This window comes from Amblyomma americanum, chromosome 2 (genome assembly GCF_052857255.1).
Source record: "Amblyomma americanum isolate KBUSLIRL-KWMA chromosome 2, ASM5285725v1, whole genome shotgun sequence".
In the NCBI taxonomy this organism is placed as follows: Eukaryota; Metazoa; Arthropoda; class Arachnida; order Ixodida; family Ixodidae; genus Amblyomma; species Amblyomma americanum.
Window position 1 is genome coordinate 109281284 of NC_135498.1, and position 72089 is coordinate 109353372.

The window sequence follows — 72089 nt, forward strand, 5'->3', positions numbered from 1 at the left end:
TTTGAAAGTATATTTCGTTTTTACTTGTTCTGGCATCGCGCAAAGACGAGGACTGACAGTGAAGCAGACGGACACAGCGCTGTGTGTATTAGCATATTCTCAGATCATATCTTTGCCCGCTGCTAGAATCAGAAGAAATGAAATGCAAACGAACGCGAGAGAACAGCCTTTTCAGCATATATAGCGACGTACCGACTGCTTCATGCATATAGTCACGCACGTTGCATTCGATCCTACAGAGGCTGAGGTGATATCGGATGCCGATACTTGAGCCTATACTGCCTTCTTTGAGAACGGAATGGTCACATGCGCGACGCAGAAATTTACCATAAAGCACTGGACCATATTACGGATGCCATACAGCACGAATTGTGGGCTCAGGAAGGTGTTTCCTAAACTATTATTTGAATCTAACGAGTGCTATAGCACGTCTAGAACATACGCAATCTTTGCCAGTTACCCTAGGACTGTGCAGAAAAATCGTAGATATCGGGCTTTCTATTCCAGTGAGCATGAAACGAAACTGCAACTCGTGCCATTAGAAATCGGCACGAAAGCAGCACGTTGCGCTGCACGTCTGCCGTCTTGTAGACCTGCGCTTTATGGACACTACTAGTTATGTTCATTTCGGGTTTAATATACTTCTGCAGATAAGTTACAGTGAATTTAAGCGGATTCGGTGCATTTTTGGATTAGCATTCTGTGCATCGACAATCTGTGCCTCAAAGTTGAGACTCAGCGGGGCGTCCTTCTGAGCCATGTGGCCTCGTTATGCATACCCAACATTATAAATAACGCGAAAGTAAGAGGGGATTTCCACCTTTTTGTTCTCATTGTCAGGACTTCCACGGATACTACAGCAGCGCCACTGCATGGCTTAGAAGTAAACAGTTCTAAACCGTTCACAAAATCTGACCGTTCATAACATCGCCCTTGCAAAATATGGTGCGGTATGCGAAGCGCAAGGTAGCAGAAAATTCTATAATTACTACGTAATAGTTCGCTGATTTCTAGGAAAATATTTCAAGGAAAAACCTTACTTCGCTGACAAATTTCACGATGACTGGCCGCTACACGCGCAAATTTTGGCGATTTTTATGAAGAACTCCACCTTGGGGTACAGTAGTCCCAGCTAAAGTATTTCCCTCAACATATATACAACAGCGTACGAGATTTCGCACAGGTGAGGAAGTGCGACTTTTTAAATACCGAACAATGTAAACTTCATCTGTCAACTATTTTCACCTTGAATGGCGCTTAATAAAACAAGATGTTCTGAGCGCAGAACTTATGAGGAGATATACGATTATTTTCCGTGTTTGCCAAAATGACCAGGCATTGTGTTATGCTTCGTAGCTCTATAGTAAAGGGCACTCATGGCAACCCCCAAGCTCTAGATTTGTGTAAGGTAAGACTACCTATGTCTTCACTTCTGGAGACCGTTTAGATTTTAAGGGTGCCGAAAATGTTCATATATACACTTGAAAATCAAACGCAGTTTTCTGGTTATTTTTGGCATCGACGGTTTCAAAGCCCACTTGATGGCATGCGTTTTCAGTTGCGTAACAGCATACGTTTTACAGAGCTGGTGTACTTGCGCCCAGAATAAGTTTTGGATTGTTCTGAGCAATAAAAGTGACTTCGTTGGCCTTCTAACGAGAGCACCTTAAATATCCTGCAATATAGCGTAGTCAGCTGACTACGCTATATGGAAAAGGCCCTTAACAAAGAGTTCTGTTGCCTCTACTGGCTTCGTTCGACTTGTAATGTCGCGGTCCTCACTTACTTGATGAGTGTAATATTTTAATATTAAGCATAAATGTGTTCTTTTGAGTCCATTCATGAGTACTCCACGTCATATTTCGGTGTGACTGTGTAGCGGGCACTGGCGGGCACTGGCGCCCGGTCGATGCCAAGAGCGCTGTGCCGACCTCAGTTGTCCCACCGACCTGTGTTGTGCATTCCGGCGCACATGCTCCGGCACAGTCCTCTTGTGAGCTCGACACACACCACCCTTCTGCCCCTGGTCCCACATCCGCTTTCCCTGCGCTTGGACACCTGAGCGGCCGCAGTCGCGCAGTCCATCACTCTGGCATTTTGCAAGCCCAGGCACTTCCACTTCATCCGAACTCTGCCTCCCATGACCTGCGCTCTGCGCCTCAGTCCAGCTCAGCGCCGCCTCTTTCACCTGCACTTTCGCCCACAACAGTGTCTCCTTCCCGTCTCCCAAAGCCTCCTGCCACCGAGACACTTCTGCTTTCAACCGTGATCTTTTATGGGTCACCTCCCAGCGCGCCATTTCTCACGTGAGCAGTGTGCCGTTCGCCTGTGCCTATTGGGACACCCATATTCTGATTTCATCCTACTGCCCCGCGGCCCTTCTTCGGCCACCGCTCTTCAGCCTTGTCCGACTTCCCGAGGCCTGAACCCAACGCCGGCGCCAAACTCGGATCATCGACTTTCGCTTTCCCCTGGACATTTTGTGATCGCCCATATCTCCAGGCCCTTTACGGGACTTGTACATAACTCTCTTCGTTTTTTTTTCCTTTATCGCGCATCGCGCCAGGGGGGGGGGGGGGGCGGGGGGGAGGGGAGCATCTGTAGCGGCGCTGGCATCGCCAGCGGCGCTGATGAAGATAAAGTTGGCGCGACCTGCCTCGCGCAAACCACAAGCTCTCGCTCGTGCAACAGAGAATGATTTCGGCAACTGGCCCAGCCAGCAACGTCAACAGCCAGCTCCGCCGACTTACCAGCCGCGGCTACCGGGGCGTCAAATAAATGTGGTTCACCCTCCACAACTGCTCATCACGATTACTACTTGTAGCATCTGAAAACTCAAAGACAACGATATGTAAAGAGTTAAGATTGATAAATTTTCAGTTACGGCTGCCGCATGTTTGAATACCCCTGGTGAAAATAGAACAAAAAATACGTCAGTTTTTTTTTATTATCTTGCTACCAGAGTTTTCACGGTAATTAAGGAAAGGAGAAAATTTTGTAAATCTTCTTTGCAGCAACGTATGGAATATTCTGCTCATGAAAATAAAAAGCAAATAAAAATCTGAGAACCCAGAGACGCTTGAAATTTTCTTGACATTTAACATTAATGCTCTCAATAGTAGGCCACTTGTCAAGACCTATCTACCTGAAATAAATCAGAACTCTAACCTTCCCTCATTTATCAGTGAGAAACCTCTCACGTCCTGAATGAAGATCGCGGCGATAGATCAGTTGCTATTCCCTTTGCGACCCAAACCGGCGTACCTTAGGGACATTATTGTGCAAATTAAGAAGATACGGCTGAGATAGAAAGAACAAAAACAGTGGCTGCAGTGGTTACCATCCCGTCCCTCCGTGACTCACCTCCTGCCCTTGATCGAGTCTGTGCGCCCTGCCGTGAAACTGCCCATAAGAGAAGGTGACGCGAAATGAAAGTGTGGGGAGAGTAGAGGTCGGCCGATACCTCCACACCCGCACGTGGCCAACCCAGCCAGGAGTAGAGAGCTGATCAAATCCTGCGCCGTAGACGTATCCGTCCGGGAGTTCAGGCGGCTTTGTTGGGCGGCATAAGCTAGCAGTGATGTTCCTGCAGGAACATATATAAAAAAGCTTCTGATCGGTCGATTCACCGCCCTCTCTCTTGGGGCCGCGAAGCCCATGCATAGGCTTGCGCCGGAGCGCCCGACCCCAACACGTGCTTGGGGATGACTGCTGCCCTGCGGGGCCCAGAGGGGTGAGATGATGAGTGGGTCTGTGTTTGCAAGTCGTCACGCGCGCACAGCCGGGTAAATAGAGAGGCGACTGGGACGATTTCGATGTCTCGGGTGAATGAAGATGTGCCAGATTTCTTGGCAATGGTAGGTGCCGGAGCGAGGAACAAGGGCTTCATGCCGCCACCATCTGAGGGGCTAAGTACCCTAGTGGAATGGTTTGTCAGCGTGGCGTGAGACGTAAGCCTTTGCTCCCGGTATAGAATTGGGCAGCATTCAGGGATTTTACATTGCAAGATGTTCGTGAAAAATTCGCAATATAAAATTGCACTAGATTTCTGCAACTGTTTCTCGATAAGCTTCTCTCACCGACTACAGCTCCTTCAGGGCTTCGGAAGCAGTTCGAATGATTGATTCGAGACCTGCATTACTTTGCTCCATTCCTCAAAATTTTGTAGCTTAATTTCACAGCTGAAATTAAGTGCTAGTGATGTGGTTTAATAACAAAGAAAAGCGTTTTTTCCCTCATTACTTCAGCAGCGGGTCTCATAACAACCTTACCCATGCTCGCTCCTGCCGCTGTGAATTAATTGCACGACCATTAACTCCACTCAAGCGTGTCATAAAATTCTGGTGTCCGCGCACAATTTGTTTTCCTCTAATGGAGCGGCGTGCATTCTCTGATGGCTTTAGCTGGGGAGCGTGCTTCTTTCCGCAGCAACATCAAAAAACAGATGCTTAAGTTTCTTGCGTTTTTGGCCTGATGTAACAGCTAGCAATGCTTGGGGGTTTTTGTTGTTGTTTGTGCGCCCTCTTTCCTGTCATCTTTTTAATAAAACGAGATGTGGCATTGCGCCGAAATAAAAGAAGGAAGCCTTGATCTTAGCCAGCGGACCATGAAGAGTATACACACCAGAGTGAAGGCGTTCTTTCCGGACAGCTGCAGTCTATAAGGTTTTTGTTTTTTAGATAAAATGAGAACGGAAAAGCGCAGAGACTTCTGAGCGCAAGTAACAGCGCTGCAGCTGCAGAGCAGAAACAGGGGTTTGCTGTTGAGAAAGAAACGCAACCTGGAGTCATGTCCTTTAACGATTCGTTCCCTTTCCATTCCACTTGGTATTTTGCTATTGGTCGCTCTTCCCACCGCTTAACAGCGATATAGCACATATCACGCTGGCCGTAGCATAAACATGCCGGCAATGTCACCTTATCCTTCCACATGTCTAGAGACCATATCACACTGGCCGACCGCCGCCCACGAGTCATAGAGCATGACTACACGTTTGGCTCGCCTGATGGGCTTTATTGCCGATAACTCCCACTCGGCAAAAATTGTTCGGCAGAGGCACTCAAGACTTCTTACGTGGGAATGCGAAAGCATTACTTTCTCTGGGAGCATTATTTATGCCTAATGCTTGTATATACATTAAAGTTCTTTCCTGCGAGTTTACGCGTTTGAGTATTGGCTGCACACCCGACTGCAAGAGTTCGGTCCCTTTCGCTGCACGGAGACACACACACACGCTCGCTTATGACACCACCCGGAACGGTGTTCGACGAACGGCCACGTAGCAGTCTTTATACGAAGGCCTGGAAAGGCATACATTTGAAGGTGCATATGTCGTTAGTTCGAATCCCTCGCGCAAGCTAGCCCCCTACTAGACTAGAGGTTCCACAAATAGCCGCAATTTGCTTTTTGAGTGGCCAGTGTTGACAGGCCTGGCGACGGGAAATTAACGCAAGGAAACAGTCTCACCATAGTTCTGTTTGACCTGTGAAAAAATAAAAGTTACCTGCAACGAGAAATCTTATGACACAACCAGGAACGCTGTACGACAAACGTTTGCTAAAAGCTCTGGTACGAATGTTTCTGGACAGCTGGCGCCACATTAATGCCAGCCAGTGGGAGAGGGGGGGGGGGGGGGGTACGTATAGACGAACGATGTCTATAGGATTGTCTGGAGTGGAGGTGCTCGGCTCGTTGCGGGCGTCATAGAGCTGCTTCATAGTCCCTGTGACTCGCTGGACTGGATGCGGCGGTACAAGGATGGCAGCGGTCGCGCCTCGACAACTCCGGCTCCGTTTGCGATCAGCCGTTCGATTTCCTACCTGCTGTTGATTTCTTCAGAGTGTGTCAAGGCGTGGTGAAATGGAAAATTAAATGGATTGTTACAAAATACGGACACTGTAAACCGCACGGTATGTGAAATATGAAACACTGTGATCTGTATATTTGCTTGTCTGATCCGTTATGCCAATAGTTAACGCCTTCAAATCAGGTCCGAAAGATCTGGAAGAGTTTGTAGCTGCTTTTGGTTTGAACTAGCAGTATTTTACGCTATCTATTTCGTCTGCACCAATTTAGTTTATTAACATCGATATTCGGTTTTTGTGTCCGGTTTGAGAATCAAAATCCAATTTTGGTCATAGATAAAGGCAATAAAACAAGGACTTCCACCCCTGAGAAAGAAGCCTCAATTACGAGGAGTTACGCACCGCCAGAAATACAACGTTAGTGACCTTCACTGTGTGGAAGCATCGTCCGCGATTCTGTAATTAACGGGGTTAGGACATGAACTATAAGGAAGAGAAACAGGGCAACAAAGTCAGTAAAAATGGCCAGGTTGCAAACGTGGTTCCTGCGAAAGTTTCTCGCGTTCACTTTCCTTTAAGCGTGAAACAAATCAAGGTGAAAGTTCTTCTCAGCGCTCCTAAATGACAACCAACTAAAAGACTATTTCTGCTGCAGATTTCGTTCACTGCATCGGTTTCCTGGGCGCATGATGGAGGCTATAATAAAATCATGTGAAGAACAGCTGAAATTGTCTATCAATACCGAACTCCACAGAGTCATTTTGCACACTGACGTATTCCTCACCATGATGTAAAAGCCGCTCTGTCGATGCCATCTTCTAAGAGCCAAAAACAGCGAAGAAATAACTTCCAGAGCTGCCACCAATAGCCTCAACTTGATTTTTGAGGGCCCAGTTTTGACAGGGTCGGTGAGGAGAAGTCAACTCAAGGAAACAGTCTCACCAGAGTTCTGTTACCTCGTCTTCATAAGACCTCCCTCACCGCCTTCCTGTGTTCAGTTCCGCTGGCCTTTTCCTCTTTTTCGGTCTCACTGGGCACGAGAAAATGCGTGCGCCTGTGTCAACATAGCATCCTCGCTGTGTTTGAGTGACTGCTCCTGTCGAGTTTCCGACCCTGATAAGAGAGTACGTTTGAGATATTTGAAATCACGGTAAGGTCTTCGTTATGCCACTGTGTCCACGGAGCGCTGGTTATACTACTGTTGCGATGGACCTCGTGCGGGTGGGTGGCTCAATATCCAGAAGAAACTATTGGTTGGGCTACAAACGTTATCTTTTTCTGGTTCCAAAGAAAATTCCTTCTAACCAACAAGCCATGAATTTATGCTAGATATAACGGAATGGGAACAGCCTCAGTGAATCCGCTTCAACATTATTAGGACTACGCAAACTTCTCCGCACTTTGAAGTGTTCCACTTGTCTGAAAACATTATATTGGATTGCATATTACTTTATTAAACTTAGTGGGAATCTTAGTTATTAATTTACAAAATGAGAAGTTTACGGTTCTGCTCCCGCATTGGATATGTGCATTTCTTTGCGTAAGCGAATAATGGAACCTTGCTGTCCAGTCTTTCATCTCTAATTCCTTCTAATTTATGGTTTGGTGAGAGGAAGATAGGGACATTAAAATGAAATGCTTCATGCAAATAACAGTATCAGCGTATATTATGTCACCCATTATAGAACAAGGCAACTGCTCCCGGCCTCACTTTTGCCTCGACAATTTCTGATGTCAGTCATGGGGTGTTTTGTGGAAAGAATAAATGCAATGCGAGGTCATAATTGTTACGTGTCTCTCTTGCTGGCTGCCTTCGAATGAGCCAGCTAGTGCATCACGGAAATCCTTGCGCATTAAATCTTCTGATAGAACACGGGTAAGATTGTGATCGTAATTTAGTATACACATATTGAGCTGCAGGATATTACACTATCCGCAATATATAAATTGAAATGTCAGGAAATGGTGAAACCCCTATTGTTTTAGTCCTTTTTCGCATAATATACTTCAGAAGCTCCATCAAACTTTCGTTACTCCCAATCTTTATAGCGCACCAGGAATGCGCACAGATCGGGTAGCTGATATCGGATCCTAACAAGGCAGCAGCCCGGCTGCTGAATAATTTCTCGCAACACCTCAAGAACGTCTTCAAACACACTGGTACAATTTGTTGAGCAGACTTTACAAAGAACAATACTAATATGCTTGGTTTTCAGCTCCTGTCTTATCCTTTGTGCTATGAGCATCCTCTGCATAATCCCGAACCTCCTAACGTCAATGTACCAGCTCCTGGAGCGGTGAAGTCCTGTACTAACTGAGCAGATGCTCAAACGTCACATTAGCTTTTTTCGTAATTGGCAGTTTTGCTCCTGACGTAGGTTTCCTGCTCACCTTAGTTGTGATGCAGAAGAAAGTATCCCCCGCCGAAACAGCAGTGTTTGAGAACCCGAACAACCGGCCAACATTTAGAGCATGTAACCAGGAATTCGTAAAAATATTGTTTCTTTGCTAAACAATGGTTAGGCCAATGTAGACAAAGCTTCAAGACTTCACACAGACAAAAAAAAAGAGGGGGCAAACACTGAATTTACGAAATTCAAAGCAGCCTTCGTTCTTTTTATTTTTATCATTTTACAGCCTGTCTAAAAACAGGCGGCCACTCAATTGGGCATGGTGAGCGCGAACTCTCCTTTCGTTCAAAGACGGGCGGGAGCTCTGCAGTACGGTAGCGCATGCATGGCTGCAGTCACGTGCTGCCTTTTCATTATTGGCGCGCTTTCTTTAAATGCGCGAAAATCGGACTTCGAAGGAGGTAATTAGGTTGACAAAACAAATTTTCTCGGTTCTTTCCGAAGCCCATCCAAAATTTGGCGATCCTCGCACCGTACAGTGAAGATTGAAAATCTTGCATAAATAAGTTTATTCAATTAGGAAATTGAGCGGAATATAAGCGATACAAAGCAGCTTGAGACAAAGGCATACCATATGTTAATGGTGTCACACAGCTGTGCTTCGACTGAAATGAAATTCAGCGGACACGGCTGGGGAACGAGCGCGTAGATATAGGTTAAGCAGCAAAACGCTATCGGCGCAAAGTACTGATGCACAGCTTGATGATGAAGGTTATGTTTAAACGAGAAGAAACTAACGCCATTGTGGAAACGGTAAGTTTGGTTTTTTTCCAACGCACAATTTTATAGTGCACTGAACTGCACATAACATTGACTTCCATCTGTGGGAGGTTTTTTTAAGCCACAAAAAGTGAGGGCCTGAGCTCCACCGCCTTCGCAGAAAATAATTAACTTTGTTTTGTTTTCGTCATTTATATCCTTGCTTGTGCGTCTAACGTCATTAGTTTGTGCAGTGAGTTCAGTCTAGAGACATCATTATTACTTTACTAATTTTATTCATAGCCCTGCATTCGCAACCACTAAGCATAAGAATATGATTCCTGAGCTTCCCTTATGATGCCTCGATGTGATATACAAAAACATCAATGCGACGGCTGGTATATGGAGTCGGAACTGCAGGGGTAGCGGAGAAAGGGTTCCCCGAACGAATTACGTGAGGCTGGACACAAGTGTTAATCCTGATTAGTGAACACTCTCAACCCCTGCTTTTCGGGTTTTAGTGGGTCTCTACTTTCTGCCTCCCCAGCACCATACGTCATCCACGCGTCCAGGCAGGCACGTGCCAGTCGCGGTCACGACCGCTCGGCGACGCCTAACAAATGACTTTTCGGTGTGCATGTGAGTTGTGGTAACCTGTGTCGCCGACGCAAGGCTATATTTCCTGTGTGCGTGCGTCACATGTTATCCTAATTAGTTCATCTTTCCAAAAACAGAGAAATGTATCTGCCACAAGTTATTAGCAACCTGAGCCGATGCAGCGCTTGCTAGAATGGGCGAAAGGTTAAACTTTTTGTAAATATTATAGCGCCAGGATTGCTGCCTGGTAGTGCAAAGAATGGTAAAGAAGGCCTCTGGAAACCTTTGATGAATTCAAATTGGTGATTCGTGGGCAGCTGTAGCGGTTGCTAGTTCTTATACGAAGTGAAATTGGGTCCAAGAAAATAGATCAGACTACCAAATCTTTCTTGTAGGCGAAGAAGGTTCTGCAGTCGGCCACCAAATAGCTCGTCTTCTCTAGGGGAGACGACTCAGATTGTTGTCCCTGAGATAAAAATGACAGGGTGAATTTAGATTTGAAGTAAGGGTTGCTATGCAGGATAGCACAGTCTGCCGCAGAATAGCGGTCCAAAACGTGTCATTTTTATGGCCTTCTTATCAGAAACAGGAATACCATGGGCCTGCAACTGAAAAAAAAAAAGAGAAATGCTGGCTTATTTACTTCGAATAGTAGACACATCTCCTGGCGTGAGGAAAAGAGATAAAGAGGCACGTTTATTGATAGGCATAGAAAGAGGAGAAATCTGGCGATATCGCTGAAGGGTCGCATTTCTGATTAACATATCGAAACCCGAAATAGGACCTGGGAAGTAAAAAGCAGCTGTACTGGAAACCTTCCATGCGTCGTACGTGTTTGAGGGTGTCATAGCAGGATTTGTCTGCGGTGCCTTGAGCAGAAATCGACGCTGGCAGAGAGGAGACAGGGCCGAAGTAAAGAAAAAAGGCAGGGTCGATAATGGCATGACGTCATGTCCCTTTACCGGGGTCGCAAAAGCTGGGGTCATTACAACGCGAGGTGCCGGCACCCTGTTGCTCTCAATGGGCGCAGCTATGCCCGGAAGGCGAGAAGAAAAGCCGAGGCAATTCACTCCTCCCAGTGCGAGGCCCGCATGCTGCATCGTAAGCGAACGCTCGGCGGGGTGTCGGCTCTCACGCGTGCGTGCGCGTATTTCAATGCCCCGGCAACAATGCGCGTCCCCCGCAGCTACTCCCCAAACGGAGCGGTCCCTCTCTAAAGGCTTATTTTTCTTTCCCTTTGCCCTCCTGCCCCTTATTCCCAAACAGGTTCTTTTGTACCGTTCCCCTCCCCTTATTCCCGCTGCCACTTATTCCTACGAAAGATTGCTAAGAAATCTGTTTTCAGTTATCAGCGTTTTAGTGTCGCTTATTCTCCAGCGCTTTCCTCTCATGAATGTTCAAATTTTTCTTTTAAGTAACCCGTATTGCAGCTAATCATCACCGTTTTGGCAAAGCTTCTTCGACTAGAGACATGTTCTGTATGGTTAATGGCACTTCTAAAGTTAAATTCGCTGACGAGTCTTGCGGAGTTTCAACGAGTAAAAACAATGATCGATAACAAGGCTTTTCTGAAAACCGGGGTGTTGGTGCAATGAGATAGCCAAAAACAGATGTTTGTATGTGTGGCTGGGAAACATAAGCCCTGTTTTGAAGGAGAAAACATGCAGGTTAAAGCGCTTACAAGCACGAAGATTTCCAAGCATTCGTCTCCACCCCTCAACCTCCCCGTCTCCCTTAAATAAAATAATGGTGTTGTTCTCCAAAAACAGGATTCTGGAAACAAAAGCGAAAATAATCTTAAGAAGCTCTTTCCTAATATTTTGAACACAGATAGATAGAACATGAAGTAAATGCGCTGCGTGAAGCTCATATAAATATAGGCTTAAAATTTTACCTCTTCAATGCCGAACCTGTAGACTGGAATTTGTTTCTTATTTTAAGGAACATAGGCACAGGTGCTTTTGGTTACTGTATTTGCTTCTGAGCACGTATACGCAAGAATAATATTTGCAGATTGCGTCTTATGTAATACACGAACTCGTAGCTATTTTAAAGCTTTTTCATGTTTTTCCAGTTGCTTCACTTTGCCTAAGAACGTAATATCTATTGCAACTATGCAAGTTATTATGAATGATAAGTTTAAGATGCCTACTTTATATTGCTAAACGATGCAACGTGCGTTGTTTATCTATTCATTGATCTATTATAATAGTGCCTTCTTAGTGCTCCATTCGTCTTTAGTAAGTTCAAGCGAGCTTTGTTGGTGATAGACAAAATGCACTTATCAGTTGTGTACGGTCTGCTCTACTTGTCCCGGGAAAAATTTTCGAGCTGTCTTCTGTGTGGTTTTACTAATTTTTGGTCCAAAAGCGCTGCATGAAAATCTTTCAGCCGTTTAGGGCCAACTGGATGAAGTAATCAGAAGCAGTGGTTATTTTAGTTTGGAACTGAGGTGTACAGCAAGATGAAGGGAGAAAACCTCAAAAGGGAAGTTTGCTTGACACGCTAGGGCCTGCTGGTGGTTAGCCTAGTTTCTATGAAAGCGAGCCCGGCAGGATAAGGCTGAAGGTAATGAGAAATACGACAAGGCAATGACACTGTTACAAGTGCATAGAATACTCTCGGTACTTGCCCTAATCTGAGGACAGTGGTGCCACGAAGCGGTATATTTGTGACACAGACATAAGTTTTACCTTTAATTCTTTTTTTTTTGCTGGAGCGTTCACTTAGATACAAGCGGCTGAAGTTCTGATTGAATTGTTTGTTACACTTCTGAAAACAATTATTCCTCAACATTTGCAGTAACGATAGCGTTGTAGCAACAACAGAAAGGACCAAAAGCTGCCAGTGAAAGATATCAGAACCGAATTGTTCTTTATCTTAAATCCTGCTCTCAGAGACAAAGACAATCAACGCTGGGAAATAATATACCCTGAATGCTGCTTGCCTAATCCCTCTACTGCCGCGATCGAAGCCGCTGACTTCGGAATCACGTGCTAGAGAGCCAGAGTTACCAAGACAGTTAAGGAAATGATCGGACTATGAAGGAGTTGTCTTGCACACGCGCACGAGAAAGCTAATTGTTTCGACACATAAGGTAATCTCTATATGAACATGCAATTCACCAATAACCAAGCAGAACACGTGTGCTGAGTTGATGCCTCTTATAGGTGCTAAGGAGATTGACTTTCGGGAAGTTTTGCAAGGAACATGCAGGAGAAAGCGGCGCTGGTCCAGCCTATCACTTTCAGGCGGCTGTGTACATAATCAGCAGTTGTCTTCCAAATTCATAGATTTTTAAACTGCACTTCAGTCTATTGACCCTTTATCTGTTTTTCACGAGTCACTTTGTACTGACATATTTCCTCAATGTGGGCCCTGGCTCTTGGCCAAGAAACTCGCTGTGAACGAGCAGTGCACTGATATTTTTCTTCCTGAAAGTTGTGCATCCTTCCTTGGGTATTGTGGTTGTGATTTTTTGCTGGCGGAGTGGCATGTACAGGGTGCGGTGTGGTTTGCTCGCTTCTTCTAATTTGCTTGTAACTGTTCTGTTGTTTCGCCTTTCTTGAGCAGGCAGGCTTTGTACACATTCGGGCCATTCTGGCTGCCGATGTTTTCGAGCAATCAAGGTAACGAATGCGTGTTCTGAGAAGGAGCGCTCGGTGCTTCATTCCAAAATAAGGTGAGTTGCATCGGCGAGCATCATATCATGAATGTCTACTGATCATAATGCTCCAGTTAGAGGCTAGAGGCATTTGCAAGCAAACGTGGAAGGCCATGTAAAGGCGAGCTCACTTCTGCCGCGTACCTGATGGGCAGAAAGTACGCAACAGAGAGAAGTAGACGTCACCTGCCGCAAAAATAAATCTCACAACAATAATACCACGAAACATAAATTATTTGTGGTTTATCGTAAGAGAAATAGAGAAAGGAAGAATACGATCATGGCGGCTGCGGCTATTTCTATCTAATATATTAAGCACCTCTGCTGCGGCGGCAGGGAATAAAAGGGACAAGGAGAAGATAGCGAGAATCACACATGGGAGTTATAGACAGAAAGGAGAAGGGATAAGCTATCTACACTAATGTCAAAGAAAAACAACTTTCAATGGGAAGGCATGTGAGCCTACATTTTTCTCACTCTGATGGATGTTACTCACAGCTCATAACCACTACATGGTGTAGTCTGCTGAAATGTTCGATGCATAAGCAATGAGATCTGTGCATCGAGGCACTGCGCACCCTCAATCACCACTGGGGCTTCGGGTTCGTTGCCTACGCGTGGCGCTCAAATGTGCTGCCTCGCTCGCCAAGCTGATTATTGCATTGTAGAAAGAACTGCAAGCCAGGTCGCGTTCCTTTTGACGATTACCCCACATACCCCACATTGAGCTCTTTTTCGCTAGTCGTATTTTATTTCTAGATTCCTCGTTTCGGAAAAACACCTCTACCATACATGGCTGACGGTCAACAGACCCTTAAGCTGCGTTCCATCATGCCGCGCTCAATGCAGCACCCGTTTTTGCGCTCTGAGTCAGACTTGTGATTCGCTTTTTTTTTTCGGAAGCCTCGAGGAGAAGCAGCGTAATACTGAACGAAATTGGGGAACTGGGTTCGACAAAAAAACAGTAAAAGGGGGAGCTCATATGAATAGACGAAAGAAAGTGAAAATTTCGGAACAGGATATAAGCACCAACGCCCCAGTTCCCCCAAGAGGTGAAGGAAAGCAGGAGCATGGGATCATTTTTCATGATCCCCTTTCTCGGCCTCTTCGCGAAAGCAAAGATGAAACAAACACAAAGTTGGCTTCTATACGTGAGAGGACTTGCAATTTCTTCCTACTCGTTGTCTGGGTCGTGTACAACGCCGTATAGAGGTCATTTTCTGCAGGTCGTAAATTACGTTTTCCCCGCCCTGTAGATTAGACCCGCGCGGATAGGCCTTACATTGATGGGGTACATCGCGTCTGATTCTCGTGTATTGTGCAGCTATGATAAAAGCGTCTCTATTGATATTTTACTTCTTTCTATGTCTCGTCCTCGATACACCATCAAGCGAACACGCCGAACACAAGAACACGACGATTACTGTCGCTCCTCTTAAGAAAAGGATTTCGTGAGAAATAAGTAGCTGTATAAAAAAATTAAAATCTTGAATTGGTTTTGGAGAGGAAATGGTGCAGTATCTGTCTCACATCTCGGCGGACACGTGAACCGCGCCGTAAGGAAAGGGGAAAAGGAGGGATAGAAGGAAGGAAGGAAGAAAGAGGTGCAGTAGTAGAGGGCTCTGAAATAATTTCAACCACCTTGGGATCTTTAACATGCACTGATGTCGCACAGCACACGGGCGCCTTTGTTTTTCGCCTCCATCGAAACGCGGGCGCCGCGGTTAGGTTCGAAGCCGGGTACTCCGGATCAGTAGCCGAGTGCCCTAACCACTGAGCCACCACGGCGGGTAATCAAAATCAAAAATCTAATTTCTTCGGACTGATAAAGAAAACTGTGCTTTGAAAACGACTTCAAAGGAGCTTGGAATTTTTGAGAGGCACGCGGTGCTAAGTAAAGACAAAGTATAGTTTTGAAATAAGGTCAGTTGTTTTCTTTTTGCGTCATTTATTTGACGCCAGTTATAAAACACCTACTGTGTCCGTGCATGGCTGGAATTAAAATTCCGTGGTGCCCTGGCCGATTGCTACCGCAGCAGAGACAATTATTTAGGACACAGTAAAGATTTTAATCACACACATTTTGCACGGGCGTATTCTTGACTGCAAAGCGCTTACGGTAACCGTGCTTAGGATTGAAGTTCATCCCACCTAAACTTACTTTCTATGCAGAGCCTCTGCTATTGCAGAAGTTGGGAAAACTAAAACATGTCCCAAAAAAAGATTGCGGTCTGTGTAGCTATTTTCCGCTGATATTATATGAACAAGTTTAAACTTCGGCTGATTTGGGCTATCTTTCTACTCTTCAGCGCCATAACGACTCTATCTGAGCTTGAACTGTTTTTATGCAATAACTCTAATGGGGTCAATAAAAGCGGTGACAAAGCGCTCCCTAAGTGCACTGAAGCTAAAAAGATGGTATTTATGATTTCAAACCACTTTGCAGTGATAAACTGAAGTGGATATGAGTTCAGGTAAGGTAATCGATACATAACCAGCTTGAAGGCGCAAGTACGACATACATTTAGGCTTGTATTCTACTCTATTCATAAAAAATATATATAACATATCGTACACATAACATTAAACAGAAGAAATTGATGCATCTTGTTCAAAGGTTCTTCTCTCTCAGCCTTTCTCTCTTACCGCGTGCTTTCATTGGACTACCTATGTATCTGTACTCATTTTCTGAGAAAATGATAAATTCCTTTTCGTTGGGTTCTGGCTGATTATCTTAAATAATTCGAACTAAGCCAATGCATGATGGCAGTATTCAGGTCTACCACCCAGTGTATCACACTTTGTCAAATTATTGATTTAAAGTGCGACGTAATCAGGCCACTTGCTGCAGAGAATAAATAAGTAGCAAGCACTTAAGGATTAAGTAGCCACATTTTCTAGGCAAGACTGCACCACCTCATAGGGCCTCCTTCGTAGATTTTTGGGCGATGGCGAGAAGGAAAATAGGTAAGACTAATTACAGGACGTGCCTGCAGCAGCGACATCAAGGTGGAAGATTGGGGAGGGGGGTGCAAAAAAAAAAACTAGGGCTAACCAGCTAGCCAACTGAGATTATTCGAGGTGAGTAGGATTAGAGTCATATAATTAGGGAATAGTGGCAGCCGTAAGTTTTAAGGTTCCTACTTTAGAAATTGTCGGGCAAGTTGATTCATTATAGATACGGAGAAAGAACTGCGCGCGTCTTGGACTCTTCGCCGGCCGTGCCTCGTTCGCGCAATCCTTTCTTCACAGCTGGGATCCTGGAAACCGCCAATTTCATATATATAAAATGATCAGCAGAATTTTTTGCATACCTCGAAATCTCACTAATATCAAGTTAGGTGGGCGGATGAGATTAAGGAGCTTCCATTGACAGGGTGGCCACAGCTGACTCAGGGTAAGGTTAGTTAGATATGGGAGAGGCCTTTTTGCGGCAGTGGGCGTAGTCAGGCTGACGACGATGATGATGATGATAAATCTCACTCTGAAAACTGCAACTACAAATATCGCCGTCGATACAGGACTGCCATTGCGCAGTCGCGTGTGCAAATAAAGAAAAGCAAATTAGAAACAAAGTGTGCAATTCAGTGCACAAACGTGCAAACACGCAGTAGAGGTAGCTGAAAAACGTTAAGGAGCTCCGCTGGAATAAATGTTATGATCTGAACTAAAATCATGCTGGTTTAGTTATTTTTATCGTACCTCATTTTGTAAGTTTACATTTATTGTGGATGGCACTAAGGAATAGTAAAAATTCTGCTGGAAAACATGTGATTTCAGGCAATAAATACACGTGTGATTGATCAGTATTCGTAGGCGCGGGCTTCTGTAGGGAAAGAGAAGGACAAAGAAGAAGCGCCTTTGCCCTGAGGCCACCATTGCAGCCTCCAAAGAGTCCTGAGCTTGAGAGGCCATCAGGGTATGCATGCTCAGCAGCCTCCAGCAACTCACCGGCCAATCCATGCACGCTCGATGCTCAGCGACGAAGTTCGAGTCGCCCTGCTCATCACGGCATTCGTGGTATTCAGCCTCATGTTCCTCGGCGTCGTAGTCCTCTCCAGCCACTACGCACGCCTTGCGGCCCTCGAGGAACGGAGCAAAAAAGCGCTGGCGGCTGTGAGTACTGCCAGTTGAAACTCCAATTCTCGCAACGTGTTCCATGTAGTATCAAATAAGTCAGGTGTATTAACAGGATCGTAATGAAGAGTTCTATTTGCGCCACCTCTGCTAATCGTGTGTGAGCCCATGCGCGTCCGTTTATTTCACAGGAAGTTTTCCCTTCTGGGCTTGTTTACACAAAGAGCTACTGTTGGATTACCAGTCCATCCGGCCTCAGCTTCATCAATTCATCAACTGCGGATAGTAGCGAAGAACATTGGTGGCAGAACTGGTGGGCCTGTCTTAAACGGCGCCACTGAAGCCCCCACAAAATAACGAAGCCTGAATGTTTATGGCACTAACATCGTGCACTAATACCGTACAGTACATGGGCCTCTAAAAATTTGCCTACATTGAAATGCGACTGCCGCGGCCGGGATCGAACCCGCGTCTTTTGTTTGGGTCAGCAGCCGAGAGCCATAACCACTGCGCCACCGCGGCGGCTAAAGCCTCAACCTGTTACTACGACGCTGCTGCGAATTACGAACTGAGCTGAGTTTTTCATATGCAGCTTTATATATGTTTCACATTTGTATTGCGATAAAAAAAGGAAAGCCGTGCCTCAGTGGTTAGGGTGCTCGGCTGCCGACCCGAAAGACGCAGCTTCGATGCCGGCAGCGACGGTCAGATTTCGATGCATTCAAAATATTAGAGCCCCGGGTACTGTGCGATGTCAATGCAAGTTAAAAAACCCCAGGCGGTCGAAATTATCCGGAGCCCTGCTCTACGTCGTTCCTCATAGCCTGCGTCACTTTGGGACGTTACACCTATAGACCAAAACAAACCAAAAGAAGACTAACCCTTTTTAACGACAATTTGACGTCACTTTGTCAGCACGACCGCTAACACTCACAGAACTTCCGCAGGTTCCTCCTTACTGTGGCATCCAAAATGTAGGTGCTCTGAGGCTTAAGCTCTCCACGGAGGCTTCTTCTCCGCCGTTCTAATTTCCAATCAGTTCAATTCAAGACATTTCTTGTCGCCATTTACTGAGCGTCTTCCCTATCCAAAAGAAATGCCCAACGTGCAAATATTTATTTCAAGATTGGCATTCAACCGCTCTGCTGTCAACACTGCCTTGCAGTTTGCAATTATTTCAAGATCGAGAGAAGTGGAACACGAAAAACAAAACAAGCTCGTACGATTTCCCATCTTCTCTGCCGCTTATGTTTGTTTCTTCTTCCGCATTGTTTTTCGAAATTGAGCTTAGTGAAGCATTGGACGACTAGACGTTGAGCTCTGGTTAAAATAGTCGCTGATGGTTGGGTGTCTTTTTCTTTCAACGAAATTTTAACACACTCGTAATTGTCCTTTGACAAAAGACTTTGTTGGCACACTTCACGACACGCAGTGGGTTTATGGCATTGATTGAAGAAAATCTCTTATTCTTGTGATGTAACGCACGGGCGCTGATTGGTTTCTGCTTGTAGTGACTTGTTACTTGGCGGTGGGTGAATTTGAAAACGAACTCAATTTCGCTTCTGAGAGAACATCTTAACTCAGACGCACAATTAATTCCCTTACGCAGATATATCGCCGCTATGAAGATCCTCCGCTCACTTACTCGGAGGAAAATCCCGACGAGTGCACTTCCCAGGTGTGCCGCTGGAACGCCAACTACCTCTTCAGCCGAAGCTACCAGCCGGTAAACCCGTGCGAAGACTTCTACGAACACGTTTGTTCAGCATTTGAGTGAGTTGCATTGATATTATCCGTGCGGTGTACGTGCGAAGCATGTTGCCTGATTTATCCCTATAACTAAGTCATAGACTTATATTATAATAAGAAAACATCTATGTGAATATACCCGGACTAGAGGCCGATGTTCGACTTTTTAGAACTGCCACTGGGGTTTGATCGGTTGCCTGCTAGGGAACCATGCGGTAATGGGGAAAGCTGCTTATACAGCTGTCAGCTAGGACTACGTATTTTATCAAGTATGAAAGAGCATCTTGCAGCACATGCAAGTTTTGAAAGAAAGCATTGCCTTGCCCCATAGCATTACTGTTTGCTCAAACAGCCGCCATCAAGGATTGAAATAACTTCCCGAAATCCCATTCGTCAGAAAGCCACTTTTCCGCCCGACGCTGCGCTGGCGACAATAGAATGTAACATTCCTGGGGCTGTATTCTATAAACTGTCCATTTTTGTTGTCCTTCTCGCTTCATACGGTCCTCTGTCAGTTGACATTCAGATGTACCGGTGGCTTTCAGGTGTCTGGGGCAAGCGACCCGGCCGTGGGTGGTTGCCAAACGTAAAATACCAACGCTGAAATTGTATCCAGTATGCAACCAATGGTGAGGTGCAACGCAGTACTCTATAAACAGTAGGCAATTGGACCTGACGCCAGAACGTCATTGGCTACTTATCGCAGCCAGTGGTGATGTCTGGTCGCCAAGCACCCAATTTCCCGGTTGCTTGCCACAGACGCTTGAAATCAGTGGATATATCTCAGGGACCACTCACAGAAGACCCAATGAGCGCGAAATGGACAATGGAAATTGGATAGCTTGGATCGCAGGAGTGTTGATACTTTACCTCACTTCAAAGTGTGAAACCTGAAACGTCGCAGAGCAGCACCGGACAGCAGCGCAGTGCGATGAAAGAGACAGAGGGATTGTATATTAAATGAGTGATTATTAACTTTCACCCACCCAGCTGCAGCCACAAGGCTACAAAAAGCTATTAATCTTTGATATAAATTTCGTAGGGTGATTGTCCCTAAATATTATATTGCGAACAACTTCTTGAGCGGGCGTCGGTAACTGACTGTCATGGTCGAAGGTGTCAGTGCGTGAACTACGAGGTTCAATTTCTCAAAGGGGAAAAAATTGTGCAGCCGGAGCTTGTCAAGTGAGCGCTAATCCTGAGATGACTACCAACGCAAATTCATATTAAAAGACAGTTAATAGGTACCCTTTCATTTAGCAGGAACATTTATACCGGCAGGATTGAAAGCAAATTTTGTACATAGTTGCTAGACAGGAATAATCTAATGCCAAACGTTTCGGTAAACCAATAGATAATGTATAATAGCTAGGTATTAATATTGTTAATTGATTTCATTTGTCTTACAGGAGCAACTTGACGCATGAACAGTTGCCGTACGCTCAGTTTAGCATCACGCAGCTAATCAAGGATATCAACACATTTATGAAGACGTTTCTCAAAATGAAGGGTAGTCGCCAGCTATCCATTCAAAACAACTTCCTTGCTCAGGCAATGTGGGTTCATGGCCAGTGCACCACTGGCCACATGAACATGAGTGATGATGAAGAGCTGAGTGCCTGGTCTAGAGTCCTGCACACGCTTCAACTTGGAGGCTGGCCTTACACGAAGTTCGACGGCGACATAGTCAAAGTTCTAGCAAGAGGAGATCGTATTTTAATGCTTCAGACGCTCTTCAAGGTAACCATCTATGGAAGGGAAGGAAAAATAAGCGTGCCGTATATTGTTCTCAAAGCACCTGCTACGTTTCTGAGACGATATCTATTATGGCCAAAAAAATACGCAACGAGCCGCTATAAAGATACTATTGCCCGTGCTGTGAAAATGTACGGCAAAGCGTTCATGGGTGCCGGCGTAGCCAAACAAATTTCCCTTCTTGAAATGACGCTGGAAAACTTGAACTACCTCGGAAGCACACCCGGCGAATTTAAAGTGAAACGCTTTAGCAGCATAAGAAAGTTACCCAAAAGCGAACATTGGGAATGGCTGCGCTACATGCAACTCCTGTTTGCGGACGATGGCAGCATAGCAAATTCCGCCATCGCAATCTTAGAAGATCCTGTATTCTTCAGCCGCTTTCAGTCAATCTTCAGCATTCAAGATTACCAGTCTATTATCGCCAATTATGTCGGCTTCAAAGCTATGGTCACGCTCTCACCGCTCTTGCCTTCAGACTACATGTTTCTGTACGACTTTGACCACGAGTACAGCTTTCCCAACGTCGACAGACAGGTTGCTGTGTGCACTATTTTGTTGGAAAAGTTGTACCGCTATGGTGTAGGCATTGCGGCTAAACTTACGCTTAGCAGAGAGTTTGCCAACCTATATCGGAGACACCGTGATGATCAATTCGTAGCCCAGTTTAACGAGACACGTTCGGTACTAGAAGAGCTGCTAGTTTCTGGACGCTCATGGTTTGCAGCAATCGACGTGAAGCAGGCTCGGCGAAGACTCGACACGATGAAAATGACGTTTGGTACCCGTGATAACTTTGTTCAGTACGAGAGGTACAGGCAGACGCCCGCTTTGGCTCTGGGGTCCAACGACACCGTACTCGGCACAGTGTTCACTATATTTTCCTACGCATCCACCATATACTGGGATGCGCTGAGGATTCGCAGCGAGACAACCAAAGCCTATGACAACCTCTACGACGTGTCTGTCTTCGACTGGGATAGCGAATATCAGCCAACCAATAACTTCGCATTTATCACTAATGCAGCCGTTGCTTTTCTTACCACCATCTCAAACAAGATTCCCTTTCAAGTCTACCCAGTCGTTTTACTCCACGTCGTGAGTACAATGCTGAAGGCTTTACTGCGTAGTAATTCGATCTTTGATGGCCGCTTGGTGCCGCAAGGCTGGTGGAGCGAAGCGTCGGTCAGGGCATACGAAAACATCAGCGAATGCCTTCAACGCCAGTACGAGGCTGAAGCAGCTGCCGAGGTTGGCAGCGGCATCGAAACCGGTGGCAAGTGGACCATAAAGCGCCTGGAAGAAGTATTCTTGGATAGTGCTGTGCTGGAACCCCTCTATGAGCTATACGAGCGCGCGCTACGCAGGCACAAGGCGACGCGCCTATTCTATCAGCTTCCCGAAGCGCCAGTGACGTCGAGGCAGCTCTTCTTCTACAATTACGCGGCTGCCTTTTGTGAGAAGGGAAACAACGAATCCCGCAAGCTGCAGCACGCCATGGCAATCACACCGCGCAAGTGGCGCGTCAACGTACCCATGCGCAACTTCGTGCCTTTCCTGAACACATTCTCATGCGCCCGACCTAAACCGCTTGATTGCGACGGTGACGTTTGGAGGACCAACGATTAGCGGCGGTGTTCTGAAGTGATCTTTATTATTCAATAGGTTAGAGGAAATAACAGCTGTGTTAAAAGTTTGCTGCGTTCAGTAGATATTTACGTGCTAAACTAAGAATGTAGGCATACATAGCCGGTTCGTTATTGAGAGCTTATGATTTATTTGAACCTCCTGAGGTACTTTAGCGGGCAAGAAATCATTACCGCGTGTCCGTGCCATCGGTCCTCCTTTATTAGTATACCCTACGCTTACAAGCTCATTCTGGGTAGGTTATATATAAGCCCATAACCTGTGAATCCGGATCATTTGTAAGAGAAAAGAAAAGTGTCATCCATAAGAATAGTGCATCTGGCTGGTATGCGCACTAGCGCCATTTTGAGGAGCGCTAAAATTTGACGCCCACACAGAGAGACTCGCCCCTGTCTGTCTTTCTGCGTTGGTGCGGAATTTCTGCGCAGCCGAAATGACGAAAAGTGCAGTGTCAGCTGTAAATACCATAGAAAATACATTTATTAAAAGATTCATAAGAAATTTGCGCAGAAGTGGAATTGCCTTGGCGAGGGGATCGGCACCCACGATCCTGTGGCACAAAGATTAGGGTTAAAAAAACTCAGCCGTTCGCCGAACACCTTGCCTGTTCTATTAGTCCGCAAGGTGACTTTGCGCTTCTCGAGGTACAAGCAGCAGAACCGCCGCTGTATGAACGGAGTGGTGATTGCTGCCAGCTTTCCTACAACGTCTAAGGAAACCAAGGCGGCAGGTTTTTGAGACTGGAACTTTATAATTAGAGAACGAGAAAGAAATTTAATGAATGAAAATCTGAACAGGTCGGTAGGTGCAAGGTGACCCTGGCCTCCAACTCCACACTGGGGAAGGGGGGAAAGGAAAAGTAAAATGAGAGTTACGGTGCGGATGGAGGGTGATTATTCCTACGATGATGAGCAGAGAGGAGTTTATAGTATTAACGAGAGAGTCGCAGCTGTCATAATTAGGCTTAATACGAGGTACAAGCTGAAGGTGGTGCAGGCCTGCGCGCCTACATCCAGCCATAATCACCAGATCGTTGAAAGCTTCTATGAAGGCGTGAAATCTGTAATGAACAAAGTAAAATAACAGTGCACTGTACTCATGATACGCCTACTTACATACTAAACTTTCTGCTTACTTAACGCTAATACCAGGCCTAGTTTCAATTCATAGCAAAGTATTCGTTGCCAAACTTGCTCCTTTTGCATTCACTTTTTGCGCCCCTTTGAAACATTATACTGCAGACTTTTATTTACATCTACAGTGCTTCCCTCTTCGTCTTTCTCTCTCTCTCAGCTGCTGAAATGTACCACCAGAAGCGCCATAGGATGTCGCCAACTATCTTTAGGCTTGCCTGGGTATAGAGTGCTTTTTCATCACCTTATATAACAATAAAGATTCCTGGTATAGTGCGGAATCCTTTTTATTTTCCCACTCAAGCACTCAAGCCGCAGAGATAGCAGAGGGTTTAAATAAGAGAGCTGTAGACAGCGGAAGTTGTCTCAAAGACGCGTCAGTATGATCGCTGTAATACCGTGATCTTTTCTGATTATTCAGTCTCAATTTAAATTCGCATGGCATATCACTGCCTCAGATGGGAAAACGGCTCCGTAGGTATGCTTCGTAGCCCAATTCAAATTAGTCCGTCACAAAATTGATGTGCAACTGCTGAACAACCGTGCTTCAGGATGATGCAAGCAAATTGGCGGTTGTTTAGCTTTGGTTAAACCTGGAATGCCGCTATAGCTACAGATGGCCGAATGACACTTCGTGGCGTGACCAACCACGTGACGAACCACGTGATCAGCCACGGCACCGCGCCGCCAGCAGCTGCTCCGCACCATGTGACCAGCCACGTGACAGCGTGGCGGCGCCGCCGCCGCCACAGTGCCGCCTCGCTGAAGGCTAGAAATGCTACCGTAATGTAGCTATCGCTACTAAATTACGCTTGATGGTATGTACTTGCGACCAATTATTGTAATTCGAACTGTAGTGCATGTAATGTTATTCATGAATTGGGAAAGAAAGCGACTGCTAAAGGACTCACACTTGACTTGCTGCGACCATTGCCAGCTTTCAAAGCACTGAGTTTTGCATTTGTATTATCACTTCTCTCCATACAAAGTGGACGACTAGAATTGTTCACAGATGTTTTTGCGCTCGAGCTGTGTAACGATGTCCATGAAACGCAAAGCTAGTCAGTTCGGTTTTTAATGCAGTACTCTTAGGCACTGACGTGCATTTACAGAGGGTCGCATTTTTTCTTGTTTTTATAATATATTTACATCATTCAGCTTTAACGGTTATTATATATAAACGGGGCGGTTGGACTATCGTACTTTTGTGGTTGTAAGCTTTTAAACAACTACACGCACTTCAAAGTATAATGTGTACAACACCTACGACCATCATGCTGTGGTATTAGCCATCACCTGGTGGCGGTTATCGGCTTGGTGACAACCTTCGACCAGATCATGTTGACCAGATCACGTGTGCACAATTCTGTATCGGTAAATTTAGGTTTTCTGGTTCAGACGAACGTTAATTGGAGGTACTTTATCTCATACCTGGAAACCTAGAATTGGTCTTATAAGCTATGGGCCCAGATTTAAGCTCATAACTTAAATTTACATTGCTTCTTTGGGAAAGGAAATGGCGCAGTATCTGTCTCGTATCTCAGCGGTTACCAGAACCACGCCGTGAGGCGAGGGATAAAGGAAGCACTGAGAGAAGAAAGAACGAAAGAAGGAAATGAAAAAAAAAAACAAAGAAAGAAGGAACGAATGAAAGAAAGAAATCAGGAGAGAAAAAAGAAGGCAAGAAGGAAAGAAAGAGGTGCCGTAGTGGAAAGCTCCGGAATAATTTTGACCACATGGGAATCTTTAACGTGCACTGATATTGCACAGCACACGGGTGCATTTTGCGTCTCGCCTCCATCGAAACGCGGCCGCCGAAGTCGGGTTCCAACCCTGGTACTCCGGATCAGTAGCCGAGCGCCCTAACCTCTGAGCCACCGCGGCGGGTCGTTTATTTAAGCTCTTAAGAATAATTTTTCGATGCTCGAGGCGAATTGGCCCGTAGAAGAAGTTCCAGCTCCGTACCTCAGGCAATGATCAGAGAAGCGCATTGTGCCCAAAAATAAGTAATGAGGCCACCACAAGCCGCTGTTTCAGACGGTGGAGCAAATTTATGCAGATGACAGATCCATGAAAAAACTCACAAGGTGTTTCCAAGTTTGGTTTTTTTTTATTCGATGTTCTTTGTTGTTGCTGAATAGTGTTTGTTTTCAACTTTTTTTATTTTGTTCTTGACGTTTGCCACATGTCTACAATACGTCATAGCACCTTTTCATGCGAAAATGCATGAACCAGCCAACCGCCTTCAAAACCCAAATTATGCTCCTCTCCACTGAATGTATCACCCATACTGAGTCCCTCTGATGTCTTTCTTGACACGATGCAGCATAATACAGAGTTTCTTCTTTAACACACGTTCTAATGTTAATGTAGCGCAGTATTTACCTATCTGAGGTCGGAATGCTATCAGCGAATAATCTCTTGGTGACTGCAGCTTTCTCTAGAGTTAAATTGCACCCATACCCTTAAATGGCGTGATTATTGCACACGGAACCTTGAGTTACTTGCTTCGTTGGGCGCAATATTTCTTTCTCCAGTCGCAATGATTGTAAGCTCTGAATAAATGGCGCCTTTCTCTCTCAAATGCGCCGCGTAGCGTTCATGTTAGGCCTGACCGCATCATGCGAGTTTATGACGTAGCAGGTCAGGTCTTCGAAATCCACCGAAAAAGTTGCACGGATCAAAAACGTCGCCTTGAGAGAATCCTGCTATATCAGGCGCCTCGAGAGAGCTCACAATTATTGTCAGATATCTGGCACCTTAGAAACGCGCCCAACTTGCTCTCAAAATGTTGGGACACTGAAAAAGAACAAAAAAATCAGAAAAGGCGTTAAGACTAGAGTTTGTAGGCACTTCATTTGCGAGGCCACATTCATTTCCCTTTCTTGTCTTTCGAAATTCTTCAACACAAACTTTGCTTATCGTCTTCTGGTCGATAAAGGAACAAATAAATGTACACGATCAGGTTCTCTGGCGGCGAATGGCCGTCAACACGTGCCGAGAAGCAAGCGGACGATATTCGGGTGCACCACACAGACACCATCAGTATTCTCACGTGCAGTGTCCCGAGTCTCTTCAGCTAAGCCTAGACGACATTCCAGGGACAGGGCGCGTACACATGGTAGGCGACGAAGCGCACCAGGAGCGGGCAATAGACTCCCAGCATGGTGCTCACTGCTGCGAGAACCAGGGCCCAGCCCAGGCGGCAGTGTCCGAGTGAAAAGGCTGCAGCACCGTTGCCGCAGTGGTCCTGAGTGAACGGACTGGCCAGACACAAGGGCAACAGCATGAGCGCCGACGTTTGCAGCAGCACTGCGAGAGAGAGAAGAGAAAGAAAGACTGAGGACATAAGTGTATGCTAAGGTTGGTTTCACTTTCTCCACTTAGTGTTTATTCTTAAGTTAGTATGCTTTAATTACGATCTTGAACCCTGGACCCCGTCTGGCGAACTATGCAGCCCGGCCATTTATGTGCCATGATTTCGGCAAAAGAAGGTTCGATTAAAAGCCTTGCGTCTGAGTGTGAATGAGCATATATGGCAGTTGAATTAGCATTGCTTTTAACGTTTCATGCAAGGATAGATGCTAAGACAATCCCTTGCGAACAGTTTGATTGAAAGTTTCGCTAAGCATGGCATTTTTCCTTGCATTTAAACATTTTTCACGCGGTCAAAAATTGTTCAGGAGATCAGATTTCTTTAATTATGATATGCAGTAAATTAACGGATCGATTTAAATACTTGCGGCGGCAGCGCAGTGGCTTTGGCGTTCGGCTGCCGAAACTAAAGTTGCGGTATGAAATCGCGGTGCAGTGACCGTGTTTCGACGGCGGCGAAATACAAAAGGGGCCCGTGTCCTGTTCGATGGCAGGGTGCGTTAATGAACCCGAGATGGTCTAAGGTAATCAGGAGATCCCTACTGCGGCGTCCTTCATAAACGATATGGCGCTTCGAGGCGTTGAACCCTAAATAAACAAATGCTGCACCTAAAGTCTTTTCTGTAGCGTACTATTACGTCTCTTCCTGGTTTTTACGCCACCAGACGTTTTTGCTGAGGTCTACCGCAGACGACTGCCATATTGTAACGCCTGAACATACAAAATAGTCTATCTAATAGTGCCTTTCCAAACACATAAAAATACCGCACGTTTCTGTCTTTCGCAAAACAAAAATGCCAGTCAAAATGGCGAGATCCCGCACTGATGACCACATCACGGACGCGCTCTGACTCGTACGCTGCTTTTTAAAAAGTTAAAAGACGTGGAAAAGTTATGACGGAGTTGTGCTCCACATTGCACAATAGTTAAGAGGTAGGCCGTAGGAAATCGGCAAAAATAGCAGTCTATCACAAATGGGGGCCGGTCGGATGATCTCAAATGTAGAATGACGTGACATAATGTAACCCGTGCTCGAAACGTGATGCCGCAACACTTCAGTGTCAATAATAATATAAAGGGTAACGTGAAAGGAATACGCGGACGCCCTAATCCATTCTCAGTCGCACTGGAGAGCAGGTTACGAAAGATGTGCCGCGAAATGCGGAAGCGTTATGAAAGGAAAAGAAAAAGTGGTAGGTGTTTAACGTAGTTAAACCCAGTACACATGAGAAAGCAGGGAAAGCTTAAGCTCCGGCTTAACGGCTTTTGTGGGCAATGCCCATATATGCAGAAGTGCTCATTCTCTAGTTAATATTCATAGATCGCGGCGAGTCCTCGTGCCACTACCAGCGCAGTGGCGCAGCGGTCAAGCGATGCTCACTGCACTGGCAGCTGTCTTTTTCTATCGCAGCCGCCGGTAGGGTTTGTGCGACCCCTGTTGCTCTTCCGAAGCAACCTCTCGCGACCATTCATTACTTTAACTGCCACCTGCCACGGAGCTCAGCTTGCTCACAATCCGGTGGGTAGGTTGTGATGACGCCACAAGGTTGTGTGACTTAGGTGGCGCGACCCTCTCCTTCCGTTTACAGCTTGCGCGACGCTCCCCCGAACTTACCCGAGCTTGCTCCTTTTGGCTCCAGCTTTCACGACGCTCCTCTGAACTAACCCGACAAAATTGTTGCGTGGGGTTGGTGCGTCTGTAATATTGTTTTCGCACCGAAAGCTTTATTAATGGTTTACTCAGTGTCTCGGCACCAGCTGCGCACCTTTCTTGGGTCAGGTGGCTACGTAAAATGTAAAGTGTGGAATGTAACTTCGACCAACAACTAATCCAGCAATAAAAAGAGCAAGTGTAAGTATTTGTATTCTACACCTGCAAAACAACTTCCCGCAGAAGACATGCCTGCAAGAGGTCGCTACCTCCGTTTTCTGGAACACTGTGGGATTTGATATGACGGATCACCTCACAAAAGGCCAGACAGTCAATGCATTTGGGTTACTTCAACGTTGGACAAGTCCAAGAGTGCCATCGGTAACGAGCCTCTCAATGAGCTGAAGTGTGGAGCTATTTGTATATATGTAAAAAAAGACCCTACCTCCGAGCTCACTGTTTGTTCGCTGAAAGCGACCATAGGCTGCGGCTCTGAATCGTTATCTCATCCGCCTTATTCCTGTGACCTTGCAGTGGCAAAGCTATGTCGTCGCCAGTAGGGATTAAACTGTAAAATGAATGCATTTTCCAGGACGTGGTGCAGTGACACTGCTTCAGCACAGGTGAGAGAACTGAGAAGTGGAGGCGGTTCAAACGAATAATATTTGGTTTCAAAGCTTACTTCCAACCTAAAACATTAAGCAATGGTCACTAAAAAATTCGCACGACTATGGGAAGGCATTCTTAATTTTTGAATCCCTTTATTTGCATTGTCTTTCGAGATTTTTTTGAACAATATTTAAAACAATTCAACGCAGCCAATACGTCTATGTGCTCGCTCAGTAATCTCTGAGAACTGCTTACAGTTGCACTCAAAAGAGAAACGTAATAAAACAAAACAAGCTGCGTCCGGCCAGCACTGCTTTTTAAATGTTCTTCAGTGTATGGACAGATCTAGAATGCAAAACCGGCGCTGTGGGTCAACCGATGCTTTACGTGGTGTTACACACTTATTTCTTTACTTAGTCGACTTCAAAACGTGAACGAACTTCATGTGCATTGCCTTGTTTAAGTAAAAAAGTTGCAGTTGCGTGGCAAGTACACAGAATGGGAAGCATGGGACCGCCGTCAAAGAGAGGAGGCAGATAATCATGGTGACTCAGCGGGAATGACGTCCAAACCAGTGAAATAGAACGCGAAAAATGCGAACCCTGAGATTAGCGTCTCAGTGTGAGCATATCGATTATCAAGCCATTTAGTTAACGTAGCGCTTCTACCAAAACATTAAAGATAGAGCTCGGAAAACTAAAATCCGAAATGCGCGCATCTCTTGCCAGGCATCTTTCGTTATGTGTGCTATGCATGTGCCCACGTTGCCATAAAGGAGCCCTACCAGTGTGTGACGGCGTGGCTAAATCGTTTCTCGCTGATCTAATCCGTGGGCCCAGAAATAGTTGAGACACACACGTCGTTATCATCATCTGCCTATTTATGGAGACTGCCGAACAAAGGAATCTCCAAAATCTTTCCAATTTAACCTGCCCTGTGCCAGCTGCTGCAACTTTATGTGCACTAACTTTCTAATGTCATCCGCCCGCCTGACTCCCTTCCGCACCCTGCTACGCTTGCCTCTCTTTACCACAGCATATGTAGTCTTTGCCAAAAGTAAGCAGTCTCCATGGTTTTCTTCTCCCTCATATAGTGGAGCCCCTATGGATATCCTAAAAACCAAAAGAAATTGGAAGGTGATTTACACAGTTATTTACAGCTTCAAAGGTGCGATATCTGTTCCTCTATATAACTGAGAAGCAAACTGGGCAGTCTGGTTACTTTTGGCAAAGAGGTTATCTTAAAGGCAAGAACACACATTAATTCGCGTTTCAGATTCCTTTGTTTCGCTCGTGTCGTACATGGCAGGTTGAGTTTCACGTCCCGAAGCTGACCATATATGGGCTCAAGAGACGTCGGAGCGAAAGGATGCGACCATAACATGACCACCTGCGCTTATTTAACGTTCGCTGACATCGCACAAGGCACGGGCGTGTTTGCATTTCACTCCCTTTGAAATGCTACCAGCGCGGCCTAGATTCGTTGCTACGAGTTCCAGCTCAAAAGCTGAACGCCATCGTCGCTAGGCCGCGGGCGGGTGTCATGTTTGAAAGCAAAAAAAAAAAAGCTTACGTTGCATCTTGTCGTCGAGAGTAAGTGTAAACAAGAAATGATTAATAAAAATGGCGCAATGTTTTCTAGGAGAGGTTATATACGGCCCTATCCGCGCGTTGTAAATGGCTCGCGGCCATGGCGCGTGTTGTTTTACGTGCTCTTGCCTTGAACAGCTTCTTTTTTTTTAAGTAGGTAGCGCACTCGGTCTCCCTGTCTTCTTGTGTCGCCGCCAATAGCTTTTGTTTTTTAGAAGGGTAGCTCACTCCGGTTCACTCACAGCATCACAGCATTCTCGGCGTGAAGGGCCGCTGCGTTCTGCCTCAGAGGCACATTCAACCGTTTTTTAGCTATATGTTCTTCCTATGCGGCCGCAAAAATGCGAACTTTGTGGCACTGTTGAGCCCTATATTTCTGGAGTTAAGCGCAGCTAGCTTTCTCGCTATGTATAGAAGGCGCTTCCATGCTTTTGGCTGATACGGCTACTTTTTACTGCTGCAAACAACGCCACCGAGCATTGGAGGCGCAGAACAACCTTACAAGATATACAAAGTGATGCACTACAGTGATGGTAAATACTTGCGGCGCTCCACTCCGAGGCAGTGCCGTGCACTACACCAAATGTGTCCTCACGGAGAAATTGCGAGCGTGCGCGAATTGCCTGTTTCTATTAAAAGGCGCTAAAGTGTGGTGTCCTGTAGCATAAAAATATCAGTCATGACTTATCGCACTTTGTCATCTAGCATAGAAGTACCACTCAAAACACATTGCGCTCGTTGTTGCGTCGACGGCCGATTGGCCTAAGGCGTCAGGCTGTGGAGCTCCTTGGTAAGCGCCAGGTTTGGTTTGAATTGCGTTCTGAGCGACAAGTGAGCTTCTCTCCGCTGGGTGCAATGCGGACAAATTTTTCGGTTTTGGAGCTCACTGGTTCTCTCATCAACCTCACCACTATTTAGAGGCGATGTTAGGCTGAAATTTCCGAGAAAGGTACTTAAAACTACTTCGTGCTTAAAGAACCACAAAAAGCTATCGCTTTACGCGTTGCCAAACTTGCACCATCCCCAGAGGCTGCAGGAGTGGAATTTATAGCTGCACCGCCTCTCAGTGAGCGAACCCCCTACCTGCCCACCTATTCAAAAAACATGGCAGGAAATGGACACCCCCAAGCGCTGCCAGTTCGTACCTCATACGTCTCTCATGACTTGGGCCCATTGGTGAACACACTTTCTTGGCAGCAGGTGGCAGCGATAGTTCCCTCTTGCAGCTTTCTACTGCGCTCACGTCAAAACCGTTGCGCTTAACTCGACGGAAGCCTGTCATCAGTCATTGCTTGAAATACCCGGAGAGACCAGAGCGTTCCACGCTTGGAGAAAAACCGTTGGCTTTTTACATAAGGAAGCTGATTGATGCCGGCCAAGAGAGCGATATACGTGAACCTCTCTAGACAGTGTCCAGTAAGAGAGGGTCTAGGCCGATGGAGGGAATGCAGCCGATTATGTGGTCATCAGTACGGCCTGCTTGCCCACTGAATTGCCCATCGGCACACAGGGCAGGGGTTCAACGCTCCTGGTGCTAAAAGAAGACAATAAAAGGGAAGCTCTTGCTACTTTCGACAAGGCAGTGAATCTGCTGTGACTCAGCCACCACTCCTGTTGATCGGGCTCGGGAGCGGTGCGGTTGGCAACAGAAAGGAAGGGAGGGAGGATTCAGGGAGGGGAGCTCCAAGAGTAGGGTGTCGAGGTCGCAAATCTCCAGCCACACGCCTGCGATGCTTCACTCTTGGCGAGCAGCTAAGTCTGCGGGAAAAGATTAAATCTCTCCACGTTGTAGCCCTGTCCCATTTGGTATGCAGCCTCCTTTATTCGCCTGAAAGATGGCTTTCTTTCGTGGTGGGGCGCATAGAAGCGCAGAGGTCGAGTCATCGCGACCGGTTCACCTAACGAGGATGGGTTCACGCGCTGGGTCGTTCCCTGAGGAGGTATGTATTTTACTGGGATCATGGGTCACTGAAACTGAAGAAAAAAAAGTAACAGTTAGGTTTGCCGGTGCGGTTCGTTAAAATGAGAAGTGGAGCCACGACTGTGAAATTGCTTCTGGCTCTAAATGCATGAAAGCTAAAAGCGCATTTATTATTGTTACCGCGCGGGGGGCGAGTGGATGGTTGGTGCAGAGCGATGCCCTTGAAACGAGTGCAGGTGGTTAAATTTGGCTTAAGCGCCGTAATACGTATCTGACACTAATTGCAAGGTGTGTACGCCTGTAAGTACTTATTGTACTTTTGTGAAAAACTGAGCACTGCGTAAAAATTGTTCAGCAAAAATAAGCAGTGAGCCTTCAAAATGCACAGCAATTCTGACAAAAGACCCACCGCGAAGGCTTATGCTTTCTGGCTTTTGGCTGTTGAGCAGAAGCATCAGGGTAAGGATAAGTGATAAGGAGCGGCTTTTCTTAGGCATAGAGACCAGTAATGGCTGTTTCAAGGCTACCGGTTCTCGTGTTGATTTGGTCTCTGCGAGACTGTTTGGGAGTGCGGCACTCTTTTTACTCTTTGTTTTGTTTTTGTCGTGGCTTTGTTTTTGGTGTTTTTTCTGCGCGCACACATGCATCGAATTATATATTGCAGGCGCTTTGGTTGTCAGTGATTTACTCTTAGTGGTGTCTACTCTCTCGGTCCTTACCCTTTAGTGTACTCTGTGATCAAATGTACCAAAAAGATTGTAAGTATTCGAGAAAAATTTCGGGTGAACGAGTACTTGCAATTCCTTTTCTTGCTCTCACTGAGTTCTCACCCTAACGTCTCCGTCAATTACACTTTTGCTAGCAAGCACTCTTTAATATAGGCTGGATTGCAATTGATTTGAGGCGTCTGTGCATTGTCAAAATTACGGCAATTTTTTTCATTTTGGCTCAATAAGCAAGGGAGCCATGTATTCCTTCTCATCGTCAATGTAAAGAATAAATGCTGAAAATGTCGATTGTTTGTTCATAATAGCAACCTGGTTATAAGCTCCATAATGCAATTTTTCATTAAGTTTTCAGAGTGATTCCTGAGCCTATCTTGGCCACTCGAATGTAAAAACTGGCTTCTATAAGGACATACGAGGCGTACTCAATTCGTGATCAATTTCTTTTCCGGAGACAAAGCACTAGGAATAAAGTGAATTGATAAAAAATGGTTGTTCCATTAAGAAGAGCCTTTGCCAGCACGCACTTACTCCTTTTTGTTTAAAATGTAATCACCAAAATTCGTTAAATTACGCCCACGCTCATATCATGATCTGCTGGGAAAATATTTTATCAAACGAAAGCATAATAAGCCGCACACATCCCAGGAACAACACGATGCATAGATAGGGACCCAAAACTTAGGGACCAAGGCACCAATCGTTTATTTCGACCAGTCTTCAAAACAAAAAAAATTTAAGGTATGTACATCTAATATGCTCAATATTCCCGAACTTACGCAACATTTTTGAAACATTTCCGACAGGATTCCGTTTTTGGTGCAACAACGAAAAAGGTAAAAAACTACTGTTATTAAAAAAATGCCGGTCATTATTCAGAGGAAGAATAATTAATTGATGCGGAATTCCACACTTCTAGCTGCTCGGCTACAGCTACGGTAAATAAATCCTTGGCGTCTAAGTGAAAAGACGCCTTAATTTTACCAGGGCAGACAATCAACCAACAACTACCAACAACCTGCCATTAACTGTTTTAGATTCTTTGCGCCAATTGCGCCTGAGTAAGAGGGAGGTGGCCCAAAATTGCAAAATGTCCGTCACCCCTTTAGGCACTTTGTCTTCAATTTGACCCAGACAGACTATATTCGTATTATGCTATGAAGGAATTTAAAAAACCGCTGGTTCCAACCGCTCTGCATTTTCCTCGCTGACTATGTGAACATGCTCTTGAAGAACTAAACAGGCCTCTTTTCTCATTTTAGTCCCCTATAATCGAGACCTTTACATTAGCGATCAGTACTCCACTTGTTATTATTTGTAGTAAAACGCCAGTGAGTGACTGACTGAAAATTCCTACTGTGGAAAAAAAAGCGACACAAGACAGCACTAGGTAGCAAAGTAAACTTAAATATGGTGCAAGGCGTGTGATTCTGAATTCTGGACGTGAATAATAAGCAGGAAAACGATTTTGCATTCTGCGCAGAAACCACGTCAAATGCGTGGCTACTTAACGCAAGGCACTCACTGAAATGAAATAGAGTCCCTCAGTGATTGTGCTGTTTCCTTTCTTTTTTAATGTCACGTTCATACTACATCTAAAGGGAAGAACTGGTGGTTTTCTTTCGCCGCGTCGCATCTTTTGATGTTCACGCTGGTTTTAAACACATAACCTTAGTACGGCGGTCTAAACCACTGTTGGCCAGAGGCGTCTGAAAAAGCGAAGCCGCTCTATTCTCTATAAAAAGATAAAATTACATTTCTATAAGATTACTGTTACAATGCCAATCCATCGTTTGGCTTTATATTATGCCGTAGCGTTTGGCCACCACTCTAAGCTCGCTTCACTTTTGCGCGGGTAAGGCCAGATTAGAAGTATGCCAAAGTAGAAGACTGGGCGAGTTGGTATGTACTCACTGAAAAACAGCGCACACAATGGAGGGACGAAGAAAAGAAACGAGCGCTCGTGTTGTCGTTTCTTTTCTTCGTCCCTGTATTGTGTGCGCTGTTTTTCAGTATCAGTACCAGATTAGACGAAAATGATAGGGTTAACATTTCAACTGTGTTGTGTTCTGCAGGCCTGAAAACAAAAGTAACAGACTTCAAACACACAAGCAAAATACCAAACATTCGTGCCGTCGAATGCGACCGCGAATCTTAAAGCATGCTCGAATTTATGGTGGAAGTTAGCAGGCTCAAGGCTCCATCAGTCCATGTAAGCAGTGTCAGCCAGTTGAAGCGTTCTACAAGTATTGGAGCTGTCCTTGCTCGTCCAACAAATGGCGGCTGGTGTAACAACAAACAGTTTAACTATACGCTTCCGTTTCAGGTATTGGTGCCTTGCTCACTTTGACCTATCACACGCAAATGAACACATGAAAATCGATATCATTTCGAGCTGTATTCGTCTTATCATACATAACTTCACCAGCGAAAGAACGGGACACCAGGGGGAGAAGAAAAAAGGACAACGCTGGACTGACAACTGAAGTTTAATCGAGAAACGTCCTGGGTCACCAAACGACGCATGCGTATCAGGCTCACAAAAAACCCCTAAAAGACAAAAAACCTATGTGGCGATTCACCTAGGAGAGGATGCACGCACCATAATTGGCAAACAAAAAACAAACAAAAGCACAAAAGCACAAAAAACACAATTTGCCTGTCAACCTTGCACTCGTACACTTTTGCTCAGGAATCTAAATTCCTTGTCAGTGAGATTTAAAGACGGTGCACTGACGCATGTGTCACTACCTTGCAACCTAATATGGTAGGCCTCCAGGATTTCCCTCTCCTCCCTGTTTTTTCCTTTTCCGATGACTGACATGTTGTTAAAAGCTGGAACGCAGTCTTTGCAACTCCTGCAGTGACGTGGGAGATTATTCTGATCAGATAAATTTCTCAGGGAATTGTTATGTTCTCGTGCCCGGTCATTAACGCATCTGCCAGTTTGGCCCGTGTACACTCTACCACATGATAGGGGTAACTTGTAAACGACACGAGTCGAACAAGCAACGAACTTGTTGGCATGCTTCACAGTCCAGCTCTTGGGCTTCCTCCCCTCACTGGCCATCGCGATACGTGAACATAAACCAGACAGCTTACAGCCATAGGCCCAATGGCATCTTTGAAATAGCACTGGTGACGCGGAAGGGCGGAATATATACTGCCGAATTCACCCAACATTACCTAGCGGCACCTCTGGGCTTTTTGCTGGGTAGATGAAATAAAATGCGGACAGAGGAGAACTTACATGTTCTTTTTCGTATTTCTTTTCCTTGCGCTTTTACTTCGGTGATAATAAATAGACGCTAGAGTCGTCCTCGATATATTCTAGGATTTTGCCACGCAGGCGAAGTCGCGGTAAAAAGAAATTCGAACGCCGCAGCGCGTCTGCATTTATTTTCCGCAATTGTACATAACCCGCGATAACCTTCTCAACTTTTCGAAACTAGAAACTCTACGTCTACTGTCCTGATACCATGCAGTCAGTTTTCAAGCACCTACGTCAGTTATTACATGGGTAATTGTGAGAAATTTCACGGGGTACAGTTTAGCATAAAAATTCTTTCTACATTGCCTCGCTGGCCAGTCAGCTGGTATTGGGCCGGCTACAGAAGGTGGCGCCTGCCCTCGTGCTTGAAGGTTTTTCGTTGAACTGCTTTGCCTGACTGCACAAAAATATTTCTATTTTTTCGCGAAGTAGCTACCTGTATACTTTTGTCTATGATGACAAGAGTTTTAAAAAAAAACAACGCGAACGATTTAGTGCTCTTAGGCCTAACGCGAATTAGGTGAGCAAGCACTTTGGTTTTCACTTAGGTTTCGGTTCAAGGTTCGGTTTTCATGGTTAAGCAAGCTTCAGACAAAGATCGGTGAAATCAGACTTAAGCTCCGCCTTAAGGCTGCGCTTAGAGATAACGGGTTAATGCCCATATTTGCGGAATTGCTTTTTCTATGCTTTACGTTCATAGGTAGCTTGGAGTCTTCATAGCCCACCTGCCACTGTGGCGCAGCGGTTGAACTATACGCTACTGCCCTGCGATGGCAGGTTCTGCCACCGGTGGGTGTTGTAAGACCAAGATTGCTCTTCCCGTGCTACCTAAAGATCGTGGAGAGGAGTTTAGAACAGACAAACATCGCTGAAATCTGAGATTGGATGTTTTAGCGCTAGCGCACTAAAAATCCACATACGGAAGTTTTTCCCTATCTTACGTTAAACGCGCGGTCATCCATACGCTGCTGCTAACTCTAAAACCTAATTAGCGCAGGCTCGACACTACTGCACTTTTAAGAGCTAGTGCAAGAGAGCATCTCCTTACCTCCTGCTGCTTGAGCACGTCCGATGACCGCAGTAGCTGCCACTCTATTTGTAGTTCCCTGCAGCGCCAGAGACAGTATGCCCATAACAGCCGCGATGCACAACACCGCTGAACCAGAGCTGAACAGGAGGAAGCTGGCTCTCCACGCGGCCGAAGGGAACCTTGAACCTCCCTCCTCGTGGGCTGAAGAGGCCTCGACGAACCTGTAGCACAGCGCATCACCCTTCACCAACACTCCGCTAGTGTCCTCGGCGTCCGTGTAGCAAGCGCCGTAGAGTCCGAGCATGTAGGCAAGGTTATCAGGATCGTAGGTGAGCGGAGGCCTAGACACATCCGTCCGCTCGCGTACCAGCCACTCGGGTTGCACTAGGCTTACCAGACTCATGAGTGCCACTAGAGTAGACAGGAGCGCCCACACTACAGACACGGGCCATGAAGTCCTTCTCAAGACCACGTGCACGTGTTGGGCACGAGGAGGAAACAGCGCCGCGCACGGAACGGTCGCTGAGGAAGAACCGGCGCACGTTTCTTGAAATTTGTGAGAGTCGTTGTTTGCTGCCTCCCCGACATCCTGAGAAGATGTGGGAGGCTTATATTCTTTGCGAACGATCATTGATGAAGTTGGCGTTGTACAGCTGGGACCAATATCTTCGGACGGACGCTTATTCTCTTATTGTGGGGTGTCACTCGCTTGACAACGGAGGTGCTCATTGCTGACGTGAACATTTTGACGCCAAATGTTTGAGGCTGTTTTTCCCAATAAGGCTAAAATCTACAGCTTTTGAGCATGCGCCCCCAAAGTGAGACGATTTTCGGTTTCCCGAATCCTCAGTTCCGCTCCACAGTAGCTCTGTGCTATCACGTCGGCATGTATTTTTAGATGAATGTCTACTTTAAGCACATGGAAGCACATCAGCTCTGAAAACGCCACCTGAAGCAGCACAACTGTCCCTGCAAGGGTATTACGAGTCTCTCGCTACCACACACATCAAGTTAAAGTAGCGCACGAGTATTACACGAGAACAGACATATGATGTGTACCAGGATCCTGATACCGCACTGTTGAGTTTTCAGCTGCTGCAACTTCAGTTGGCTGAAGTGGTTATTACCTTATTTGTACTTTTACGGACCAAACCCTGCGCTTTCATACTCGGTGAAGGCTTGGTCGAGGTTTCAGCTGAAGTGCGGGAGTGTAGGTTCACCAAGAACACGTAGACAAAACGTCAACATCAGCAAGCTTCTATCAGATGTTCGATTGAATGCTGTTCGCGAAAATCCACGTCAAGAACGAAAAACGAACTGGCATAGCAAGCACACTGGTGAGCACTGCAGCGGTGCCGACTGCTTCAAACTCCGCGCCGGTGAAGCCGTGAGCAATGCAGGTGAGGGCACCAACAGCGCTCTTCCTTTTCTTCCATGCTACTCCTGTGCTCTTGATCCGCAAGCAGCCATTCCAGAAATCCTGCAGCCAAAGGATGAGCTTCCCACTGACGGAGGACCGGACGCACCGTCGAAGCTAGAAGAACGCGGAAGTGTGCCTCACCCCCACCGTCCAGGCAGGAGCTCGCGAACGCAGCAACGGTACAACCGCCTGCGCCGCGATGCGGGCACCGCCAGAGAGCTGGCGGGTTCTTTCAGCCCGACAGCATCGGAATGAGAGACCGTTCCGCGAGAAGCACGAACCCCGAGACGCGAGTTCCCTCCGCCTTCCCCGGGTTCCCTTGCTCCGCGCGTCCCGAAGCCCGGCGTTGCCAGGCCAACAAGTGGCGACGCTCCCGCGCGAAGGAACGCGGCGCGGCAGCTGCTCCAAGGGAGAGCGCATGCGCCCTTGCCTTCTCCTGGGCTCTTGCGCGTCTCCGCTCAGGCAGTTGGAGCCTTCGACCGGTCTGGCTTCTTTTGTTTTAGACTGTTTTTTTTGCGCTCCCCATTCTCTCCCCTATCTTGGCGCGCCTGGTGCTTCCGCCATTCCAGCGTGTGCGACCGTATCGTCGCCCTCTCTTCGGGAGAGTGCTCGATATATCCCTCTTCATTGCTTCCCCATATGTGTCAGGAAGTTGTCATCTCACTGCCGTCTGCAGAGTGCGTGACACCCTACTGTAGATCTCGCTGCCTGCCGCTGCTTTACGTACGCGAGCATTTTAATAGATGTCTAATCTCGCCTAATTGCTGGTATGTCTGCATTGACCCGTAGAATTATAAATTGTAATTATTTTCTGAGGAAACGAAAGGAGAGTGTCTCACATCTCAGTGGACACCTCAACCGCGCGTGCTGTGACGAAAGAAAGTAAAGGAGTCAGCATTTTTTCCTTATAAACTGTTGCTAGCTCGTATGCAGTGCCAGTAAGTGAGAAGCTCCACAAAAGAAGCAAACATTGAAGATTGGTTTAAGGAAAGTAATTGGCGCAGTGTCTGTCTCACATATCGGCGGACAGCTGAAAAGCGCCGTAATGGAAGGAATAAAGACGGGAGTAAAAGAAGGAACGAAGAATGAAAGAGGTGCCGCAGTGTAGGTCTCCGGAATAACTTCGACCACCTGGGGATCTTTAACCTGCACTGACATCGCACAGCACATGGGCACCTTTTGCATTTCTGGAAATTGCTTTTGCGGAGCTATTTCTCCCTTACTGTCACGGCATACCATGACACAAGAACTTTGCACACAAAATATTTTGATGTCGTTTCTTTGCGTCGTACATTTGTTTCACTTCGACGTTTCAATATCAGATTAAAGTGATATCAGTGCACGTTAACGATCCCCAGCGGTCGAGGTTAATCCGGAAGCCTCCAATATCGACCTCTTCTTCTTTCGCTCCTTCCTTCATATTTACCTCACGGCTTGGTTGAAGTGCACACCCAGAGCGAGTGTTTGAGCTTCTTTGAAACCGCCATGACCCACTTTCAGTTTTCATGCAATGAAATCGGTTGAGTGGCGTAGTTAGCCGATACAAAATCCTCACATCTCCAGCGCTGTAATGAATATGACGAATCTACTCAGTGCTATGGTTCACAATTACTAATTTTCGGTCACAGTCTTGGTGGACAAAATACTATGACACCTGAACTAAAAGCTCAGGCATTTCCTAGGAGTTCTCTACCTTGACTGCATATTAAATAGGTACGAGTTCACACAACACGCAGTACAAGCACAACCTTGCTGAGGATATTAACTGAAGTGAGGTTCCAGGATTTGAAGAACCTAAAACCTTTTATACTTTTCTACCATTCAGAGCCATCCTGAGATGCCAGACACCAAGATTACATTTATAACTTCTACAACTGGAAGTAACACTGATGTGGTGCACACCAAACAATGCAAGATAGGTGCAGTTAACTGAATTACGTATTTGAATAGCAAGAGGATCAAAGTACAGTCTTGGTCAATAGTCTTAAGGCCACAGTGTTCATCTGCCGCGATATGAATGTTCCTAGAATTCCCCGTGTGGCGGATCATTCAAAATACAAGTCGAGCAGGAAGCTTCTCTACCGCATGAGGAAACCTTAAGCTAGCATTTCAAATTTTGTTTGGTCTTTAGTAGTGCCGTAAAGGCACTGTTATGCGGCTGAAGAGAAAAACCTTCGGCCTTAACCTTTTTAACCGAGACTGTACTTGTGCACGCATTAGACTGTATATCACCATGCAATCGACTCTTTGTTACTTCTGCACGTTCAATAAATTGATCGCAATTCCCTACTCAAGACACTACCTAGTATGCTGGAGCTCGTCAACAACGCCGCTGGACGCTTTGCGTCCATATGAAATATGTTCTCTTCCTTGGGACGGGTTCGAGGAAATGAATAAATTCGATTGCATTCTAGCGTCAGTTTACAACAAAAAGAATTGGGAACATAAGACATATGAAATAACTACCTGTATTCGGTGTCTCTTCGCTTCGCATATCAGAAGCGTACAGTGCTGCAAGTTCAATATTTCCTCCAGTTTTTTTTTTTCAGCGAGCAAGTCAGGTTCATAATGGACGAAACAGCCAAGTGAATACAGGTGATGAATTTCGAAATTTGCCATATTAGAACAAAAAAGCCCTTACTTTTGAAAATTCTGTTATCCCACGCACATAAAATGATCGACTATATTATCAGGAAACGGTTGCAAAAAGTTCGTCTTTATTGGCTATAAAACGTTACATGACACCATTTAAGCCCATTTCAGTTATTTCTGGGAGCTTTGCGGTAACTGCGCTTCAAGTTACTGGTCTTCTTGTCTGAGGTCATTCCGACCTGGATAAAATTTTCGCACACGATAAATTCTGAGGGGCTCCACACTTTTAATCCTCTAGTAAATAATTTTCATTTCGAAGCACTCAAGTGCCAGCTCTGTATTTTATGAGTGGTGGTAAAACAACGCAATCGGAAAATCCAGCGGCAAGCATTGCCAGAAAGCCCACCGAGTCTCATATTAATTGCAAAAAATTAAGAAAATTTGCTCCATTGAACTCACAAAACCTTATTTTCCCCTTCATTATATCTGTCCTGATGACGCAGTTACTTGAGTTTTCTGAATAATGTATGAACATTTTTAGCTTGTGCATCTAAAGCGTAACTCCAAACTTAATTTGTAGCAAACGTCATACTCCAAAGAACGTAAAATGAGCCAAGCGAATGATAGACTAGAATCTAATCAGAGCAGGAAAAAGTACAGAGGAGCTTGTTTTAGGGTTAGACTAGCTGTCTTGAGAACGCGTCCCGCGTACCCATGGGGGAGCGTAATGCCGAGCGACACAAAGCAGGTTAAATGGAAACTTGACGTAACGCGAGTCTAGTGCAATCTTTTATGCAATCAGGGTGCTTGACTTACTCATGACTGCGTGGCACAGGAAAGTTCAAGCACGAACCCCTCTGATTAATTGACTACGCCGGCATGTCTTACGTCAAGCAGAAGGGCACTGATGACAGCGCCTCTTTCACTGACGCATTTATTGCTCTAAAGGAACGGATCGATCGAGTGCTGACAACCTCCTCTGCAACAAACATCCCGGTAGCAGTAATATATGGTGTCAGATTATTGAGCGCCAAATAGGGCTCCGCAGCTACGCGTGCACCTAATATTTTTCATTATTACATTCTCGTGTGTTCAACTAGTTTCTAAGAATATATAATGGAACGAGAATAAGAACCTAATCATACATTATTTATGTCGCCCACATGTCACTTCACCTCATGAAGCCCCAACGAAAGGCTTAGAGGAAAATATTAGTGCTGCAGCGGATTTTCAATAGGCTCTCCCTTAGCTCCGCATCGGGTCACAATGCGGTCACAAGAGGACGCAATACTTTAGTTGCCTTAACTCTGTCGGTCTCATTGCTCTACAGTATCCTTGAGGCTTTAAACAACGGTGTACCTTAACGAGGGTATGCCGTTGCATAAAACACGGATGAGAAGTGAATACCTATCATGTGCATAAATTTTGTCTTGAAATAAAGAACATAGAGCCAGTTTTCGATACCATGACAGATGGAGCGATCAAAGAGCAGTTATGTCAACAGGGGCGATTTGAAGAAAATCTGGCCATATCTAACGAAATCGCTCACTCTTGTAATACGAAAGTGGACAAAAAGTAGATGAAAACGTAGTGGGGCATGTTTGTTTTTTAAATTATAATGGATTATTTGACGCGGCACCTACGAGGAGGCACGTTAATTCGTCGTATCTCTTTAGTTTAATTTCCTTAAAGACCCCTTTAAGGGTGTTCTACAACGGATGGCGTTTACAAAATTCCGCCGCTTACAGCATAAATAAATGTTGATGCGGAAGTTATGGCAGCTTGACATAAGAAAAACGCTGGCGGTGCGACGACACGCAGAAGGATTAGACAAAACTCTTCATATAGTCTGTCAAAGATCTACAATTTTGACAAGGTGACTGTGTCTCTCTGCGTTTTTATATAAAATTATCGCAATATACGAAGAATTTGGGTGATAGCTTGGAACAAACGACCACCTTCCAGAATTTTCTCTTTTTCTCACAGAAACAGTGGCTGCGGTACGTGTGCTAGAACCCAGTTCCGCTTAAGGAAGGCATACAAACCTTCATGTCACAAGCCAACTTCGACCATCTGACAACCGAAGGCACATTCATGTGAGCGCCCATACTACGGCACACATAGATGGTATTCAAACTGGCTAGGGGATAAGGATGGGAGATTTTATATCCCGCGTAACACGACGCCAGTGGTGACACCGTTAAACAGGGTCCAAGTAAGTATTCAGATCTCGCTATACGGTGCACAAACTTGGGTTTGCACATTAAAAATGAAGTTAAAATTATTTTTCTAAATCTCCACCAATTGCTTATCCAAACAAAAATTTAAAAAGCCTATTTCATCGCCCTTTAGTTGCGTCGTCCTCTCATTCATACGCACCCTCCACAGGTCGATGACACCGTGTATGGCTCTCTATCGCGCAGGAAGCGCTAATGGCTCGCGAGAACTGGGATCTCACTAGTGCTCATGTGCGGTCCGCACTGAGAAAGACTAGAAAGAAATGGAAATACGAAATCGTTAAAATGGAGCCGGGTGGCTGGGGTTGTAATGACCTCCGCTCAATATCGGGACATTCCCACCTTCGCTTATTGATATTAGGGCAAAGACGATAAGGTACAGTGAGGGCAAGTTTCATACAGGAGACCGGGTTTTTGCCCATCTGTAGATTTGGGGAACTTTAAAACGCTCCTATTGCGCCGCCTGCTGGCGGGCCCATATGGGGAAAGTATTGCAACCCTACAGCTTAGTACATTCGCTGCCAATGACCGATTGAGGAAGTTTGAGTACTGCGTTCCACATACGTACGAATGAGGCGTGAACGCCGCATAGCATCTATTATACTCGTACAACTCCTAGAAACAGCATTTCTCTTACGACGGACTATTGAACGGACCCGCTTCAAGAAACGCGTTTCTGTCTGTATGAAACGTTTAGAGTTCTTCACTAGTTTGGCAGATATATTCCTCGTCTTCATAGTGCTGACATTAAAGAGAGCGGCGGCCAAAAATACGTATCTACCAGCTTTTCTCCACACGCTTTAGCTATCTTTTCAGAAGACAATAAATTATTAAATAAAAATGACAGGCTTTATAAGAGCACCAAATTTCACTGGCTTCAGGTTAAGGAAACAGTGTAGAGCGGGAATTCTTATTTCCTACTTCTGTTTCCTACTTCTACTGCTAAGGACGCGAAAGACAGCTATTTCAGAAATGCATGATTTTCAAATCCAAAAGATAAATAAGTTTGTTTTCTAACGAATGTAACTTGAACAAGAAACAGGCCTACAGGCAAATTAACGCACTAATGTAGAAGCAACTATCGCACAGCCAGTCTAAAGCACCACAAAAAAAAATTCAAGAGCATAAAAGACACAGAAAGAGAATTCACAAAACAAAAAATCTTCCTGGAAGGAAATATTAGGAAGATGCATCGAAAGCAATCTGACCGGAGAAAAGCCCCCTCGAGATGCAGCCAGCTACGAGAGCGCCGAGCGTTATTTATAACAGCCGTGTTCATGTGGAAACTCGAGAAGGCGCAGTACTTTGGGTGGAAAGAAAAGCAAGTCACCTACGGTTTCCTTGTTCTCCTCGAAGCGCTTCAAGGAATTTTGTTCGCCTCTGCTGTGGTTAAAGTGAGCGCCTGTTACAAGTCATTGCGGTGTGTGCTTCGCTTAGTTTTGGACGTGTTTGGACGTGTTTCGGATGTGTTTTGGACGTGTTTTCGACATGTTCGTTTTGGACGTTGTTTTGTTCTATAACATGACAATCCGCGGCGTTAGCCGTTCTCAGAAGACACAATTCAGGAGCCCATGCTTCACATCGCAATGCTCACCGTACGATGGACGCGATGCATAGTTCTCTGAAAAGTAAAGGCCAGCGTTTTGATCCTCTTCGAAAACAGTGATCTATTCGCGTAAGTTTATTGAAAAGCAGGAAATGTCGCAAAAATAAATCTAGTTTTAAGCTGTATTTATATCGCATTGCAAAGCTGCAAGTCCTGACAACCAGACTACTGACTAGAGCAAGAGTGGCGAGTACAATGGTAGCTGATCCCAATAAGCCACGCAGAAGAATCTCGAATTTTCTCGCGCATGACAAAATACGGCTCGAACTTTCAGATGTAATAAAAGCGTTTTGAGGTTGGGGTGCTTCTCTTACCAGCGGCGTCCCTAAGCATTCATTAGAAAAAGATTAGCTTTAGTTACGACGTGCAATTTCCAATAAACTTAAAATTAGATTGTAGGAATCCGCCTTCTCTATCTTTTTAACGCCCTGTTCGAGGCTGCTCTTTCCTTCAACTTATAGCACAAACGTCACCACTACTGAGGAACGTGTAATAGTGCACTGGCTATAATCTCGGGCGCAGCGCACGTCACGTGCTTTATGGGAGCTATATTTCTACCCATCATTCAAGTTTATTTCCTCAGTACCCAGACCTGTTACTGCCATGCAGGTTGTTTCAACATAACGCTGTGTGCTATTTTTAAAATAAGCATACTTAGATTGGAAGGGCGTTTTTTTCAGCATAGCACTCTCAGCGTTGCAAAGCATCAGAGTAAACTTAATATGTGCTAACTAGGAGGCTAGTTAAGTAGTATCGAATAGTTCACTTTTTACCAATTACTGTTAGGCTTCTTATACCTTGACAGGCTTGTATGCAAGTAGTAACGATATCGGTTTTTGAAATTTCGAAATTGTTCTTCTCGTCGCCGCTGCAGAAAAATGAATTTCGGGGCCGCAAACTGCCGAATGCGCATTCGCACGGCCATAATCAGCGCTACCAACTGCTACGAACGCGAGCCACACAGTAGTGCGGATGTCACGTGCTGCTTTCGCAGCGACTGACTGGGAGCGGTGAGCTGGCATAAAGCACTTGACAGGAGCGCCGTTATGTGACGCGCGCTCGTAGGCGCGGCTAGCGCTCCTTCCGATCGCGAAGTTTCACATTCGGCCGAGTACGGTACCAAAATTGTTTGCGTTGCAGCAGAGACGGGAATGGCATAGCAGTGCTATGCCGAAAAAAGCGCTCTCCTAACACAAAGAGCCTATTTTTTGAAATTCTTGGCAATCTTAGTTGCAGGACAAGGTATTACAGTTACTGTTCCTAATTTAATCAATTCGCCATTCCCCTGGCCTATGCGAAGAGTGAAAAGAAAGAAAAGAATTCATATTTGAAGCCTAGTTCATCCACTTATATAGTTACACTTTCCACAGAGTGCCATTTTTCGGCCTATAACATTGAAAGTTAGGCTGGTTACTCGCGCAGCACGCTTTTCCTTTTTCATGCCACAGACCGCAGCTGCCAACAATAAGTACGGTGTGGAGTATCTACAATATGCGGCTCCTAGCCAGCGCATTCTTTGTGAAAGCGTTGTGCTCTTACTGATAATAGAGCGCACGGTATGAGCAGTTGTAAAGCTGATCCTTTATACGTGGTTTATGATGCCTAAACTGGAGTTTAGGGTACATAAATCTCGATTAAAAGGACATACAGGTCAGGAAGTTTGAAAATCATAAACATAATGCCGGTCTTTATGCTGCTAATTGCATTTTTCCCATTGGGTTTCTAAGTACAATCCGGTATGAAAAAATAAGACCTCCTTAAAGGTGCGCATTTTTGTTGCCTAAAAAATGACTTCGTTCAGAAAAGAACCATTTTAGGACATCTACGCATTCATTGCATCCTGAAGGGATCCACACAATCGGTGCCCCAAGGTGGCAGTAATGCTAATAATTACGCTGCCCTTGGAACAATCACTGTTGTGTCAGAAAGGAGAAAGTACTAGGAAGCAAGGACGAAATATTCCAACTCTCGTCGAACCAAGAAAATCGCTATCCTTGAAAATGTGCCGCGTAAGATAGGCGGCACTTGATCTCAGTGAAGAGAATTGCAAAGATATCCCTGTTTCTACGCTGTGCTAAGAGTACGGCCGCTATGCGGACAGTTTAGCATGCACAGCTTCTGCGCACTCCTTTTATGTGCTTGAGATCATTTATTTCACAATGCCTGGCCCGTTTACTCCACTTAAAATATGGACTGTCTGTGGGCAACCATTGCGAGGGCTGTGTGCTCGCACAGACGGTATATAAATATTTCTTCTCTTGCGGGGGCGATGACACTATAGCTCAAATTCTTTGTGAATGCCCTGCCTACAGTGCCGGAAAGCAGTCTCTCTGCCGTGCATTGGAGCGTCTAGACCAGCGGCCACTGACGGAAACGCGGCGATCGTCGGCAGTGGAGGCCTCCAAGACACTGCTGCGCTTCTTGAGGACTTCTGGCCGGCACGATAGGCTCTGACTTAACTGAACGTTGTGACTTCGCATAGTGACTTCAATTTTTTGCTCTCTTTTCTCCTTAATCATTTTCTCCCCTCACCCCTTTCCCCCTGCAGGTTATCAAACCAGTTATTCTTCTGGTTAACCTCCTTGCCTTTCCTCCTCCTCCTATTCCCTCTCTGTCAGTGCATATTGCTTCCAAAGCGGTCATTCATTTAGAACACACACACTCGAAAATTCGACCATAAATGTTTCTCTGTAGACGTCCCTACTTCTCTTAACCTATATATATATATATATATATATATATATATATATATATATATATATATATATATATATATATATATATATATATATATATATATATATATATATATATATAACGAAAACATTGCGCGTGCCAAAGTGGCGAGAAACTGGAATGCAAACGTCCCTGCTTGCGCCACCAGCACAATAACACTCCGGGGCTTTACCTGCTTATTTCATCCTGCCCGGCAAATAAATGCAGAAATTCACAACAGTTTTCACAATTTCCCAACGAATGCATCGACGGGCTGGCCGCTATGGCATCGAATGGCTGATACGCTGGATGTTTTCAGATGGAATTCGAAGCACGTGGCACCTTTCTTTAAGTGCGCATTGACTGCGCGCATAGCCCAAAGAATTGACGTCCGACCATTTTCACTGATAGCGTGCGCGCTTAGCTCTGTATGCATCCAGCGGGCTGCATACTACAGCTGAATAATGCCTCTGAGAGCATCGCCGTCGCCCATACCATATGCGACGAACCGCACAAATGTAACGGAGTATGGCATTTTTTGGTGTACCATAAATGCGCAGCTTTCATTTCAAGAGGATCCCCTCATAAAAAAGATGGAAAAAAAGTTCAATATAAGCATCTAGACTACCTCTCCAGGGAGAGTTAGAACCATGCCCACTACCAGAACGCATTACCGTGCTAGATTTAGAGTGGGTGTGAAATATTTCTCTGTTATAGGTCTACAATACTCTGCCATAACATAGAGTATGCTTTCAATACAGCTTCTTCTCTCGGTCCTTCACAGTTCTCCTTAGAATAACTTCCATCGTTTCTTTTTAGAAAGTTCAGCTATTCAGCTGCACTGATTAGCTGAAAATTATTAGCCATGCAGTTTTGGAATAGTCGCCTCATGAGCTGATTCCACGGAAGCTAAGAAACTCTAAATAAAATAAAGGATGGTGCAGTACAAAAACAGCGGATCAGAGTTGCATTTACTACAACGAACAACAAGGCTACCGGAAAGATTAAAGAACAAAAGGTTCGGTGGTATTTAAGAATATTTATTGCAAAAAAAGATCTTCAAGACAACATCTCAGAGGTTGAGCAGCGCACCTGCGCTCAAAAATATATGTACCAAGATAAAGAAAGAAGCTCGAGATGGTAGCACATTATCAATTGGCGTGACGAGATAGAACAGTGGCAGAAATAACGGAGCTGATAGCGGATAAAGTGAAGCATAATCAAGGAACTCTTTTATAGGCCTTTCATCATAAGCGGAATAATTTACCTCGTAGGTTGATTATGATAGTGCACTGGTAAACATTACATAGCTTTCTGATATGTGCCACAGTTTTCAGCGATCCATAAGTGCCATGACGTACAAGGCAATGAACAAAAACAACACTACTATACCCGGCCATTGTGTTGCTGCTCCCGGCATGTCTCATAGCTAATTCAGCTACTACTTTTGCTCATTTTCGGTCTTTTCCCGGCTCTCAGTACATACTCTGGGTGCGGAGGATCATTGCTGCGTTGGTCTTTGCAATTTCGAAAATGCATCCTACGGTTCGGTAACTGATCAAAATCGGCTCGAGCTTGGTGTTATCATGCGCTTAACAATTATGCATTTAAAGCAAATATAACGACTATACTCGCCGTCAGCGAAAATTTAGTAAGTAAAATGTCGGCTAGGAGGATGACAGCACCTGTAATATCGGGACCATCCGGTATATAGTATCATCAAATAAGTAAGAAATCGTTGGATTTAGTGTATTCTAACTGCATTCACTCTTTGTTTTCACTGAAAATTAAAGCCTCATGTTTGTCACCCTCTTCGTGCAGTATCACCAATTTTACGCCAGTTGCTTGTCAATGTAGATGTTTTGAGTGATGTTTATTGTCTCGTATGCATATATTTCATTGCGGTGAATACATCTTCCCAGAGAGAGGTTTATAAGAGGATTTGCAAGTGCACCACCTTAGCTTGCTTTTTGCTCCCCTATTTCCGATCTCATGGGACATCTCGACGAGGTGCTGTAGGCTACGTAGCCTACGCTCCACGGAGATAGATGAGATGTAAATACGCAACATCGAAATTTTCCATCGTCGAAAAACGCAGTCACCATCGGGGTCTTCAGGAGTGGTGTATGCTTAAAACCTGCAAGCAACATTGCATGTGAAACCATTCCTCTTTTTTGGAAAAAGCAATTCCGCAAGAGAAAATAGATAATAAGATTTGTATACAACTATGTTCCGGGCCGCAGTTTCGCTCCACAGCATCCATCAAAATAAGCCTTTTCTGCCTGGAAATGTTTCTCCCTTTGCCCGGTAAAAGCAAAAACAACAAAACATAACAAAACAGCTCGCGATAAAAAAAGCTGTATTCCAGTGAAGCCTGGTCTGTAAAAATCCGCGAGAAGCGATCTCTCGCCGTACCAATGTTTTCGTACGATCGCAACTCGAGGCTCTGCGTGTGAGCATTTGAGTAGTTCCTCCGGGTTTCTTCGTCGCTTCCTTCTCTGCCTTGTATCTCGTGCACTCCATCATCGCTTGTTTATCCCGAAATGGAAGAAGGCTCTGGGTGCCTATAAAATGTAATCGCGCCACGGGCACTTCGATCTCGCGCTTTAAAAGAAACCCGACTCCGCCGAAACCCGGGTATGTTTCCGTTATCCGCTCGTTTCGTGGCATGAATTCTGTTCTATGAAAAATGCATGGGGCGCCAGTTCCCAGTTTTTACCTGAATTCGTGATTCCAAAATATGCTCGAGAGCGATATATATATTTGTAGTTTTATTCCGGTAGCATTACTGGCCGCGGTAAACGATTTCAGCAATGTGTGTATGTCCCTTCTGCGTCACTAAAACAGAAAACTAAAATCCCACGAGCTTGATTCGAACCCAAAAATTTCTCGTTAGAAACGAGAAGTAATCTCATAACCAAGACGACTGCCGTGATACTTGATAGGTAGAGGTGATCATAGTCTAAGCGGCAAAGCAGCAGCAGAGGTGACGGAATTTTCTATGACGTCATCCTAGGTCGCGTAATCGAGCAGAAGGTGGATGACGTATACAAACTCTGCCTACGTTGATGTCAAAATAAGCTACAGCGGGTTTGCGTGTAGAACGTACGCCTGTCGCTCAGTCGCATCTGCCTCGCGGTGAACAGAAAAGCCTTAAAGTAAAAGAAAATGCAAAAATTAAATTTAAGTTTGCAATGCCCGCAAAAGGGGGTTTGCAGTGTTTAGAAACACAGCCAAGCACTCGTTAGTGCGGTGAACTGCTGGCTAGTGCATTCAAACCTTGCTCATGCATAGAATTACCTGACAATTTTTTTTCTACATGCTGCCGTGCTTCTTTTAGGCCTTTTCCGGAGTAGGCAACACATTGGTCGCTACAACGGCTGGTATCCCGTAAAGGTTGCGAAAGTAATACCATTGTCATCTAAGCTGAGGATCAAAAGCGATGTGCCATCTTCATTGTTGCGAGCCTTGTCTTTGTATAGATGATCTTCCTGGAAGAGTCAGAGTAGCCCACAAATGTACCGTCTTCAATTATTCGCCTAGGAGAGACTGGAATCCCGCGCATATTTCGCGTTCTACTTATAGCCAAGCTTGCTTTAAAGTGTATCTTGGTTTAAAGTTCACCTTGCTTTAAAGTTTCTTAACATGGAGTAAGTTGCTTCAAGAGACCTATCGTGATAAAAGTAGCACAGGAATCGAAATCTCCTTTTTTTAATTTTATGTCAAAGTGCTGTTGAAATTGTACCATTTCTCATGATATGTGCTCCGCTGTTCTTTGTTCACAGACGGCAGATGGTGCTGAGGTCTATAAGTGCTACGTTAGCAAAATCATTCATTGCTTTCCGGCGGCTGTTACAAAAGTCCAAACCCCTTTTCAGCTCAGTAGCAGCTGCTTTCTGTGCGCACGCAACAGCAAAGCACACTGGATGAAATATGCCACCTTTTCATTAAAACTTCTCTAGGGCTGCTCTAAAGTAGTAGCAGGAAGACCTTAACGAAAGCAATTCTATTCATAGAGGCATCCATCATCTTACCTTAAAATATTACGCTCAAAATATTACACCTAAAATTATTGCGCTTATTATATTACCCTCAATATATTACGCACAAACAAGCGCGTAACGGTAACAAAGGTCTCGTCTCAATAAGTGTCTTTTCAAATCCAAAAGTGATTAATCTTCGAAAGAAAACAGCACAGTTTCTTTTCACTTCATCGGCTCTTCTTACCCAAAGAACGGTATTCAAAGATTATTTCGTCTGTTGTATATCGACCAACTTCTATTTTTGAAGTATTTGTAGCTTTGTAACTATTAAGCCCAGCCGATGCATTTTTGCAGTGTATTCGTCGTCATTGAGAGTATGCGCTAGTACTAATACCTCTCCATCATGGCTCGAGCTTTATGAAGGCTTCAAACGAAGTGTTTCGAACCTCGGGTACGTGCGGATCAGTGAGATTCAGTTGGTTGCGCATCTTTAAAAGAGAAAAAAAAAGGTATCAGGACTGGAGAAAGGTTTTAAAAATTTTACAAACTGCCACAGCCCCTCGCATAATCCTACCGCTCTCTATTTCTCCTTTCTTCGGCAGGAAAATCAGAACGCGATATTGACTTATAGACAGATATTCTTTATTCAGACAACAACGTCTCGGGTGCAGGGGCAAAAAACAGATGTGAGCTGCCTGACAGCGCCCAAGCAACCGTCGCACAGGTCAGAATAGGCAGCAAAACTAACAAGAACTTCATGCTATCATTACATAGAAAACGCACTTTTAAAACAAAGCAAACAATGAGGAAAGTGCATACTTTTGCAATGACTAAATTATACACTGAATAGTTACAAGGTATGAATAAAGTCAGAAATGCAAGAAAATTTATGCGGTCAACGAAACATCAGAAACAATGAATATTTTCATCAACAACCCATTATTCCCTAGAACAAGAATGCAGGTAACATGAAGCATTCTTTTTAAAATTTTTCTCGGACCCATATTTCTGAATAATTTTCATGGCCTGTGTATGTTTATTAGGAATACTGGAAATTAAATAGGAAAGCATTTGGGTACCATAGTTTTTTTTCGCACAAGTGGGATTCGGTAGTTGTTTTGCCTTAACTTATAAGGAATATTACTACTTGAGTGTAATTCAAGATATTGAGATGGCTATAGTTTGTATTGCTGTAAGATATGACAAAGCAATTTCAATTCTAATAATTGATCCACTTTTGTAACGGAGTGCTCTAAAAAGTACAAACCTTTGTGATCATTATAGGCAAGATTTTCGACATATCGTATGTCTTTTTTCTGCAACATTATTAACCTCATGAGGTTAGTTTTTGTTGTACACTCCCAAATCAGTAAACAATAGTGAAGATGCGAATGAATTATGGTGTAATATAATTGACAGTTCAGTCTTTTGGGAGCAATGTTTCTAATTTTATACAGCACACACTGACCTGGATAAGTTGGCATGATTCCTATTTATATGCAGGGTCCCATTGAAGTGTTCTTCAAAAATGATACCTAAATATTTGTAGAAAGAAAGGCATTCAATTATACTCTTCGCGAAAGTAAGCTGAATTCCAAAATCAGTCTTGTTGCGAGTTTTAAATACAATAACCTCTGTTTAACTAGCGTTTAATTCTATTTTATTTATTATCAACCATAAGGATAATTCATGTAACCATGCATTAGCCTCAGCCTGAATATTATTAAGGTGCCTGAAGGAAAAACCCACTAGTATCATCTGCATAAACAATTACTGTAGGGGTTCTTGGGATGGCTATATTATCAATAATATAAACAATAAAGAGTATTGGACCCAGAAAACTCTTGTGGAACACTATATATTAATTGGCCTAGTTGTGACTGACGGTCAATGAGATATGTGGACTGCACGCGACCGGAAAGATAACTGCGGATCAGTTTTAAGGCAACTCCTCGAATTGCCTAAAAAGGTAGCTCATAAAATATTACGCCATGTTTAATAGAATCCAAAGCTTTTAGAAATCTAAAAAAACTCCGACTGTGTACTGTTTATCATTCATATCAGAAAATATTTTTTTTTTATACTAAGCAGTGCCGTTCCAGTTGATCGCTTCTCACGAAACTCGAACTGTTCATTGGCAGAAATTTGTATTTCATCAAAGAACTTATATCATCTAATTTTGATCAAATATTCTAGCAGCTTAGAAAACAAAGGCAGGACAGATATAGGTCTGTAGTTATTTATATTGTCATATGAGCCGCCATTGTGCAAAACAATCACTCTGGCAATTTTCATACTTGAGCTGACGCTTTGTTGAATATATACTGATGAGATCAGCAACAGCTAGAATAGGTTCGACCTTAATTTTGTCTACACCTGAGCCACTGGATTTATCTAGTTTTTTTTTTAAGGAATGTGAGCACTTCATGTTCACTGCACGAATTCAAGAATATAGAACTTCCAACGGGGCAGACAATATATTGATCAATTTTATACTTTTTGTCTTGTTTCGGAGACGACTCACCGGAGGATAGACTTATCTGCCAAAGCAGCCCCACTGTATTCAACATCATTAAGAGTTAATGTGCTAGGAATGGGGCTTGTAGCCTTTTCCAGAAGATCATTAAGACGATTCCAGATTTTTTAGGGGAGTTAGAAACTGCTGCAAATTTATGCTTGTAGTATTCTTTCTGTGTTTTTAATATCGGAACCTAGCTTATTTCTTATTTTCTTGCGGAAATGGGGAAAGGAAATGCGGTACAGTATTTGCACTTTACTAACTGAAGGAAGATTTTGTACGCTATACTAGGATTTAACTCATTGTGTACGTCGCTCTAGTCAATGATTTCTATCGTCGATCTAAACTCAACCAGAATTTCTTCGTTAAATAGTCGATGTACTCTATGCTGAGCTGGCAGTTTTTTTCATTTTCTTGTTGTCCAGAGAAAAACAAAACAAAATATAGGTAGATGGCCACATAAATCAATTGTGAGCACACCCGATAGGACATTCGGTAACTCACGAGTTGTACCACACACTTCTCTAAAGTTATTCTTGTTTATAACTGGGTAACGTTGGTGCAATCGGATGTCTCAATGGCCTCGTAAAAAGAGCATCGTGTTGAACTGTTTGTCAAAAGATCAATACTGAAATCTCCAACTAGAACAACAGGCATATTTACAATACATGCATATTCAAGAAGGTCGCGCATAAACTGAATAAATTCAGCAGTTTCACTAGATGGGGGTCGATGGGGCTGGAAATTTGTATTTTTCGATAGCACTACTGGTGGAGTTTATACGTGAGTGGGAGACAGGTGTTTATGGTGTTCATTTTTAATAGCCCGCCGACTGTGTACCGATGAAAACCTCTTCAAATTTCTCCGTGGAACATGTTTCTCATTAACTATGAGATAAAGAGATATGAATAATATCGCACTTGGACATGAAAGTCAACTTTGTTTTGGCTCCATTTCTTCGCTCTTTACCTGCTGCACGCTGGGAAGAAGAATGATTTTGGGCTCATTTTGTGTCATAGAGAGAGCTTAGTAGTAACAGTAGTACACCATGTGGAAGGTTTTAGAAAAATAAAAAAGGAACTGTTATCGAAATAATAGAACGTAACTAGTGTTCACCTCTTTGTCATCCAGAACTGTCGGAAGAAATTTGGCACATTTCCCTTGCAGACGCAATTAACATACCAACGCTAAGCATTTAGAGCAACATCAATTCAATACATTCTCTTTAATTACTCAACGATGGTCCATCTCAGGGATCATCTGTTCTTTTCGTGTGTGATAAAAATGCTTGATATCTTAACACCACGGACAGAGCGACAACTGAGCTGACGCGAACGGCCAAACTACAGGCGGACACATCCAAGTCCAGCTATCTCAGGCAAAAATTTTGAAAAGTTGAAAATTGGACGACACTCTTATGGAAATATTGAAGGTGATAGTCCTTCATTCTGAAATGTAGCATAACCTTTCTTTTAAAGTATTTCCAGCGATCGCATCGAACGCCACCAAAGTGATGCCACATTGTGGACTTTGCCACAATTATTGTGTGGAGATCTCCGTGTGAATGAAAGTACAATGATGAAACTCGAGACTAGGAAATTTAAATTTGCAAGTTGTTAAAAATAAAACTGAGCACACTGCTGTCGTAAATTCTGCTCGCCATGCAATAAGAATGTGCCTGAAGAAAATATTTCTATATATTTCTTAAACATCAATAAAAGAGCTGCCGTTTACAACGTCATTATATATTTATAATAAAAATACAAACACCTTCACATAACAAAGAGACCCCCCGAAAAAATGCAAAACAACAATGCCATACGCTAGTACAAAAAAAAACTAAAATTTAGGCAAAAATATCGGCAGCCCACGAGAGAAAGAAGGAACATACATACCTCGCTCTAGCGCGGACTCAATACGCGCGAGTTTTTCGCAGCAATTCTCCATATAAATATTAGTATAACGGTTTGCATAGCGCAGCCGTCGTCAATATAAGTGCTTAACGAGCGAGAAGAGGATGCCTTCCGTATGTGTAAAAAGGAAGGGTCCACGAGCAACAGTAAATATATATGTAGAGAGAAATGAAAGACATACAAGCGCTGAGCGTGCTTGCACGCAGTTGCCCACAAAAAAGAAAGAAAACACAAGCGTGCATGAACGAAGAAAAAGGGAAGAGGTAATGACGCATGCTGCAGACGCAGGACTCCGCGAAAGCGAATAAGGACGCCGTTAGGAAAGGCCCGTGTAGGGAAAAGAGGCAAAACCAAGCCCTTCCTGTGTCTCCCTGCATCATGGTGTCCAAAGGGGAGCCTGGCGTTACGCGACATTAAGCCTGATGTCGGAGGGACATCTTTGCTTGGCGATCCCTGCGCATGCCGCCTTGTTAGCTTCACGACGTCTGGGCTTCGATGCATGGCTCGCGTGATGCTTTGTGCGTCCTAGGTTCTTAAAGCGCCGAAAAACCCATCCGCTGGCGTATTTCTCTGAAACATTTCTTTCCTGGTTTGATACGGTATGCTTGCTTGGTGTATTTATATATTTCTTTATTCTGGCTTTTTTGTCATGAAAAAATTTCTTTTTTGCTGTGTCTTAGTATTTTAAGGAGCTATACCTCAATAAAAGTTCTCTCAGAAGCACCATTTCAGCGCTTGTTTTGAACTCAGTTATTTGCTGGCGCTTCTGGTTAACAAACGCCCATCTAGGAAGAGTTAACATTTCCGACATGGCGGAATCCGGAAGCTCTTGGCAGAAAATTGGAGTGACTTTTTCGTCATCGCGTTGCGTTTTAGTCTCATCATGCCATACAATTTTTCGTCTTCGTTTTCATTTTTTTTAACTTCAGAATTACCTTGCGCTATTCACTGACAACACTAATGGTTGGACCAAAATTTGTAAACATGCCCATTTGTGTTTCCGCGACGCAAGATGTTTTGGCTGTAAAAATCTAAGTAAACTTATAAAGTAGTCGAACTACCACCTTGTGAAACCTGGGTTTTGTCCCTATGAAGCAATTGTACTGCGTCTGATATTAGAGGGGCGGGCAGTATTCACATGGCACATAACGACGGTGGGAGGAAACGCCTAATCCCGCACTCCACTAGAGGAGATGAGCGGCCCGTGCAAATTGCGCGTATACACATCTTGAAATTGGGTATTATTGTGCTGGCGATTGCATACTTTACGTTTCCAACTCGATGTGTGATTGCGCGCGGGAAAATCTGGAACCTAAACATAGTTTGATCCAGAAAGGAAAACAGTATAGCGCCGAAAAACACACAGACACAGTAGAAGAACGACGTAGGACTATCGCTAATTCTGAATGGAAATGAACCATCTAGCCCAAATATAATTTCTTTTAAACTAAACATAGTTTCTTCTAATTCTTTTTTACTTTGCCCCGTTTTTATTCACTGCATTCGACTACGAAAGCAACTATGCTCACTCAAAATTTATATGGGTGACGGCGATTGAAATTCGGGAATGCACGCCTTCGAAACCCACGTTCTCCTATTCACCTCGTGGGGCTTATGAAATCCCAAACAACAACCGCGAAATATATGGGAATATGAGCTCGATATAGATCGTTGTTTTTTTTTCAGCAAACACCACCTCAGGCGTACAAGCAGTAGCAGTAAAGCTATCCGAATCAGGCTCACGCTTTTTTATATTCGTATCGAAAGAGAACGAAAAGCGGAGGCGGCAATTCGGCGGACAGCTAGCAGCCGCCGAATCGATTTCCTGTCCAGCTTAAGGGAAGGCAAACAAGCGCCTCTAGCGGAGTACTCGGCGGCCACTTCTCAAATGGACAGGCGTCGCGAAAGGAGGAGAGAGAGGCCAGTGTATGCGGGGCTTGCGCAGGGCACGATTGACGGCAGATGTGAGCCCAGTCGAAGCGAGCAGGCACACTTGTCGGGGCGTGAACGGCTCCATGGCAGTGGGCGACACACTAAACGTTGTGCACGATCGCTGCCTTCAATCACAGCGTTCACGCTCCGAGATGCGGTGATTTGATCACTTGGCTATTTGCACAGGGTGCCCCGCGCGTGTGTGTTCCGTGTGCCAATAAAGGCGTCATTGCACTGAGTTGAGATAGAGCGCTGTCTCAGTATCTAGGAAATGAAGACGACGTTGTTCTTTAAGGTGACAGCTGTGCTTATCACGACTCCATTAATACAACAGTGCACACACGAGTTGAACGGTAACCCACCAACTGCCACATGTTCCTGGAAGTTGTGAACGAGTTTGACGGAGTTGTGTCCTCTCAGTTCAAGGTGCACGTCTAGCAAGCGCTGATCGCTACGCCTGTTGACCAATTCGCAATGCTTTCTAATTGATCGATCTGTTTGCTCTCTCAAGTAATGTGATCAAATTGGTTTTAAACAAGGTTATGGATATGAGATAAAGTGTACCCGTGGAAGTTGTAGTTCATTTAACCCGTTTAAACAGCCGTACTTCTTGACACCTTCGTAGAGAGTTTAACATTGTAGTTTCCTGAATCCTCTTATTCCAATAAACATATTTAAATATCAGAAATGCACTGTAATTAACAGACAATGAAACTAAAACTGTTGCGCAAAATAATCTCTGCTCAGTGCTTTGCTTTGCAATAAAACATATTTTTATCTTTTTTTCTAGCGGTAATGAAACCTTAAACTATACCACCGTTCATTGAAAACTGCGTATTGGCGCATTTGTCATTACTGAAACCTCACAACTTAACAGCATTCGACACGCCGATCCAATGTGGCCTTGAATAATGAAGGTGACTCCTGGGCTGCCTTTTTTTTTCGCAGTGATAACTGCGTGCAGTGGAGAGTTCTTCTTCATAATGTATTGTGGTCCACTGCGCGTAACTCTAAGTGCACGTACCAAACAGTTAATGAAACGCAAGAGATATCAGATATGTTATAAAATGGAACGGCAATTCTTGCTTGCTTAGTTGCAAGAAATATCGCGCTAGATGGCGCTCTGAGTTAGTTTCTGTTAGTGTTCCTGTATATACTCCCGCAGGGAGCAGAGTTGCGCGAAGGTCCGCCATTTTGTTCCAGGCTGAGCGAGAAAGCAGCTCCTCGAGCGCACAGGCGCTGGGATCATGACGGGGCTGGCGTTATGGAGCAGTTCGCTTTTTTTTTTGAAAAGCTTACAAACGGCGCTGGATTGCGGGCATCCTTTTTTTCCTTTTACTGTCTCAGTGCTCAGGGACCGATGCTAAGCCCATCATACTTCGTTGAAAAAAACGCCGAAAAATAATCTGATTTGCCGAAAATATCCTACAGCATGACAGAAAGATCGCGGAATGACAGCGATAGCTCGCAGTACGGACATTAATGGGGCAGAAATGTTTGGAAATGAAAAACCTGCGCGAGTTGTGCGATGAAGAGAAGTGCGGTAATGCATCTCACCGCAGAACCACATTGAAATACATTATTCTATAGGGTTGCGACTGCCGATGTTGCACGAAGCTTGGGAAACCACGCTGCATACGATGTAAATGCGGGCAGTCTAAAGCAATGCATTTTGCACGCAAGTAAATCTAACCAACCAAAGGCACAGATATCGCAAACTCGCGCGCTTATCTTTCGCAAAATATACGTATCATTTGTTGCTCTGACTTCCATCCCTCCATTGCATTTTTCCTATGACATGGTCATATTTTCAAGCCAAACACATCACGTGCCGTACTTCTTTAATAGATTCCAAGGATCTCGAAAAGTGATGTGTATTTCATTCTAGTGCTGTTATTTACTCGTTTTTCCCTAAGCACTATTGCGTTTTCTCTTGACCTACTTGAAATATATGTACCTTCACTGCATTCTGAAATATCTTTGTTTTGGACTGCTCCATGTTTTTACTCAAGGAAAAATAATTATCTGAAAATCCAATTTTGCTTTCAAGTATTTCATGCTATTTTTGTTCCCCTCTCCTCCAGTGTTAACATCCTTGTCAGTGGAACCTTAAGGGTATTCTTAACAAATAAAATAGTTAAATAGCTTAGGCAAAGCTTGTTTTCATGCAGAGAGACTGGCCTCCCACTTCTGTGTAGAAGACTTGGACTAGAGCAAAATTTCACATACAGTTTGCTTGCCAAACATTCTTTATTTCACGAAACAAACCATTTCTGCAAAATGCTGGAGGTGGCAGCAGAATAAGCAGAGAGGCTGGCAGCGGCTGCACATGAGAAATGCTGTCACGTACAACCAGGTTAGGAACAAAACCTTTGTTCACATTTTCATTTGGAACTTGTAGCGTTACAGGAAAAATGAAGATAATTTGTTGATGGCAAACATGAGTCGCCGCATGTAGTTTGAGCGTGCCTGCTGAACAATTTATAATTTATATTGAACTGTAATTTTTATCAGACTAGGCTGCCGTCAATGCACACTATCAAAGTATATACAATTTGAGCGCACGGAAAAGGCGAGAACACACCGCAGCCGACTGCACCGGACGCGTCCGATCACGATGGCAGGCGAGAGGGTACTGGGGCTGGCGAGGAACCGGCGTTGCGCCTGGAAAGTCGGCTCCTCCACTTCAACCTGGAACAAACGTCGTCAGCGGAATCACGCGACGGCCGCTCGGCGAATGGCGTCAAGAGCGGCGCGAGAAAAACAGCCGCGCAACTCTGCTCCCTGCGGGAGCATATACAGGAACACTAGTTTCTGTTACACAGGGAGATTATAAAACGCGTCTCCCCCGCTCTGTATCAGCTCGCACTTCTTCCTAAATCTTTCTTCTGCCTTTTTGCCTCAGTCTTAACCCTCTGTTTGATGATGCTGAAGTCACCGACAAGCATTCATAACGAGGTGTCTGCGTTGACTTCAGAACGCGTAAAAATGGCTGCTCATAAAGCCGAAGAAGTCTGTTAAAGAAGCTGCTGAAGTGTTCACCTTACCGAAGGGGCTACGAAGTGCCGTGGAAGGTGAATTTGTTACCGCGAGAGTCGTTGCATGCTCAGGAGTTGGCTTCTAGAAAATACATGTACACGCACTCGATAAAAAAAAAAACACCTGGTGAACGCCCCTTGCTGTGTTTTCTGTACTCACTGCCTGTCCATTTTCGTAATTCCTAAGCGACAGCCGCATAACCATACCGCATCCGAAGACTCAAAAGAGAGCTTTGAATTAAAGGGCCACATAGTTAAAGCCTAACTAGAGCACACGCCCTTCAATCTGAAGAGGAAATAAGGAGTCGGAATTGATTGGGATTTATACAATAATTTCAAACAGATTATTAAAAATAAAAAAAGCCTAATGGTCTGCGGAGCGACTGAATCATATTGGCCACATTGCTTACACAGCAACATATAGCCCTCCTGGAAAATATGCAAGACTTGGTTGCGGGGAAAGGTGCGGGCAGATAAACAAAGCAGTACTACAAAGTTGACAAAATATCATTTCAGACTAACCAATAAAATATATATGCTCAGTTGAGAAAGAAATTGTTCAGAAAGCTCACGTGACACATAACGAACAGCATTTCAGTGAATCCGCAGTATATACAAAGTACGTACAAATGCATGCATTGGAGGAGTTTAAAGACAAAGCGATGACAAAATATTGAAAGTATAAGAAATAAAAGAGCTGAGAAGCTGTTCATGTTTTTTTTTTTGTTGCTGTTGGATGTTACAATATTCTGGGAGCAACGAACTGCATGCAGATCAAGTAAGTGAGGAAAAAAAAACCTTTGAAATACCGCGGCGTTTTTATTTTTAAGCGGGTGGTTCGATTTAGTAAAACGGCGTTTTGGTACGTTATTACCTGCCCTGGTTTCACAACTAATGCACTCATATATAGCGGCAAAATACCCAGGAGTGTACAGACAAATCTGGCTGCACGCCGAAAAATGTTATCGGTGCCGGTGTCTCCTAACAGTATTTCTAGATTTCATAATAATTATACCGTTGCGTCACTTAAGACTTTCTGCAATTTTTAGAAATGCGTTTTTGAGTTAGAAGAGCTGTTTTTTCTGCATTGCATTACGAGAGGTGCAAGAAACCACAATACAGCTTTGAGATGTAAATAGCAGGCTGGATAACTAACTTTAAATAGCTAACTTTTTAATTTATTACTGTCTGTCTGCTTATTTACTGAGAGGCGTGTAGCCCGCCTCAACTAATAAAGCGCAGTTACCCCCGGCGCTGTACCTCAACACATTTTTTTTCCTCACCGCGCCAAAATACATGTGCTTTTGAAGACCTTGCTGGCAAAGCCACCCTCCAGTGCATGCAACTAATCGAAACAGCCAAAATTTTCTGTGACACAGCACTGACGCTAACCGGGTTTAAGAAATTCTTAAAAGTGATATGGATGTTACATATCCTGTTTTATACGAATGTCAATAAAAAAGGAGGCTAACAATAACAGTAAGACGATAAATATTGCATATTTCTTTGTGGCCTCTTTGCCTTGAATTCACTAAATTTATCTGAATAATCAAAATTATGTACTCAACTTACTAGCTAGCACGTCTTAGTTATATTATCACGCTCTACACTCCCAGCAATGCTGCAACAAAAAAAGCGTTATTCTAACTCGAAAAGCCTATTTAAAAAAAAGTTCAGGATATCTTAGGTGAAACACCAGATGTAGTTAATAGGAGCGCTTGATCACATATGTCCGCCGAAGTACATTTCTCAGCATAGGAAATGATTGCTTCCCTTTCTGTATACTTTAGACCAATAGGGTTATAACAAGGTATTCTATTTCTTATAACCATTGTAATTCTCACCAGGAACATGGGGAACTGCAGATAGCATAATTAGGTCGAAAAATCCTCGGCTTTCACAAATGCGACAAAAATTTTCTCTGCTCTTGCGTAATGCTACAGCGATAAATAACTACAATACATTAAACACAGCAGAAAATAGCGCATGCAGATTTCGCAGAAAGTTACAAATTTGATTCAATAAAGAGACGAATGTCTTTCTCGCCTTACCTACCTTGTACCTCCAAGCGAGTAGTGAATTCGCTCAAGAGGAGCTCAATCAAAACCCCCCGCCCAATTCCACAAAAGCAACGTGCCCAACGCGATTACATATCTGCGTCAGCCACACAACCCCAGGCTTAGTCAGCGCAGCTATCGACGTCGACCAAGGCACGTGTCGTTATTGGCCATAAACAGAGAAGCCGGTGAAATCCTGAGCGATGGCCGCGCGTCATCGGATCCCCTGAGCTCATTCCACCGGGGGACACGCGCCTTGCCAATTTGCCACGCCCACGACCCCAGTTTTTTGCTGTATCCCCCTGCCCCGCCTTGTCCCCTTCTTTTAGCGATCCCCGCAAGCTTCACCGAAGAACTGGCGTTCTTCTCTGCCGAACTCCCTCCTGCTCGCGTTAACCGTTTCAGCGGGCTGCCTGGTTCTGCCCGACATGTTAAGGTGTTTTATTCCTTTATTTTTTCATTCACGCCGAGTCGAAGTTTGCCGCCGCCATTCTGCCCTTTTCTGGTTAGTCGAAACCACAGCGGGATTTAAAACACACTTTCGCGGAATTTTTGCTAATTTTAGAACGAAAAAAAAACAGGATATTCAAAAGTTTTTAAAGGTGTTTTGATGCGTAGACAGTTCGCTGATACGTCCTTTTCTTTTGCTTTGAAAGGAAATTGCTTTTCTCCTTTATTTTATAGTGGAAATATCAATGTCAACTTTATTATGCCCCCATTGAGATGCCAAATCCGTGCAGTGGACAGCAATGAAAATAAATGCCTTAAAAATGAAACGTTAATTGCCAGCCTACGCCTGTGTCCTAAGGACTAACCCATTGTTTGCATGTTGTCAGCCCAGTTTGTTTCTTGTTACCTTTTTGAACGTTCCCTCAATTCGCGGTTGAGCAGCCGATGTGTCGGACGTGCAGCTCTGTTCTTTCAATACGATGACGATGATGAGGATGTAGCCTAGCTAGCAATTGCGTATAATTGTGACAGCCGTGTACAACAGTGTTCAACTCAACCGGTTGTGTTGCACACTGCTACTACTAGCCACCGGCCGGCTTTTCATGAACTGTAAGCTCGAATGCAGCCGGGAAATGTTCAGAACAACGTAGCGCACCTAGCCGCTGCCTTTGCACATGTTTCGTCAATTTATAATTGTTTCAGTGTGCCCATGGCAGGTGGAATGATTGTTGTGACAATTTCGAACCTTCACAGAAGTACACAGAGAAAGGGAGACCGGAAACCGTTGTTTCTGTTATCTTTTTAATAGAAAAGCTTCTATGTAGTCAATTATAGAGGGTAATGTAAAAGACGTCCGCAGTGTGTCTACAAAGGAAACTGAAACGACTTGCTCGCCTTACATATTTAAGTAGCGCTTTGAAGCACCTTCTAGTTAACGAAGCGTTCGGTGACAATCCGGCAGTCTTGGCCTCCACTCGGGCCCCGAATCTGAGCAACGCAGAGCAGCCTTCAAAGGGAGCCTCTCATTTCCAATGCAGCAGCAGTGTCAAAGTAAGTGAAATCGCTTCCTCGCGCCTACAATGCTCACACGCTGTAGAGTCAGGCATCTTAATTCGCTAGGAATAATCTTTCGCAAATAGCCCTCCCAGCCACAGGCAAAGCCCAAGCGTTGCGTTACTGCCGGAGAGGGAGAAAGGTAACTTGAGTTGCAGTAAGGGATGGAGGTTGTATAAGTGGGGCCCCGATTTCGGGGCGTGCTAGCATGGGCGGCGCCTGATAGAGGGCTGAAGTCTTAGTCATCGCATCGGGCGCCCCCACGTAACAAGTGTCATTACTAAGCGGGAACAAGGACACTAAAATGCTGACGGATGGCTGGGCGGAATCAGGTTTGCTGCCTTTCCTCTTGTAACCCCCGAACCCAAGCCTGAACCCTTCTGGCGCTTATTCAATGCTTATATTCCTGAAAGCTGACATTCGCGCTTTATATCTCTTCTATGGAAGCCAAGGCCTAGAGGTCAGGACAGGTCTTTGCGTAGAAAAAAAAAAGCATTTTTGCTTTTTCTTAAACACAAAAGTGTCGCCGGCACAGCCTAGCACACACCGAATATATTTTGCACACGCGAAGGGTTAGCTCAAAGGAGAACGTTATGTTGCATCAACGCGACCGACGTTTTATAGAATGAGAAACGTGCAGAAAAGAAATATATAGGCAGAAACAGCTTGAGAAAAAATTTAAAACGCGCCAAATATTTCACCTTTTCCACGGCGCTTAACTGAACGGCATCCATGTTTTGTCGACAACCTTGATCTCTCGCTCGAAGACCCACGCGAACTTTGCCCATTTGAATCACATGATGGCACATGTTACACTTCCAAGAGAGTGAGTCCCTGCCTCACCTGGTTAACTACTTTTCCTACTTGCTTAAAGATAAACTCAGGGGGTTTCGCCAACCACTGCCTGCTGTTCTGACGCCATTCGGGCCGAAGGAAATTCCTTATGCAACTTCCGTTGTAAAATATTAAAATGCTTCTTGTGTTGCCAAAGCACGCTCAGTCGAAGTGCTGGGGAGGAGCGCCAGCACTGCGTACTGAGCAGAAACCGCGGTACAGTCTTTGCTACGAAGATGTATATTCGCTGGAATCAAGTGCATAGAATGGCGAACGTTCTGGATCACACTTCGCAAAGGAGGGGAAGTTGAAGGTTAAAGTGTCCTGCACGAGAAGAAACATAAAAGTTAAATAAGTATTGAACCTATGAAGAAGACAACAAAAGCTGACTGCTTCTAATTTGTATGTGGCTATCGACTAAGCGTCAGTGCAACTGGTTAAATGCGTGTATAAGAGTAAGATTGATGAATTATCATATAAAAGCATACTTTTGAATGACCGCGATTAGTGCGTCGCTGTTAACAAACAGACATGCTGCATGAATTTGTCAGCCACTTTTGTCTTCGACTGCGCAATCGATGGCATCCTGCACGCAAGTGGTGAAAAATTTTGCTTGATATATACGTATCCGACACCCTCAATAGACTAGGGGAATACAGTTCCTAACAGTATGATTGACTTTTCACCTGATAATAGAAACACTACCTGATAATTTTACAAACAACATAAGGTACCACGTATACCTTTACAAAGTGAGCTGTACTAAGTAAGTCAGATATGTAGTACGGTCTCGGAAAGATGTGCGCAAAATAGAATCAACAGAAGGACGCCCTCCCAGCGGTTAGCTCACGAACACGTTTCTGGAATAAAAAATGAAAAAACTAAGTTACAGTTTAGTTTTCAATAATTTAGCAGTAAAACTGCACGCTGTGTCCACAAGTTTTGGTTGTTATCACAGCGTTTGATTATTTTACGTGAACCCAAAAATTAGCATATTTTTTTTGCTACAAGGTCTTCCACCAGCACCACGTTTTTGAGGGGTAATGAAAACTACCTTTCCAGACAATTCAAGAAAACGGCCAAAAAGCAGGGTCTCACACATCACCAATAGGACACAGACTTGAATGCTTTCGTGAAGGTGCTCAAGGAACCCTGCACGCTCCGAGAAGGGTGACGTTTACTTGTGTTTAACTATTTATATAAAGTTGCTTTACACTTTTTAAAGCGAAAGCTTTACTGGCCGCGAACTTGCGATTTTGCCGCGGCGGTGCTCCGAGGAGGCACATGACGACACAACGCGCCCCTCGCTGCGAATATTGTCTCTCTCTCTCTCTCTCTCTCTAGTCACTACTGCGCATGCGCCACTCGTAGCACCGAGCCACAGGTGTTCCGCCGCTGCGCAGCGCCGCGCCTTTCCTCAAAATCCAACTTTAAATTTTCAGTTTTCAGTTTCTTCTTTCCCTCCTTCCTTTATCCCTTCCTTTACGGCGCGCCTCGGGTGTCCACCGAGATATGTGAGACAGTTACTGTGCCATTTCTTTTCCTCAAAAACCAAACAAAACAAGTGAGCCGACGGCGTTCACAGAGTTCATTATCGTTGCCAACTTTCCAAAAGCCGTTCATTTTCACGAAAGGAAAGGCGCACAACCGGCTCTGCGGGTGAGTGGGGACCTCAATCTCGCTTTCATGTACATGGCGTTGGTGTCCAACTGCCAAAGCCTGCTTTGATTGCGTTCCGCACATTGGATAGGCAGCGCGCCCTCCCAGCCACCCTGGGAGGTGGCATGCAGTTAATGGTTGATCGCGAGAGATTGATCACCAAACTGAACGCTGCGGCTTAGCTATTGCTGCAGTGCCGCATGTCAGCCACAACGCTGTCAGCGCTAATGTATTCAGGCCACATCTCTCTCTGACCAACGCCACATGTATCAAAGCACGAATGAGGCGTCCGCATATCCAGGGAGCCAGTAATGCGCCCTTTCTTTGCTCAAAGCCATCGCCGTCTAGAACATTGTCAACGCCAACGCCAATGAACACAGTAAACGCTGACATCTTTCGCTTTGTATATCCATGATTAGATGAGCTAATCCACATTACTTTTTGTAATGGGCGTCAGTGTTCTGAAAGTTCCGGAATGTTTGATATCTGCTGTGCTGACCGCTTCATCTATAAAAGTTCAATCCACACACTTGTGTATGTTCATTCTCGCAATTAACCATTTAGTTTTCTTGTGCTTCGAGGCTAGACATTTTCTCAGGCGACATTAAAGGACAATGATTGCACAACATAACTGCAACTTTCTAGTTTGTTTTTTTGCTGGCCAGGGTTAAGGAGAGCTGCGCTTAGCCAAGGACATCTGTCATGTGTGAATTTTTTAAAACAATGCACGGTCCTAAGACGGATGTCAGAACAAATATGTGTTTCTACGCTACAGACGTACTACTACTTTCCTTCGTGGTTGTTGTTTTATGCTGTTCAGTGCCATCGATTTAGCGACTAGCTGCTTAATTGCGGATGGCAGTGTGGGTGATCTTGCATATAATTGTATCTTTATGACTTAAGCAACCCGACTGGAAGCATTTGGACTCCAATTGCTTTGCTCCGCGTTGTCCCATAAGCTGGCGTTCATAGCTAGTTGGCTGCAAGTGGTGGCCGGTGACGAGCTAAGCAGAAAACCGTTGTGCGGAAGCGAGCTCCACATTTTTCCCCATTGTCATATTTTCGCTGTATCCTTCGTGTATTTGTACACTTGCGCACAACGAAAAGCAATAGGCTTGGACGATAACGAGTAACTTTCCCAAGAAGGACCATCGAATTCTTTCCGATGCATGTTCCCTTAAAGAGCGATTACCTCGACCGAGGCCATTTGGATGGCTTAATTCATTACGTTGAAACTGATATAGACTGGGGAAGACGAAAGAGAAAATAGAGCAGCCAGCAAGAAAGGAAACAAAAAAAAATTCCAGACGCCTCCCACACCAGTGCAATACCTCTTTTGTCGGTGGGTCATCACCGCACTGGGCAACATTTTTTTATTTAGGGCAATTCCGCACGTAACTGACTGAAGAGCCAAACAGTGCGATGCAAGCTTCATTCGTGCAAAGAAACAAGGGACCTGTACCCCTTTTTCTTCGATAACTTCGAGTGGTTCTCTCTGACTTCAGGCCTCAGAGCTTGAGAACTCTGTTAACCAAGACGCTATTGTGACATAATTTTCACGTCCCAGTAACCTGATTTTTGATTGTTATGTACATTAGCGCCTGGCATTGTTTATCTTCAACCTGATGGAAGCATTATGTGCGTGTTGACCACTCTGGCTATCGTTAGTCAAGGCCGCTAGCGATGGCTTGGACACTCATCGTCTTTTGGGACTGCTCGCCGCGCAGATATAGTGAAATAAAAAGCAGATGTAACATAGATGACCAGAAAACCCACCTAAATAGCATACAGCCCGTATTTACTCAGTATCAGTAAAAACTGTATCGCTTGTTTTTTCTCATTAGCTTACTGTACGCGCATGACTATTTTTCATTTTCATGTTCGAAAGTGAATGAACGATTAAATTCATTTTAGATGATAATGGACTGTGCCCGGAAGAGGCTAAGTAACGGAGGAAGCTAAAGACAGAAAGCGTTGACCAAAATTGCTTGCTTGTCCTCTAACTTTTCTGCCTCTATGATTCTTTGCCAGACGATGCAGCTTTTCCTGCGAATCAAACTGTCAGAGTCTGGCTATGGTCGTAATGGAGTCTTTTCTCAGGAATACCCAGCCTTCATAGATCTAAACATGGAGACCTTGCGCCTGCTCTTTCTTCGACAGACTCGGAGCAGTAACACGCAGTGACTGTTGCCTGGTCTGGTTCGCTTCACCTGCAGTCCGTAACGGTTGGAACACCCTGGCTGGCTTCCTCTTCTCATTTATTCTACAGTACCCGCGACAACGAATCAGACAAATGTATTTCACAAGTATAGACTGAGGGCTCCTTTCCTATTGCTTTTAAGTGTGCACTCTGCGCGCTCCTGCTTCCGAGCACCCATTAATGATTACTCTATTACTACCACCAAGAAAATTAGCACTGCTGTGGGTGTCCACGTGAAGGAAGAAGTGCTGCAGCATGGACACTTGCACTTTTCTACCACGAAAGCGGCAATATCCAAGCTGCCAAGAAGGCCGCTATGGCAAGCATTCGCAATAATAACAAGCTCCGTCGTGAACAAATTGTGGTATTGGATTACGAAAGGGCCTGGTTTTTTCCCGCGAGAGCAGTGCCTATGGCGTCCCCGAAAGGTACGCGAACGTTTCCCCGAGATTACGTGACTACCGCATGCACGTGCCTCGCTCTACCTCTTCCGTCTTAGGGTGGATGCACACTCACCTGTTATAAGGTCGGCACCCTTGCACGCAACCCGAGCGTCGCAATTCGTCCAGTCGTTACATTCATCGGTGGGACTCGCGGTCATTGTTTCCCTTCTCGCCGCTTGGAGACCGTCCCAAACACCTAACAGGCAGGCGAAAGGTACACTAATCTGTGTTTAATTTAGGTGCCATCTTAGGCACCTCCCGAGTGATGAACGCACGGAAGGCGCCCAAGAAGCCACTGTGCCTGACTTCACGTTGTACCCTTATAGATACCGCGTTAAATATGACCACAGTGTTCGCCACAATCAATTGATGATACACCAGAAAATAGATAAATATTGTTGTTAATTGTCGCGACCGTTCTGATTTTTTTCTGCCAGATAAAAAAGGGTAGGAGAGAAATCAATAGCTAGGCTGCTTATCATTGAGGAATAGCGATAAATCAAGTTAACGGTTTTCGAGTCGAGCTTACTGGGGCATTGGAGCTAGGGACTTTCGCAGCCATATTTCTGTTTTAGTTTTCCCATAAAGATTTTTAAATGCACAACTGCAAAGGTGCGTTTTCGAAAAACGTTGTGGCCGGCGTCATGCGCCATACAATCCATATATACAGTATATTTGTACTGTGAGTACATCAGCACGCTGAAAAGCAAGAATAGTACCCCAGGCGTAGTGAGCTGTGGGATATCTGGCAAGTGTGCCCCGAGTAGTCTTGTGGCCTTGAGGACACTTTCGCATGGACGCGTTAGCTGTGCGCTCTCATCACGGCTCTAAGAAAGAGAGTGGTAAAGCTATAGTTATAAGTAGTTAATCCCATAGGAGGGCAATCAGGCTCAGATCGCTGTGCTTTGCGACCCAGAAAAAGCGACGTACAGCAGCCTCCTACCACACAACGTCGAAATCTTAGCAGCTCCACTGCAGGACAAAGGCCTCGGTCACATGCCCCCCAATTAACCGTGTCCTCGTCATGCGGTGAACACCTTACCACTGCAAACTTTCTAGCCACATTTGCCCGTCCCACTTTCGACTGCCCCATCTGCCAACATCAACATGGAGGCAGTTTCAAAAGCACAAATCTGGCGAGTCTCTGCTTCCAGTTCCGCTTTCTCTTTGTAGAGAGAACCGAAAATGTTAGAACTGCATTCCCTGCCTTGTTACTCTTATGAAAGCGCAGAGGACAAAATAAATCTACTATTGTGTGCAGACTTTATGATAAACGTAGCTTCTTCCCTTCAGCCTCATACAGAGGCGCATATTTTTACAAGAACTTTTGCTCAGAAAGGTCACACGTCGCTTCAGCTTCTGATCATCCCTAGAGTGTTGGTTGTGGACGCAAACACAATCTGTTCTGGAGCTCAGTTCGCGATTATTCTAAGCTTTCTCTCTTTATAGACGCTGGAAAAGCATGTACATGTAAAATAATCTTCAGCAGTGCGCTAAAGCTAGGAGCCAATGTAAGGGTCTAGCGTAGACTAGCAGCGCGTGAACCAGAGGCAGTCCTACTTGAAATTCAATTACGCAACCCTTTCCCGTTTTCCCTTGCCACACCGCGGAGGGACACGTAATAGGAGCGCCTTCATTGGTGCCTTCCCCAGAATACGTGCATCTCTCGGATCTGGGGAGATGCACTCCAATTTGGCGCCAGGAGTTCCATGCCGAGATGCAAGGCACGCAC

At 44.8% G+C, this 72089-nt stretch overlaps 2 protein-coding genes across 2 annotated transcripts; one reads left to right on the top strand and one right to left on the bottom strand.

Moving 5' to 3' along the window:
• Nucleotides 1-17096: 17096 nt before the first annotated feature.
• LOC144119986 (neprilysin-2-like) lies at nucleotides 17097-22385 on the top strand. Its single transcript, XM_077652475.1, has 3 exons — nucleotides 17097-17291; nucleotides 18862-19025; nucleotides 20411-22385. The coding sequence occupies exons 1-3, from the start codon at nucleotides 17097-17099 to the stop codon at nucleotides 22383-22385; spliced, it is 2334 nt and encodes a 777-aa protein (XP_077508601.1).
• A 3266-nt stretch (nucleotides 22386-25651) lies between these two features.
• LOC144118953 (LHFPL tetraspan subfamily member 6 protein-like) lies at nucleotides 25652-39380 on the bottom strand. The gene is made up of 2 exons (XM_077651714.1): nucleotides 37726-39380; nucleotides 25652-26848 (listed from the first exon to the last, which is right to left on the bottom strand). The coding sequence occupies exons 1-2, from the start codon at nucleotides 38336-38338 to the stop codon at nucleotides 26622-26624; spliced, it is 840 nt and encodes a 279-aa protein (XP_077507840.1). The 5' UTR covers nucleotides 38339-39380; the 3' UTR covers nucleotides 25652-26621.
• Between the last annotated feature and the right edge of the window lie 32709 nt (nucleotides 39381-72089).

What these genes read in the sequence shown, in the direction of transcription:
- LOC144119986 (XM_077652475.1), top strand. Translation starts at nt 17,097, where the DNA reads ATGCATGCTCAGCAGCCTCCAGCAACTCACCGGCCAATCCATGCACGC. An exon ending in GCAAAAAAGCGCTGGCGGCT is followed by an intron (nt 17,292 to 18,861) that starts GTGAGTACTGCC and finishes TCCCTTACGCAG; the next exon opens with ATATATCGCCGCTATGAAGA. An exon ending in CACGTTTGTTCAGCATTTGA is followed by an intron (nt 19,026 to 20,410) that starts GTGAGTTGCATT and finishes TTTGTCTTACAG; the next exon opens with GAGCAACTTGACGCATGAAC.
- LOC144118953 (XM_077651714.1), bottom strand. Translation starts at nt 38,338, where the DNA reads ATGATCGTTCGCAAAGAATATAAGCCTCCCACATCTTCTCAGGATGTC. An exon ending in ACGTGCTCAAGCAGCAGGAG is followed by an intron (nt 26,849 to 37,725) that starts GTAAGGAGATGC and finishes TCTCTCTCGCAG; the next exon opens with TGCTGCTGCAAACGTCGGCG.